Source organism: Gossypium hirsutum, chromosome A05, assembly GCF_007990345.1.
Source record: "Gossypium hirsutum isolate 1008001.06 chromosome A05, Gossypium_hirsutum_v2.1, whole genome shotgun sequence".
Taxonomy (NCBI): Eukaryota; Viridiplantae; Streptophyta; class Magnoliopsida; order Malvales; family Malvaceae; genus Gossypium; species Gossypium hirsutum.
This window is the reverse complement of record NC_053428.1, coordinates 13130731-13193841: the sequence shown is the minus strand read 5'-3', so window position 1 is coordinate 13193841 and position 63111 is coordinate 13130731. Positions and strand designations below refer to the sequence as shown.

The window sequence follows — 63111 nt, the reverse complement described above, 5'->3', positions numbered from 1 at the left end:
GTTGTGATTTTCTCAAACATATATGGCCCCAATTTATCGGCTAGGCCGAACCAAATTGCCCTCCCTAACAAATTTTTGGGAGCATATCATCATAGCCAGCTCATTACTATCATTATTTCCATCTAAAAAAAATTGAAGCTGTTGTCAACAAATTCAAATTATTGAAAAATACTAGACTCGTAATTTAAAACATCACACGGAAGTTTAGAATTTTCATTTTAAACATTTAAAGAAAAAGTAATTATTTGATATAATATGAATGATCATTTTTAATTTCACGAGTAAGTTTAAACAATTTTAATGTATTTTTAATTATGTTATATCCTTTTATCATGAAGACACGTGGTAAGTTCAAAAGATATAGCATGTTCACCCATGCCTATTATCCAGATTTATAGATGAAATATATTCTAATGTGAACGCACTTTCAAGACAATAAAAAGCTTATTTAGGCTTGACTACTTCATATTGTTGTAATCTCATAATATCATGCCATAGGACAATGAGACATTTTCTATAAAAATACCTTGAAAATTTATGAACAGGGGATGAGATTTTAACATCCTAAAGTTACTTTGAACACTTGTCTTCTCAACCAACCGGTTATATTGTCCTACTTTTAACTCTCGTTCTCTACAAGTGAACCAATTTCCATTACACCACATTGATCTTCTCCTTACTCCTTTTTGCCTTTCTCCATTGTTGTGCTTTGTGTCAACAAACTAATTAAAAAAATAATAAACAAAAAAAACAAAAAAAATTCTAGAAATGATTTAATTTCATTTTTGAAGTGTATCCTAAAATCATTGTTATTTATTCTTTTTCATAGAAATTTCTTTAAGTTTTAACATGGACGCTAAATATCAGTCATTATATTTATATATAACCAATTGCAATGGGTATAAGGATACATATATCATACTTATATCTTATCTGTTTGACAAGATATGAATGAATCCAAAAGCAAAGCAAATTGCAGTGAGAATAGGAATAAAATTGGTTTTGTTATCAAATCAGACTACTATTTGCATAAGCTGTCGTTGAAAATTCAAGTCTTCAATAATTAATTGGTTGATTGTTATATAATATTTAATTTGTCACATCTCTTAACGACGTGAATAAATGAATGTACAATGCATGTGCATGTGCATGTGCATGTCCGCCGTTCCATCGTAGTTATTTTATGCCGGCAACGACTGTACATACATATAGCAACAATCTGGATCACAACTGTTTCATAATTTTAGGGTTTTTTCTTTTCTTTTTAATTACTTTGTCATGCTCCATCTCATGCTTTTACGATTCTTAATATTTATTATAAAAAAATCTTTAAAAAACGATATTTAAAAAAACAATATAAATAGATAAAAGTTTGCAATTAATATATTGTCAGCGAACCATAAATATGTTAATATCTTATTAAAGATGGTGGCTAAGGCATGGGTTATGACAAGATTGACACATCAGAAAAACTCAATCCATCGAAACAACTTGATGTTTGAAGAGAGATGGGAATTGTGGCTACCTTTTATTGATACCAATTTATAGAAAAAGAAAAAAGGGGGAAAAAGGAGAAGAATTTCAAAGTTATCTGAAATACGGATGAGTTTGCCACATACTCAGATTTAGCTAACCATTGAGGTCTACATCATTCATTGGAATTTAATGGGTCCTTGTCAATCCTTTGAAACAGAGGCTTCTTTATGCGCTTTATGTGGGTCAAAAAGTGACTGTGTGGGTCTAAAAAGTTCATATTTATGATATTTAGTGGATTTCATCGAATAGGCCCATTTTTGTTCTTTATTGGGGGCTACTCCATTTGCTATTATTAGCCAACATTGCAGCGTTTAAATTTTATTTATTTTACTTCTCTCTATATATACACAGGTTTTTAGATTCCACAAATGTTGAGGATGGGAACCATTTCATAACTTATACATTAAATGATTTGAAAATACAAAATATATAATAAAATATTAGCTATATTTTCAATCTACTCATAAAATTTAAAAATTATACAAGTTATATATCAAATAATTACATCCACTTAGTGCACAATTTTAGAAGAAAAAAAAAGTTACAGTCATCATTGTCAAATTGCTTCTAATTTTTAATATGATTGTTGTCAAGGGATATCAACAAGGGAGGAGATAAGAAACAATATGTGGTGGCGCAAAGTAGGTCGGTTCACCTAAATAAGCAGAGAGTCGAAGAAGTACAAAAGGGGAAAAAAGGTTGCTATGAAGGCTAGAGAACATTACGCTAAGAGTAAGAGCACAAGGTTTGTTAAAAGGGAAGAATATTATTTTTCCTTCGTTCTTGAGGGTATTTAAAGAGTGAGTTTTCTTGTCTGGCAGTGATAATGTGGCATGGTGGTTATTTTATTATTCCTTTCAAGGGACTATGAAGTTGTTATGCATAAGTGGACTATAATAATCCTGGGAGAAAATGTCTACACTTAGAGGAGTGTTCACATTGAAAAAAAAGGTGGCTTGACTATTGAAGTAAGTAGCTTGATGAGAGGGGACGTTTCTTTATTAGCGGATGATCTCATGACGAATGGCTAGTTTAGGAGGTTGAGCAGTTGAGAATGAGCCAACAAACAAAAAGTGAAGAAACATCTTTAAGCATCCACTTTGTGTCTTTTGAAGGTGTCACGTGTCTAACTTGAGTGATGTGTGACAATGAAAATATAATAAATTATTTGATTTGTAACAAATAAGAAATGAAATGATTGATAAAATTTTATATTTGATTATTGTTGTACATATCCATAAGACACAGCAAAAATCCTCATCATCGTTCTTTTAGATATATGCTTAATCTCTTTTACGTATATTTTAAGTTATCATTCACTTTGCTTAGATTAATGTCAGTTCATACAAGCACATAAAAATTTTATATTAGGCATGATTACTATAGATTAGTGTTAAAAAAGAAAATGTAGGAAAGTGGTAGACAAAATATCAAACAATCAACTTATAATCTTTGGTCATCATGCCAGTTAGTTAACCTTTCAACTCTTCTTCTTCTTTCTTCTGCTATCAATTATATAATCATTTAATAGTTTTGCATGCTATTCATCAAAACCATTAATAACACTCAAAGCTTTCAATAAATTATCTCATAATATTACATCTTATCCAAATAAATATATTTAAAAAATAACATACTTTTTTCTCAATGTCATACAAATTGTTTTCTTTAATAAACCCTTGAATTAATTAAACTTGAATAAACTTTATTCTTTCTTTCACTAACAAATAAAACAATGTTTAAGGGAAATCATGTAATAGCTGTATAAAATTTCTCATTCTTTATGTTGATTAGGAAGTGAGCAAGTTAAAATGAGTTAACCGTAGGTTGTTAACATGGTGCATTAGGTCAATGTCATAGCCAAGCACTTTACCGCCCAAACCGAACTCCTCCATTAGGTCAATGTACCCATTAATTAATAGCCTATGGTGCTGAAGTTTAAAAGGTGGACAGAGTTGGGCAATGGGTGGTTCAGTGGTTGACGCCCCGAGGTGCCCCTTGGCAACAATGAGGGGTCTAACACTCTTCCCTTTTACGCCTTGGACAACCTCACCAAATGGGTCCACTCCCACTTCCGCTATACAATCAAATGGACCTTTTTCGATGATATTGAGAGAGGCGTGAGCTGATCATAAAATGAGATTTAAAAAACAAATATATATTTAAATTAATATTTAAAAATAATTATAATATTTAATTTAAAATTATTAATTAAAAATTAAAATAAAAAAGTTGCTATAATTATACAATTAAAAAAGTTGCGGTAAGTATAAAATATATAGAAAAAATTATGATAATTATAATTATAATATAAAATACAATTAATAGTTAAAAAACAATTGAGGTACAAAATTGGATGGAATTTTATTGATGTCAAATAGAGTAATTACTTGAATAGAATTCTAAGCATCTTTATTATCACTTAACTAACATTAGAGTTATATACCAATTAAAAATTAAGTTTAGCTTTATAAATAACATTATGTAGTTAGACATATTTGATCATATAGCATCAAAAAGAAAAAAGAGATGGTAAGCATTAATAAGTTAGAATATTATATATATATATAAAGCAATTATTTGAAGAGATAATATTGAATCGTATTTAAACCATAAAAGCATTAAACAAAAATTGAAGATTATTTTAATTATTATCGAGATAATATGATATTATATACATATTTTAATTAGGTTGTATGTTGTTTGTACTATGTGAAGCAAATACTCTTAAAATCTTTTTTTATTTGTTCGTTATTAATTCGGCACATATGAACATATTTTATGAATTTTTTTTGAATAGAAAGTTAACTTTTAATAATTATTTTTTTAATTATTATTAATATAATTGAAATCAGAAGAGATTAGAAATTAGTAATATTAAAATTAGGTTTAATAGAAATAGAATGGAATTAAATTGGAAGGACAAGTTGAGGGTGTTGTATACTCTCCTTCTATAACTTCAATTTGATTGGAAGATGATGAGGACGACAACTCAATCATCTTATCCATTGTAATGTTCAAATATTTGCTTTGCTTCGTACGGCCATCACAATTCACCATTTCTCTTTATTTTCTTTCCCTTTTTCTGGATATGCGAATTTAGCATTTTAGTAGGTATCTTTTAATGGTATCCTACGTTCAACGATTTGAAAGATAGGGAAAGCTTCATTGTCTCTTGTCTACACGGGACCCTAATCAAATTATTTGATCCCATCCATCCCATTTTCTTTTCTCACAAACATATAATTATTTCCACGTCATATATAAATCTTTATTTACATCAATAACCATGATTTAAGATGTATCTTTATGATTTAGTACTAACATTATATTAGCTTTCAGACATTGTACATTAATTTATTTTGACAAGAATAAATATTTTACAGTAAAGTTATACTTTGATACACTCTGAATTGACTTAAAATTTAATGTAGTAGTCAAGACTCCCTTGAAGATTGGATTGCCACAAATTGCATAGGAACCTTCACGACACCTATATCTATATATATAATATTGTAAAAGAAGGTCCTACATGTATTTGTGGGGAAATTTTCATGGTAGAGAAAAAGGGTTTTTGTTTGTGGAAAAAGCTATTAGATTTGCATTCCTCCAATTGACTTATCTTTCTGTATTTATGGCCTTTTATGTCTATGTATATACTGGCATGAATGCATGTTTACTTACCTGCTGCTAAGGCTTCCTTTTGAGGTTGCAAATTGGAGGAATAACGTAGAACAGCTTCTAACCAGAAACTTCCTTTTATTGCTTGCCCTTATCTCTTATTGCTCAATTATTGTCTCCCCAGCTTTAGATATTCATGCCAACATGCGATTTGACTTTCATCTTTGATGCACAATAAAAGTAGTGATCAGTGTCTGTTGTGGAAATTAATTACTAGACTTGTTGGATGGTAAAACGTTAGCTGGATGGTAATTAGAGATGAGAACACACCGGTCATTTTGTTTCGCTTTTATTTCTTAAAATGTTGATTGTTTCACTTTTACCAATAATATTAAATTTCATCGCTTTTCTTTTTAAATAATATAACCAAACAAAACCTAAATTGTATACAAATTGAAAGCACAGAAAAGGAAATCTAACTGTGATTTGAACACACTGTAAAACGGATAAAAACATCTCTAATTTTTATATATAAAAAAAAAACACAAACGGAAATCCATTCGAAAATGTTGGGACCAAATATCGACGGTTCGGCCCTCTGAGAAGTGAGTTATATATTAAAAGGCATTAGGATAATAGAACCGCTTAGTTTTGGGCTTCGTAGGATAATCAAATGGCCCATTTGTTGCTGGAATTATTTGAAGAATGCTTTATTGGTGGGTTAAAAAATTTTCATTTATTGGGCTCCTAGACCCACCTCAACCGTTATAAGCATGATTTATTTGGATCGCATTTGAAGTTGTTGATTTTTACATTACAAAAGGAAAACAATGATAAATAGAAAAAAAAAACCTCGAAAGTACAACGTCTTACAGCAGGCAGGAGGGTAAGAGGCGGTGACCATTATTCCAGGTGTCAGTTAATTACTGGCCTATTTATCACTCTACGGGTAAGTTTATGAGGGAAGGGCATTTTTTTTTCTAATATTCTTCTTCTTCTTCCTCCTCCCAAATAGTCCGTGGAATAAAAAACCCTAACACTTTAAAACCCGAAACAATTAATTCTTAACAGAGAGACAGAAGTCGATTACTAATTCGTTTATTTGTATTAATATTTACTAATTGTTTATAATCTCTCTGATAACAGCCCCGAAAATGAGTCGATACGATAGCCGTTCCGGCGATCCCACCTCTTACCGCGATCGTAGAAGGTAACTACTAAAATTTTTTGCATTACCCAATTAATTTGATTTTATTTCTCAAATTCTTTATATGTTTAAGTTGGTTTATCGTTCTGGGTTTTGTTGTATTTTTTTCCCTTTAATTTCAGTACTCTTCTTTGTTGAAACAATAGTGGATTGGAACTGATTTGCTCATGATTATTTTTTAGGTTTATCTGTTATATATATACGGGGTTTGCGTTTCTCTATTTTAGCTTGGCTCAAAACGGAAATTGATGAAGTTTTGTTGAATTTGTCTATGATATATTTCAAAGAATTTTATGGTGTCTTAGCTACCCATTGCACTAGAATGATTGAATTTAGTTCCAACATTGTGTCGTTTCATTAACTTTAACACAATGGACACTTGGCCTTTGGCAATATCTCCTATCAAGTTTGTAGTACCATGGAGTTTCGGTTCTCCTGTCTAATTTTAGTACTTGGATTTTTTTCGTTCGTTTAACTTATATTTTGGTACAGTGACTCAGGGTTTGGTGGGGCTTCAGCCTACGGCGGTTCAGTGCGGTCCTCATCAAGCAGAAGGGATTATGATGGTGCTGAACCGCCTAGGAAGTTGGATTTGGATGGGTTGACCCCTTTTGAGAAGAATTTTTATATTGAGTCACCATCGGTGGCGGCAATGTCTGATGCGGAGGTTGAGGATTATCGGCGGCGAAGGGAAATTACAGTTGAAGGTCGTGATGTTCCAAAGCCTGTGAATAGTTTTCGTGACATCGGGTTTCCAGGTAATTTTGTTGGTTATTTTAATAATTCAGCTTATTTTTTCATTTAAGTATCCATTTTCCTTTTCTTTTTGTTCTTTTTTGGGTCTTTTTTTGTTTGAAGAAACAGAAGCTTTAGGGCATGTTGTTTTATGACTTTTTGTTCTAAGGGTGTGATTTTTACTTCTTTTCAAGTATATTAGATGGCAGGGCTCTTTATCTAGTCATTGCTCTGGATTCCGATGTTCACTTGATGGATAGTTGATGATTTTTCACATTGTTGCAGTTAGAAGAATTTTGAATAATTTTCTCAAAAAACAATTGAGCCTTTGTTCCTGACATAAATGTATAATATATTTGATGATTTTTCTGCTGTTATATCACAATCTTTTGATCAGTAAAGACTGTGTTCATATATTACCGTAGTGAAAACAAAAAGAATTTCATTTTGATGTTAAGTAATTGTTACGTGTGAAGTGTTCGGGGGTATTTTGTAGCTATCTAAATTTTTCTTCAGTATTTAAAGTTTATTTTGTTTAGAAGTATTTTAGGTATCTAATATCTTCATTGATTTTTCTGCTTTGTTAATTGATGTTCTTTTTTCTATTCCAGACTATGTACTGCAAGAAATCACAAAAGCTGGATTTGTTGAACCAACAGCCATACAAGCTCAAGGCTGGCCGATGGCTTTGAAGGGCCGTGATCTCATTGGTATTGCTGAAACAGGGTCAGGGAAGACTCTTGCCTATTTATTGCCCGCAATTGTCCATGTCAACGCACAGCCAATTTTAGGTAAAAATTCAATTCCTAATCATGATTTATTACTCTGCATGTTTCTAATAATTGCAATGGAATAACTCTTGGTCTTTTTGTATATATTTTCAGCTCCTGGAGATGGTCCTATTGTACTAGTCTTAGCTCCGACACGTGAGCTTGCAGTTCAAATACAACAAGAGGCTGCTAAGTTTGGTGCATCATCAAGGATCAAGAATACATGCATATATGGAGGGGTTCCAAAGGGACCTCAAGTCCGTGATCTCCAGAAAGGTATGTGGTAATATTCCTTGGTTGTATTTTCTTGTTCCTGACTTGCTTGTAATCTCTTATACATGAATTTTCAGTTCAAGATGGTTTCCAGACTATTATTTGTAGTTCAAACGATCAGTTATTGTTTTGTAATTTGCTTATAATTGTTACTAATGAAAGGGTTAATATTGTTTGTTGGATTAGGTGTTGAGATTGTTATTGCTACACCAGGGAGGTTGATAGATATGTTGGAGTCAAATCACACAAATTTGCGAAGAGTTACATATTTAGTGTTGGATGAGGCAGATCGGATGTTGGACATGGGGTTTGAACCTCAGATAAGGAAAATCGTTTCTCAGGTATAATTTCTCACCTTTCTCTTTCATTTTGTTGTCTTTATCTTGCTATGCCCTTGACTATTACGGTTTCTTAACTCATTTAGTTCACCGTGGACATAATAGTTTACTTTTCTGGACTCTCTTATGTATTCTTCTTTATTAACCTTTCTATGCTACTCAAGTATTGCAAATCATAACAATGATATTAAGATTTTTGCTAGTTTTAATCCAAGAGATAAGTCAGACTTTTAACTTCTAGGATAATATGAGTGTTAATTTCAAAAATCTAAGCTAATGCTTTCAGTGTTTATGAAAGATTTAAATTTTTTGCCTTGGTCAATACAGTGCATCCTTGCATCCGCTAGAAGAAAAATATGAGTGTTAATTTCAGGAAATAGTGTTAGTTTCTGACTTCACCCTGGATTTAGCTAAGAATATGTGCTTGTGTAGCACCTATAATTTTTGTATGAGTGAAACAAATTGGTCTCACTCAATACATTAACCTCCCTTACTCTAAGTTTTACTCATGTGTTATGTATTTTTCTTTTTGGCAGATCCGCCCTGACCGTCAAACTTTGTATTGGAGCGCGACTTGGCCGAAGGAGGTTGAACAGTTGGCAAGGCAGTTTCTTTACAACCCATACAAAGTAAGATGCTTCATAATTTTTGTATTATTTACTAATTGGCTTCTCCTGTGAGATGTTCTCTCTGTCTGTCTGTCTCTTTTGAAATTTGGCTTCTATTTAATGCAGATTTGATTTCCACATATTATCTTATTCACTTCATCTATGTTAGTTTATAACTCGAGAATTTCGGGTCTTTCATAATTTAATTAATGGTTCTAGACGTGGTAATATGATACATGGTATAAGTACTTTTAGGGGTCTTCGCTATTCTCTGTTGTCTCTTATGCTCTGTTATTAACTTATTTATTGTTTCCTTGGTCTTTTTGCAGGTGGTAATTGGATCTGCAGATTTAAAGGCTAACCATGCAATTCGCCAACATGTTAACATTGTTTCAGAGAGTCAGAAATATAACAAGTAGAAAACAGTTTACTTTGTTCTTTTGGTTTTTAGTTGTTTTACCATTTAACATATAGTATTGGGATTTATGCTTTTGTACATCTGTCTTGATGTCCCAGATTGGTGAAGCTGCTCGAGGATATCATGGATGGCAGCAGAATTTTGATTTTCATGGATACCAAGAAGGGTTGTGACCAAATCACTAGGCAACTTCGCATGGATGGTTGGCCTGCTCTGTCAATTCATGGAGATAAAAGTCAAGCAGAAAGGGATTGGGTCCTTTCAGAGTTTAAAGCTGGCAAGAGCCCTATAATGACTGCAACAGATGTTGCAGCTCGTGGTTTAGGTATGCATATTCCTTTGTTCTCTATTCTGTGCCTTTGTTGTTCTTTCTGACTAGTACACTGCCTTTTTACTTGTAATGGAATAGGATTTGTGCCTAATGTGTCTTCTTTGTGAGATTTGTCGAGGTTATTGTTATCATCATTTTCTCTTCAGTTTTCACACACATCTTTTGGTTATATAACCAATTTACCAGAAACTGCTTTTCTGTTGGTGTCCTTATTCCTGTCTCTTCTGTGTCTTCTATTTGTAACTTCACATTGTTAGACATTTTACTGCTGTTACCTTTTAGAACATTTTCTCTAAAGATGTCTAACATGGCAGGCCTATTTGAATTTGCTTTTTCTTATGTTATTTATATTTTATTGAATAGCCATCCATGTTCATTACTGTTATTTTTTTGGTTAAACATTCATGTAGCTTATCGTTGATGCATGTACAGTATGCATATGCTCTATCCTGGTTTTGTTTGCATAGTATTTTTTCTTCACATATATATCTTTCACAATCCAGGGCTAGTCTCCTTAACTAATTAATGATCATGGTGATAACTCGCTGATTTCTTAGGTTCCTACCTATGTTGGTGTCCGACATTAAGATTTTAGCATGCCACTCTTGATTGCAATTTTTCTGGCTATTAAAAGTGGTTTTGGTTCCTTCTGCAATATAGAATGTGGCATGGTAGTTTGTAGAAATTGGCTTATCTTTAGGATGGAAAGAATTATTTATATGTTTAGAATGCCAAATGGGGTGGTCATTTTGATTTTCAACACCTTTTGGAAAGGGAGTTGTCAATTCTACTGGCCTCAGCATCTGGATTACTTATTAGGTTTGGTTGTTGGCAGATGTGAAAGATGTGAAGTATGTAATCAATTATGACTTCCCGGGATCTCTCGAGGATTATGTCCATCGCATTGGTCGAACAGGGAGGGCTGGGGCAAAAGGAACAGCCTATACTTTCTTCACAGCTGCAAATGCAAGATTTGCCAAAGAACTTATTGCCATACTTGAGGAAGCTGGCCAGAAGGTCAGCCCTGAATTGGCAGCAATGGGACGCGGTGCACCTCCTCCCCCATCAGGTTAGTTTACTGTAGTTCTTTGTACAATGCAGATACATTGACACAATATGGCAAACATCAAAACTCAGTGGGTTTCAATAAGCTCGAGTTTGTTTTGATAGCTTTTGCACATCTCAATACTTGATTCATGAAGGGGCCATTAGAAAATGATAGGGCATGCCCATCCCAAGTGCTACGTTGTCATTGCTCTGTTTCTGGCCTTCAAAAAGATTAATTGTTACATTTTGCTATAATTGTTGTATTACTTATATGATGAATCAGGTCATGGTGGTTTTCGAGACCGAGGTAAGGGATTCAGTGGCGGTCGCACATGGAGCTGATTAACAGAAAGATCCCTGTTCCCCAGAAGAGGAAAATTAGAAAGACTATGAGGGTACAGTGTAGTGTAGACATACTTTGTTTAACTGTCACTACCCGCAGGAAGGGCAAGTAGATGGGGAACTTGTAAATTGACAGTGTATGTACTCTCAGATTAAAAGTCGGATTCCCCCTTAAGCAATGAGAACTCAACTCGTGAATGAAAAACAAAACAAAAATGAGTTGCATTTTTCCACTTCATTCCAAAGCTGATCATGTTTTTTTTTTTTGGGGGGGGGGGGTTTAAATTCTTATATTCGATGCATATTTGAGAATACGAGTATAAAGAAAAAACACTGACCTTTTCGCGGATATTTATATTTGGTATTTATTTTGAGTTAGGCAAATTTGCCCGCAAATAATATTGGTGTAATATTTAATAAAGAGGGATTCATTTATATTGCTGTAAAACAATCTTAATGCAAAAATAATTAGTACAAAATTATACTAAGTGGATCTCTCCTATTATGTAATTATTCTTGTATAATATAAAATTCGATGTATTCCTAGGAAAAAAAGAAGAAGAAGAGAAAGCTAAGTAAAGTGAGGGAAGGGGATTCCTTTCCTTTGGTTGCTTAAGTTATTTTTATTAAGAGAGCCAAAGTAAGGGAATTGAGAAAGCCTCTCTTTTCATATGTTTGTCTCCATTTTTTAGTTCTCCAAATTGGGAGAAAAACTAAAGTAAAGGAAATGTAAATATTAACAATATTTAAAATACCATTTTTGTCCTTCAAGTATTTTACAATTAATTCTTTATTTTTTAAATTTATTTTTCAACACAATAATATTAACTCTTCATTGTTTTAAGTTATTAAATATTTAAACTTCGAAGGAAAATTGATGAATATCAAAATTATAGTAATTTTATATATGAATTTTGAATTTTTATAATTTTATATACGAAATTTTGATTTGATCTAATTCTTATAAATTATTAACTCAACAATTGAAATAACATCATTTTATATTTATATATTTCATACAAATAATTATATTTGTCTAATACAAAAATTAATTGATGTGTTTATTTTATTAAATGTGTATGATTGAATTAAAATTAAAGTTTCATTTATATATTTAAACCACAATCAAAGTTTCATATGTATAATTACACCAAAAAAATTCATGTGTCAAATAGACATTGAATCAAAGTTTATTTATAATTTTGAGATTTATCCCTTCAAAAATGATCAATCTTTGTTTTTTTACTATATTATTAGATTTTATATTTTAGCTTATTATTTTTTAAAATTGTTGCAATCTTATTTTTATTTTTAATTTTTAAATTATTAAGAGATTTCAATTTTAAATTTGATCCATATATATTTAATTATCAGATATCAATATTTTTATCATATTATTAAATTATATTTTAAAATTATTATCTCTTTATTTTCAAATTTGTAAGAACCTTATTTTACTTTTTTTGTTAGATTGTTAGGAGTAATTAATTTGCAATTTGCTAAGATAACCTTTTTTGTAATTTGATGAAATAAGTTTGTTTTAAACAAGAAAATGTTGATATTTTAATTATGATTTTATAAAAAAATATTGATATTTTTATATAATTTATAATTTAACTTTTTTATTATATATCATTTATGTAAAAATTAAAATCGAAATATATATATACAAAACAATTCATTATTTTTCCTTTTGACAGTTTAACTAAAATGTTAGTATTCATTTCATTTATAAATTTTGACAATCCAAATAAGGAGTAAATATATTCATTTCTTTTTCTTTTTCTTTTTTTAATCTTTTAATTATATTTATTAGAGTGTTAAAGCAATATGCATAGTGATCAAAGGGAAACACAGAGGACAATCAAGAAGGTTTTTTTCTTTTTCGGTAAGAACCATCAAAGAAATTTGTTGTTTAAAAGGTGTCTCATCTAACAGTAAACTATGGGTCAAAGCTCTAAATCCATGATTCTTTTTGTACTTCAGAAACCCTTTTTTCTTTTCCCTTTTGTTTCTAAACAAAGGAAAAAAATGTTACGATGAATCATCTTTTCTAACTTTTTGCCTCTGCTTTCTTTGCTTCTTAACTAATAGACTTCTATGGGTGTTTGATTTTTTTTTTCTTATTCTAAAAGAAAAAAAAAACCTGCAGCTCAACTGAAACAATTTCAAGAGCAACATAAAGGAAAAGATTTGGCTTCAAGCATCACATAAAATGGATCTGCCACTACCTCAGCCTCCAATGGAATCGTTGGCAAGGCGTTACAAGTTTCTCTCTTCGCTTCTCTTGGCTATCAGCTTTACTGTTTGAGGTCATTTCATTCTTTTTAATTTGTTTTTTAAAGCTTAGGAGTTTAATTGGTCTCTTCTTATTTGGCGTGAATGTTAATTTTTTATGCTAGTTTTGCATGATTCAGTTTTTGACGGGTCAATGCTGTTAGAAAGAAGTTTATGGCTTAAGTTATTGATTTGACTGTAATTTAGTTTGAGATTCAATGAAATACATATGCTTCGTTGAATATGGAATTCTTTTATTGGCTCGGTTGCCAATTATTGCGTTTGATTGTTATTCTTCACGCACAATGAGAATGATAAAATTTCAATGTGGGATGTGCACAATTTGCTAAGGATTGGCAATTTAAATAGAGATGATAAAATCCCAAGCATCCAGATCCATGCAGGCCTATGTTGCAAGCCTTCAGCTTGGCATTGGTGAATGGTCTAGACTTAGCAGACATACCCACAGGAAAAGTTGGCGTGGTAGTTTAACATTAAATAAGTGGTTTCATTGCAAGAAATGTTTTCATAGTGAAATATAAAAAACATGGTAGGTCTTCTGATTAACATTCTTCTTTGTTTCTTTCAAATAGCTTTAGGGGAATGCATGATCTTGTGTAACTCTTTTTAATAGTCAGCTATTTACATATCTCCCCTCCCTTAGCTAATAGCATTTGTTCTTTGATCATCTGTTGTCTCAAGTGTTTAGTAACAATATACCTGCATGACACCTTAAGTGCTTATGTTGGAAAACTGACCCTAGGCTGAGTTTGCTTAAGGTGGTCTAGAACTTGCACGTAAATTACTGGTTTTGGCATGTTTGAACTTACTAATGCGTCCTAGTTCTTAACTGTTCTCTTTAGGTATTTGATGCATATGTTGAATGAAGTCTTATTTGCACTTGACATTTATCTAATAACTGTAGGCACCAAGATATTTGGCAGATGGTCTGTCAGTTTCGTTGCCCGAGGATCAAAGTAATCTTGTTAGGCATGACATTTTATTGAACTATATCTCAATAATAGAGTAGCACATGATAAGGTGTGTCTGCTTTTTGAAAACTTCTATTAGGTGTAGACTTTGTATAGTGTGTTCAGGAGCTGTAATATATTTGCTTGTGTGCTCCTTCACTATACTCTTAGGTTATTAGCTTTCTACTGCAACTTTCCTAGATTTGAGCTTGCAAAGTTGCATTGGTTCATGTTGTGTTTCTCTGCATGTGAGGAAGGCAAGAGTTTATATTACAACCTTCAAGGAACCTTTAATTATGTTTGGGACTTGAATTGGATATCATACTTTTAAAAGTTGAAATTTCCTTTCCTTGTATACGTAGATTAAGCATAGCATGATATGTGCCTATTGCAGGAAGCGCAAGAGTAATAAGCTCGCCAAGTGCGGGTCTCATATGTGTTAAAATTTAATTTCCTTCCTTTTGTGCATAATTGGGAACTATAATCTTCAAGTGATAGCCTAACTCATAATTAGATCTGAAGGTTTTTACTTCGATATTTAATGACTTGGAAAGTTAATGTTTGTAAGTCATAGCTATCATCATAATCAGATCTGAAGGGTTTTACCTAGGGTACAAAATACTTTATTATTATATTTGAGTGTAAGCATGTTCTAAGCATGGAAACTAATAACATAAGTATATATATATTTTTCTTAAAGATATATTGTGGAATTTGTCCAATATATGATTGTCAATACCGTCTATTTACCTTCTGTGATGTGGATGATGCCATGTCAAAGACATAATCTGGATGACCTAAATGTTGTTGTGTAATGTAGTTGGAATCTCCCGAGTATTCTAGAGGATACTGTTAAAGCTCAATACTTTTAGTAGTTTTTGCTATTTCTTTTCTGCATCGTCAAGCGTTATAAAGCAAAAGCAAACCATAGGGAATAAAATCATACTTTCATCTAACTGAAAATTGACTTTCTTGTACTTTTATGAGCATTAGAGAAAACAAGAAGCAGATCTTGAGTATCATTACCATTTGATGCTGCCATTGATCCCTTTCACTATCTTGGTCTTGCACAACCTAGTAGATGATGAATCTTAATTATGAAGCTCTGATACCATATTAGATTACTAAATTGAGCGAATGAAAGATGTTTGGGTACTGAGAAAATGTGAAAAAATAGTAAGAGAAAGTAAAAAGATAAAACTGGAGCAAGGGATTTCTGAATTTTCATGCATGAAACTTAACTTCTCAATACTATAAGTTTTGTTTATACACATGTATCTGACTTAACTGACAGTAACAAAACGTAACCAACTTCAACTACCTTCAGCTCAACTTAGCTTATGTGCCGAGCTTACTCTGATATGGATGATACCATGTAAAAGACATGATCTGAATGATCTAAATATTGTTGTGTAATGTAGTTGGAATCTTCTGAGGATTCTAGAGGATACCGTTAAAGCTCAATAGTTTTAGTAGTTTTTTCTATTTCTTTTCTGCATCTTCAAGCTTGTTATAAAACAAAAGCAAACCCTAGGGAATAAAATCATTCTTGATTAAAAATCATTAAATACTTAAAATGTACCACCAATTTTAACATAATTATTTCTGATGTGATACAAGAAAATTCACTTTGAATTTTAAAATCTTCAAAACTGTTGCTTTGTATCGGAATGCTCTTTCAGGCTTTTCTTGGTGCCTTTGGTTTTTGCCATTGGTCTCTTGTTTTCAATTCATTTCTTTATCATTTGCTTTACAATTTCTATTGAGAAAAGCAAAAAAGCAAAAGCAAAAGCATGAACCTAACAGAGCCTTATTGTTTTTTTTTTCTTTTCTCTTTGGAAGTAAAATGTAAGTAACTAAATCAACAATCAAATGGAGCATAAGAATGTTAATAATCTATTTAAGATAAATTTGTAGGTTCATCTCTTTCATGGAAAACTATTTGGCATGACCCAAATTTTGGTCCATTGATCAGCTGTTGCTTCTTTGAAGAGATTTAAATATAGCCCAGCTTCAGTGGCTTTTAGTTAAAACTATAAGAAATTTTGTTTGCAGTTATTTCTCTGTAGTGTGTTGGGCATAACATGTCATAGATATCGATATACATTGCATTTTTATGCACCTTCTGTAAGATAATTTCTTGTCAGATCTCTGCTGTAAGATTATTCTTCTAAGTAATAATTAATCAATCTTATCTGCATACCACTTTATTGGATAAATATATTGATGCTACCTATCTTATGGCATTTTAAGTATGCGTTTCAAGTTGCTGCATGGTTTTAATGTGAAAGACAAGAGAATGATAAACAATTTTGTCATCCATTGTACCTAAGCTTTGGAGATGTGGTGGAGATGAAACCTTGAAGCTCTAGTAAAATGAAAATGATTTGGGTTGTATGCAACTTTGAGTTCCTCTCTTGTTAATATCATAACACAGCCATAATCCCTAATGCTCGAGATTTGCTGTATGCTTATTTGTTTATTCTGCTCCATTTGGAAAAATGAATAATCTTGATTGTACCATTTAGCACCAATGTATTTTGGCTATATTTTTGGTGCACGTAAATGAAAAGAAAAACCTACCACTTCACACGTCTCTGTTGCTTCCCACTGATGAAATTTTCTTGTCTTTACGCTGTAATGCAATTCCCATTTTTTCACTTGATGTTTTCCATTACTCATTTTTGTAAATATCAGCATATTCTCTGCAATCACTCTGATATTGGTGTTCTGTTGTGTTGAAAAACTTTTGACATATGAAACATTTTCCGCGAATAATATATTGATGGGAATCTCCGGATGAAAATTTTCTGGTCTGCTGCTAGTAAAGTCATCCCAAGAAGTCTGAGTTCGAAACTTAGTGCTGTCAATCATGGAACCCTTAGTGCATGTCCATGTGATAGACTAGTTTATCTTTTACTTGTTTAGGTGACCAATCATGCTCTTTATTCCTTCACCTAGAATAGATATTATGATAACTAAAAGAAAATTTCATTGGGAGTAGATATGATGGACTGGCACATTCTATAATTATGAACTATGCAGAGATATAAACTAGTAATGCATATTTTGTTTAGGTACATTTAGAGTCCAATTTGTATTCGATTGATGGAGGTAAATATTTTTAATAAAATTTCTGGAATTAGAGTTTCGTTTTGATGTTAGTAAAACTTTGCATTAAATGCCATGTTATGGTATTCTCTTAAATGCATAGCTATACATTCCAAAGCCGAGCATTATGGAGTGATTATCTCTATATTCATCCTTTCTTATAAAGATGATGGCACGTGAAATGATCCACAAATCTTTACCCCGCTCACCCACCAACACAATGACTGCTTGAAAGATGTTGATTGATTTGATATGCCATCAACATTTTAGTAATAAGGTGTAAATTATATCAGTCATAAATTAACTAAGGGGAGATTACTGGAGTAGTTGATTGCTTCAGTGTTCATACATCAATTGCAAGAAAGTTGCACTGAATAGCCTCCAATCAGTGAAAACACTTACGATTAATGAGGTAAAATGAGCAATTGCTGATTGGTAATAAAGGATGTCTTGATGCGTTTTTTGGGATCTTGTGAGTTTTGTGTTCTGATAATGCAAGTGTTAGTGATTGCTTTTTCTGAAAATTGAACTAGTTGTTTTTGATAAGCAACCAACGGCTTTTTCTTTTATGTATATATGTTGTGTAGTTGAGGAGCACATCGTGATTGCTTTTTGTTGTCGGGTTGTAATAATTAGCGATCATGTTTGGTTCTTTGATCATGGTTATTCTGGTTTTTCCTGTGTTGGTATTCTGACAGTAACCAATAATTAATGATAATTACCTTTGGATTCAAACAGAACCATTTGTTCTTAATAAGCAATAAAACATTTTATATATTCTCGATATGCTGTTTGGTTAGTTGAGGTCTTGAGGAGCAGCACATATTTGTTGCTTTTTGATGTCGGGCCGTAATAATTTGCATTAATGTTTTGTTTCTTTAATTTTGCTCTCTGGTTCTATCAACAGTTTCATGTATTATATTGTCTGAGAGAATCTTATATTTGTATTGTGGTCCACCCCACCAAGTTATTACACTTGCTCTTTCTTTCTTCCCTCCACTACCCATTCTCCTGGTCCCAACTCAACTTTTTACCGTAAGTTTCTTTTTTAAGTTGTCAAAGTGAATGTTGGAGTTGTAGGTTGTCCCTGACAAGGTAACTTTTTCAGAAACATGACTTCCTACATGTCTGATGGAAATTTTTGTGATTGATGCAGCTTACCTTCTCATGAGAACAAAGAAAACAGGATGCAAGTATAACAGAAGAAATTGCTGGTTCAACGTCTGTTTCAAGTTCAACTACAACTGGTACTGCTCCTCCGGTTATGGACAACCTTAGACTGATGATTCCTGAGAGCCTGCAGCATGGACCTTTTAAGCATATATTGGAAGAGAAAAGGAATGTGAAACTAAAAGCTCCAGTGGAGAAGCAACCTCGATGAAGAGAAAGCTATAATTAAAGCAATCGATTCTAGTAAAATCCATTCGTAAGATATGACTGATAGCCTTTACTTTGATTTTAACTCTTCAAAGGTTTTTGGTTTCCTTAACGTGTTGGTTTAGTGAAATCTGAAAGAAATTGTATCATGTTCTTAAGATCTACATTGTAGATACAGTTATTTCCCTGTAAAAGGGAAATGTTTATGACATTATTGCTCCACTGTGCCAACCTTACTTAAATCTGCAATGGATAATTGGAGATTACTTTTGGAGTTTTGAGACTGCAGTTAAACCATCATCAGATGGCTTCCACCTGCAGGCTTTGAACTGGGAAGGGCAGTTAAGACTCGAGAATGGTCTGTGTAATTGACAGTGACCTATATATATATCATTCAACTTAATGGCCTGTCTGAGTTGAAATAAACAAAGAATATAAATTGTTTTGTAATAATCTTCAACTGCACCATTGCCTATAGATTACTTGTAAAAGGAGTGATGACTGTAATATCTTTGTTTCTTATTTTAATAGGATTTTTAGTTTGTTTTTATAAGTTAGTTTTACTAAATTGTGGCTTTTCATAGCTATATCTGTTTTTTTAAAAATATGAGTAAATTTGGGTTTGAATTTCAGGCATCTAAAACTTATATATTTCTGCAGAGGTGACCCCATTGGAGTAAGAAGGAGGCTTAGTGATCAATTGCGAAATTTGCTCCAAAAAATATACAAGCTCAGTGCTTTCTCAACTTTAAACCCATGTTTGTTTCTATTCAATTTCCAATGTCAAGAAAACTCATGCAAGTATATATTGAACCAGAAAAACTCAGAATTTCATATTGAAGTCGTCATTTTGTGAGGACAGGCTAACATATTCTACTGCAAATATAGAATATTTTTTCAGTCTCCAGTTTGTTTTAAGAGAAAAAGGAAACGTGAAAATGAGGAAGCATATTCTCCGACTTTGAGGTGCAGAGGGAGATTGACATTGGGCCTAATGCTACAATGTTAGCATTTGCACAATTTCCGAAGAGGATGTGGATGCCCCAACCCTTCCCTTATTTGCTAATTTCTCAAAATTCCCCACATCCTTCAAACCCTGACCAAATATTCTACTTTCCAATACCAAACCAACTACAAACCGCATGCCTAAGTGGCTTCTTGTCCTTGTCCATGTTTTTGAGTTGAGCAAGTTATTGGACTTGTTCCAAATTGAAAATATCTTGTAATCACCAAAAAAAAAAGAAAATTAAGGGAGTTTGGAAGTTATTGTCGTTGACATATTTCAATAATTATAAATTAGTGAGGAATCGAATAATATTTAAAGTAAATAAATAAACCAATAAACAAATATTAATAGGGATTGTAATCTAAGGTTTTTTTATTCTTTACTCTTATTTTACCAATATATATATCAAATATAACAATATATTTGTTGTACCCTATATGGTGATGACATGTGACACCACGAGAAGCACTTAAGAGAAGCTCATGGGTGGCCCTTTGCTCGCTTTTTATTTTACATTACTTGGTCAGTTCTTCATTTGGAGATTGCTAGACGGTGCCCCACCTTGCAACATCCAACTAGTCATCGGGTGGCCAACTACTCGGTCTCCTCCACTCGCTTTTTAGTGTAAACACTCTTTCAAATGTAAATACTCTTTTAAGAATCACTAGGACCCACTTAAGCATAATAATCTCATACTATCTCAAAAAAAAAAAGATCTCATTACATACATCCCACACACTCCAAGATTACAACTCATTGGTAATGACTTTCCATATCACCACTACCAGACAAGAAAGCCTCCCCTATAAATACCCTCAGAATGATGGGAAAGGGGTCTTCTTATTCGTTAACAGCCCTAAACACTTATTCTCTACACTCAGTTTCTTTTACCTTTAAATTGATTATCCTCCTTCGACTTTATGCCTATTTAGGTAAATTGATCTCTTTTGCTCCACCACCTCTTCTTTCTTGTTTCTACTCTTATTGATACCTCTCAACAACAATATCAAATATATTTTTTGAGATTCTTCAAAGATATAGTATAATTAAACAAATACCACCACATTAAAAAAATGAGGGAGGAAGAAGAATGATTTGAAAAGCAATTTGAGGCAATGATTACATGAAAAATTAAAACAATAATTAAGTAAGCAAAGATACTTGATCATATATAATTAGTAGTTAGGTTGTTTAAACCAATGGGCAAAAGGCAAGCCATGGAAATGGAGGTGTTGATTAGGAGAATTATTAAATACTACATATTTGTTGTACACGGACATTGGGGAGGGGGCCATATTCAAATGAAATTATACATGCAGTCAAACGGAGATTGTTTGAAAGTTATAAAAGAGCTAGGATGGTTAAATACTAATTTTATTTTATTTTATTTTCTTTCTTTCTGCAAAGTGAAATGACAATTAGGCACTTCTCCAAGCCGTGCCCATATGTGCGATGATTGCTACTAAATTGAGGCCAATTTTAACCACCCATTTCCTTTTTGATTGAAAAAGGTTTGGGTTTTTTGTTTATTTATTCTCTGGATTGAGGACGCAACCACGACGTTGGTCTATCATGATCGGTTATTGGAGAAATGTGGTAGAATTTAGGTGAACGATAATGAGAAGAAAATATAGGTTGGCCGAACCATGCAAACACTTGTCTTTGGCAAAAATAAGCTTAAGAAAAATTTGAAGCATCGTATCTACAAGTTCTTGAATCCGTAATTTTAGTGAAGTAATGCTCTTGGTGAGATTGAAAGTGGTCACATGACGAGATACCACTCTTGGCAAGGCATTGTTAGCATATAATGGAAAGATAGGATAATTTTAAAACTACTTTTAGAATAGAAAGACGTAGCCACATGCATGTGGCCACTAACATCCCCCATATGAATTAAATAAGAAAAGGACGGGCATGAAAGTAACAAAAGATATTGGCCTAGGGTTTTTGTATATATTATATTTTATAAAAGGATTGGGTGATAATTATTTCATTGGAGAGAGCAGAGTGAGTCAAGGACAAAATAAAAGTTGAGAGAAAGAGAAGGAGAACCAATATATGATGTATGTATATATATATATGTGTGTGTTCATTATGATGCATATATAATATAAAGAAAAGAAATAAAGAAGGAGATGATGGAGAGAATGTGAGTGGAGTCATTGAATCTCACATGAATGCACGAGGCTAACAAGCTGCTGCTGCTCCAGATGTGGGGGGACGCCTCTCATCTATTAATCATGGACTACTTTATGTGGGTCACTTCATTCATTCCCCCCCTTCTTATAAATGTACTTTCTTTTACCATTGTAAAGATTATTTTTTTTAATGTACTTTCTTTTACCAGAGTATTATTTTTAATTAATTTATTAAAATTCTTTTTCGAAAAATTTATTTATTTACTTTTTTTTCACCTTTGGCAACGACAATTATTTTACCAAAACTCTCCCAAATGTTATACCTAACAGTTTTAATCAAATTATGGAAATACGACTCCATTGTAGTTCGACTTGTTTTGATATCTATACAAATACTTTCCTCTCCTGATTAACAATCATGCCACCTACGTTTTGAAAATAGTAATAGTGGCAATTTCAATATGCACAATTCCGTGCGGTACCCTTTGTACTTCTTTATCTATACAAATATATACTTTCCCATTACTTATGCCTTAGTTTATATAATGATACGATATTGTTTTTTTATAACCTAGCATTTAAAAGTTAAGTTTTACTTTTACCAAGAAAAGTTTCCCTTTCTAACTTTCATAAACTAATTACCTTACCCTGTTTTCCTAGGCAACATTATGTTTTAGCTATTGTATCTATTTAACTAAAGCATCAACCATTGGAACTTTATATCTAAAACCAGATATGGAAAAAATTTTAAATGCTCTCAAAAAGTATACCCACCATGACAATTAGTCCAAAAGCCAAAGCCCGAATATAAACCCGATCCGACCGACCCCTGTCCCTTCTCTGATACCTTTTATATATAATAATAATGCATGTTTGGCATTAGAATTATATCCATGCATGTTCATCACCATTTGTTTTTAAATTTTTAATATTAATAATCTCTTGGATTCATAGCTCCAATGCTCTTTTGGCTCTCACTCGCTTTCTTTTTCATTTTGCTTTTCGTTTACACGCGTGCACGAACACATGCATATATATCCTATTTTTCAACAAAACATAAAAGGAAAAAAAAAAGAATATTTCACTATGATTAAGGGTATATAAGCGACGGAAAAGAGAGAGGGGCAAGCGTGCGTGCGGGAAGGAAAGTAAGGAAGGAGAAAATCATCGATACATGATGGAGATGATGAGCTCATTAACGTGCATTATTGTGTTTGTGACAGCCATTTCGCTTTCCATCCTATTTCTCTATACCAAAAGCAAATCCAAGTTTAGCAGTTTAAGTTCCAAAAACTTATGCCACCTTCCTCTAGGGACCTTGGGATGGCCTTTTCTCGGCGAAACCATCGACTTCATTTCTTGTGCTTACTCTGACCGCCCCGAGAGCTTCATGGACAGTCGTCGCCGCTTGTAACCCATTTCTCTCTTCTTCTTTACTTTTTTCCTTATTAAAAACACTATATATAGTAGTATAGTTGCAGAAGAGATTAGGGTTCTTTTTCATTCAATATGTAGTATTAATATGGCTAGTGATCTGGGATTAATTTGTATTTTATATGTAGGTATGGCAAAGTGTTCAAGTCACACATATTTGGGACCCCAACTATTGTTTCAACAGATGCAGAAGTGAGTCGATTCGTTCTGCAAAGTGATGCAAAGGCTTTCGTACCGTTTTATCCGAAATCCTTAACTGAGTTGATGGGAAAATCCTCCATTCTTCTAATCAATGGGAGCTTGCAAAGGAAAATCCATGGTCTTGTAGGATCTTTCTTCAAGTCTCCGCATCTTAAAGATCAGATCACTCGGGACATGCAAAATTATGTGCAACAAGCAATGGATAAATGGAGAGATGATGCCTCCATTTTCATACAAGATGAAACCAAAACTGTTAGTGCTCTTCAAATATTCCTTTCTCTTTTCTTCCTCTCTTTGAGTGTGAATATTAAGCAAAATATTCCTTTTTTTTCTTTGAAGTTTGTTCTCAGCCAATTTGTTTGCCTTCCAAGTTGTTTAGGATAATTTTTTTTCTTGATAAGAGTTCCTGTAGCCAGACACAGGATAAAACAAAATATCACCGTATGCTCTTGTATCTATATCTGGCTTCTTCTTCATTTCTATGTTTGAGAGAGTTAATTAATTTCATAACCAAACACAAAGGCAGCAGACACAGACAAAACTAAAACACGTGCGCGCAAACTCTTCTATTTCACTTTTTTTTTTTTGACACGATATCTTATACTTGTTGGATGTCACTGAGAGTTCAATGAATCAACTAAGTTTCGGATTCTTTTTGTGAAAGGAATCATTGAAGTTTCAATTATTCTGTGGCTTCTACTTAAGTTTAAAATTAAATAAATGTTAATGTTGGAAAGTGAAAGCAACCCAGTTGAGATCATGGGGTTTAGAATAATTTTGCATGAATCATTTTGTCTGGTAAATTTGGTTTGTAATGATTGTGTTTTTACATATAGCCTATCCTTTTGAAAAGTTAAAATGGAAAACACCCTTTCCTTGTCTCCAGATTGCTTTTCAAGTGCTGGTGAAAGCATTGATTAGCTTGAACCCAGGTGAAGAAATGGAAATCCTCAAGAAACAGTTCCAAGAATTTATCTCAGGCCTTATGTCTTTACCTGTAAAACTACCCGGAACTCAACTTTATCGATCATTGCAGGCAAGTTTCATGTTCAATTACAATTTTGCTAGACCCCTTTTTTTTTTTTTTTTCTTATGACATGTGTCGAATATTTTTTATTATCCAATTTTCAGGCAAAGAAGAGAATGGTTAAGATTGTACACAAAATCATCCAAACTAAAAGGGATTCAAGCATGAGTTCAATGGTTCCAAAAGATGTGGTTGATGTTTTGCTCAAGGACGCTAGTGAACTATTAACCGACGATCTAATAGCAGATAACATGATTGATATGATGATCCCTGGTGAAGATTCAGTGCCTGTTTTAATGACTCTCGCCATAAAATACCTTTCCGATTGTCCCGCTGCGTTACATCAATTGACGGTATGAATTTTTTAATTTCACAAATCAAGTTAAATGACGTCAAGCTTTGATGATAGTTATCAAAGAAAATTCACAAGACGAAACTATATATTATGTAAATATCATAATACGTATCATATCACTTTTTTTCCTTGAGGAAAAAGAAAAAGAAAAAGAAATCCAATACGATTAACTTGACACATGGACATTAAGCTGCAGTCACAAGACTCTAGATTAGTATTTTCTTAGTGAGGTTCAAAAACTTTTTCTTTGTTTTTTCTTCACTAATTTCAACTTTTTCCACGGTGTTTTGCTTGGTCACTAGCTAATTGTTTGACCATTTAGGCAGGGTTTTGTTCCCACTACACATAGTTTTTCCATGAAAGCAACATGCCCTTTCTAATCGATTTTACTTATATAATTTCAATTAGTGGGTCTTGAACTAATGCAATCCACCCCAAAACCCACATATCTAGAAAATTAACTTATGTATATATAAAATTATGTTTACTTTAATTTAATTATAATTGTTTGGACATATATATCATTATTATGATTTAACTTTATTCAGATGAACTGTGAAAATTTTTTAGGAGGAGAACTTGAAGTTGAAAAGGTTGAAAGCTCAAAATGGAGAGCCATTGATTTGGAGTGATTACTTATCATTACCTTTTACACAAAATGTAAGTGATTCAAACCAATAAAATTGAGATTAATTATAAGCATATATTATTAGCTGTGATAATTAATTTAAGTTACATTAATTATATGTTTTAAACAGGTAATTACAGAGACACTAAGGATGGGAAACATAATAATAGGGGTGATGAGAAAGGCCATGAAAGACATTGAGATTAAAGGGTATCTAATACCAAAAGGATGGTGCTTTTTTGCATATTTTAGATCAGTCCATCTTGATGAAAATCATTATGATTGGCCTTATCAGTTTAATCCATGGAGATGGCAAGTAAGGATTAATGTACACCATCTAATAATTCTTTTTTCTTTTTCTCTTTTTAATGATTTGCTTGTTAGCTATTAACTAATAAGACTTATGGGGGACTCGCCATCATGTGCAGGAAAAAGACATACTTAGCAGCTATAACTTCACTCCATTTGGTGGTGGACAAAGGTTGTGCCCTGGACTTGACTTAGCCAGGCTTGAAACTTCCATTTTCCTACACCATTTTGTCACCAATTTCAGGTATAGTAATGATATAAGATACCATAATTTCCAGCCATATGATTGAAAACCCAGATTCCGTATTTCTCTGGTCAAAAAGACATTGAGCACATAAAAATTGATTATATTAATGAAAACACCAGCTCATAATACAAGAAAGATGCTATACTAGCTATAATAGACATACAGTTTAGCAACTTGATTACTTTAGAAGAGTATTTCCAGTAGCCAGGGTGGGATTTTCCATAGGAAAAATTAAATAATTTATATATAGGACCTTGGTGTCATCACCCCCTAATGCTTATTTAAAATGAATGAAACGTGCAGATGGGTGGCGGAAGAGGACACGATTGTCAACTTTCCAACAGTGAGAATGAAGAAGAGAATGCCGGTTTGGGTGAAAAGAAGGGAAGAGTGAGCGACCCATCCTCGTTAACTTCAATCTGCTTTTGGCTGATTAATAAAGCTACTTTATAAATCACTGCACAATCAAACAACAAAATATTCAAACCAAAACATAATAATAATAGGCTACAACTGCACACGTGTGGAGGAGCTTTGACAACTTCATATACTCATGTTTTTGTCTTCTTTTTTGTAGGCCAAAATTTCCAGATTTTTAGACTTCAGTAATTAGTACTAGTCCAATTCAATGTATATTTCTTTCTTTTTTATTGGGACCCAATAAATTATCCTTTCTTTTTTGCATTAATTCCATAATTACCCCTCTTGTTTTTCTTATTGCACCATTTTCGCAATTTATAAATTAATTTAATGGAATGAGAATTGTAGTTACGTTTAAAACTTATTTTAAAATTAGAGATAAATCTTAAAATTATACATGAAGTTTACTTTAATTTGTAATTTTATACATGAAATTTTGACTTGATTCAATTTTCACAAATAATTAATAAATTATTGATATAGCATCATTTTATGATGTTATATTGCATACATAAATAATAATATTCATCTAATATTAAAATAAATTAATATATTTATTTTTTAAAATACATATAATTGAATCAAAATTAAAATTTTATAACCGCGATCAAAATTTTCATACAATTTCAACTACATCTCAAATATAAAAAATTTCCAAAATAGTATAACTTCAAAATTGTTTATAGAAAAATGTGAAACCTACTATGAATGTGGGTGTGACATACTCGTAAAATTAAAATTTTAAAAATAAACAGAAAATGGTATGAGAAGCAAGCAACTTTCAAGTGATGTGACTGGACCTTATAAAAAATTGGAAGTCACGTATGCTGTTAACATCATGTAGCCAAAACGTCAATTTATCTTATCAAACATTTACAATCTAATAAAAAATTTTGAAGTAAATTATAGAATCATGCATGACATGAGGTTGATGTCTTAATGTTGATGATCAGAAACTATATCCCTCATTAATTCAATTATTAAACAAGATAAGATAGAAATGATTGGCATGCCATTCTGGGTTTAATTATTTGTTAGAGAAATTGGATAGGGTGATTTTTATAATAAAAGAAAATAGCCACGTGGGATTTAAATATATCATAGGTTGTGTTGACATCTATAAAAAAAATCATATTTGACTTATTACCAATGTATTGATTAATATGTTGTCAATGAACCTAGACTTTTGTGTATCAATAAAGATATTTTTTTGTATTTTTAAAACTTTTAATTACGTCACGTAATTTATTAACGATGTATATTATATATTATAAATACACAAATAATTTCGAAATGTGGAGTAATTCCTTATGTGACAAGTAATAATTTTTTTTGGTAACAATTATAATATTAAAATAACAGTTGGGATTCGCTATTTATCGCAATGTATTTTCAAAATATTTTTATAAACAATTTATTTATTTTCATTTAGTTTTAGAATAAATTATTTTAAAATGGTGACATTTTTATGTTTCTCTTGCGTTTTGACTATATAAGTCATATTGCAAACCATCGAGTTTTACCAAAAAATTTTCTAAAAATTAGAGAAAGCTGTTGAGAGCTCTTTCGACAAAGGAGGATAAGTTGAGGGAGGTTTGAAATGGTCCGCCTATGTAGGGTGGAGAGCCGGAGCACAAAATGTGTATGGTGGCTGGGTAGATTTGAGTGTGGAGAGAGGAAGAAAAACCTCCAACAATTAGCTTACGTAAAGAGGTCATTTAGTGGGACACACATTTTTACTGTATAATAGTTGTATTTATAAATGAAAACATAAACATACAAAAAGCTTTAAATACCATATGAAATTGGAAAAAGTTAAACAAATTTCACTGAAAAAAAATGAAAATATTTCATATTTAAGTAAAACTAACCTGGGTAATATTACAAGTCCCAAATAATATAGCAACAATTTTCTTTTTAAAAAAAATGAGAGTCTACAACGTTTTAATTGTGGACATAACCAAAAAGAATAGTGCAAGGAAGTTGGATTCAGAAAGAAGAGAATCCAATGCCTAGGTAGGCATCATTGTGTTTGCGAATTGAGACAATAATGTATTTTAAATATTAACATGTAATCAATTAAATCTTGGAGTTTAGGTTCTTACTGCCTAATGAAAAGGTGAGCATTTTCTCAGCATGATGGCGTCCATAGAGATCTCGTGTGCCAACCCCACCCAATCATCGGCGGTGGATTCATGAGGCAATTGCCTCAATGCGGCTCACTTCCAGCTTTGTTGGATGTCTTTACAACGCAGAAGCCTTTAGATTGATCTATGATCCGTATAAGAATCGACAAAGATTAATCTATTTTTCATATATTTAAAAGATTAATACTTGTCTCCATGTCCAATTTCTGCAAGCATTTTGATATTGGAAACTGAAACAAGCCCTTGCATTTGAGCAACATCGTAATACACAAAGTTTGGAACATACACGACCCAACAAGATTTACAGAAATTAAAATTCAATTTGAGACGTACCATTATTTAGAAAAAGACTGCTCTACACTGAAATTTATGACATAACAAAAGTATCTCTCTAGGAGATATCACTTTCAAGTTTTCACAAGACAGAACTTGGATGTTCCATTCACATTCAGACCTGAAGATAGAAAAGGATATGCACACTGATTATCATCAATGTTCTGTTATAGATGCTATGTCAAGACAAGCAACCAACTTGTCTTTTATACGAACAAAAATTGACTTGATCCTACTGCCAAAGAACCCAAAAATAAAACAAAAGCGGGGACAGAAATTTAATGGCTTTACTTATTGATGACCTGTTCTCTGCAACTTACAGAATTGTCATCATGACCCAAAAATGAAAAGCCAGGGAAAGTATTATGTTTAAAAAAAAAAACCAACTCTTTTTTTTTAAAGTTTGAAAATTTACAGGTGAAGATAAGGACATTTCACTGTGTGGTTGTTTGTTTCTTAATGCAAGACAAAAAGCTCAGACCATTTTTGTCAGCGAAAACAGCTTCTCGATTAACAAAAATCAGTTTTGAGAAAATCAGTGTCTTTTCCATGGACTGTCAAAGACATTGAATTTTTTTTAACCCTTGCTCACCAATAAAGATTGGGAAGAACTGTCCTGCCCATGCAATGCAGTATCAAACAAAAATCCCATACAAACAGACATGTGAAAGAAAGAGAGAGAAGGAAGAAAATAACCATCTATTTCTCAAGCGGTGCTTCATTGATTTAATTAGAAAGGCATAAAATATTTCACCATAGCTTTGGAGATCAGCATTTCCACAAAAGAATTACAAGAACCCAGTTACCTCTTGCTTCCAATACTACTACTATTATACAAAATTATATGTATAGATTGATAGATTGATATGCGTACCATGCGTGTAAAGAACCCCCTGTAGGCTTTTACAGATGATCTGCGCACGAAGTCCTGCTGGTTCCTGACCTTAGCCCTGTTGGGTATGGGTCCCACTATGTGGGAAACCCATATTTTATGCTATAATGTTTTGTCCCTTCTTTGGTTTTGTCAAAAAGCCACTTTGGGGGTTTTTTTAACGGTTGTTGGGCAAAAATTTTAGCAGGAGAGCAAAAAAAAAAAAAAATCTCAAATTAAAACAGAGAGAAAGAGAGAAGAAAATTTCAGTTTTTCAAGCTTGGTGCAGCAGTGATCAACTCCTCGATCGAAGGTCCATCCGTGGTTCGATTGAGCTGATTTTTGGACAGCAGCTAGGTGATAAGGTGTTCTTGACTTTGTACGGTCGGATTTTTCATCCGAGTCTTGTAGCGTCGGAAATACCCATTTTTCAGCAGCTACGTTTTTGGTGATGTTCTCTCATTTTTCTCTCTTTTGCTAAAGATTACATATTGTTAGCCTTGTCGGAGTTGAATGCTTGTTGTAGGCTTGATATTGTGATCTTGTAGTCAAACATTTGATGATAGTAGAGCTCTTTATCGGACTCTAAAGTCCCGTGGTTTTTTACCCTTGATTTAAAGGGGTTTTCCACGTAAAAATATCGGTGTCTCTATTTATTTTTGTTGTGGTTGCATTAGTTGATTTGTGGTTGATTAAGGTTGCTAGAGAACATATCTTGTGCTATTGTGCTTGCCATAATTTTTACAGGAGTTATAAGGAGAGAAAGAACACCGGTTGTGCTTTCGCTTTGTTTCGGTTGTTCGGTTTCTTCCCAACAAACTGGTACCAGAGCTTGGTTATTGTGTCAGATAATTATGGAAATTAATACGAGCAAGATGATTATGTTGAATGGTACAAATTATCAACTTTGGCGGAATAAAATGAAGGACTTGTTGTTTGTGAAGGCTTTGCATCTTCCGGTCTTTACTACTCAAAAACCCGATTCGAAAAGTGATGAAGAATGGGAATTTGAGCATCAACAAGTGTGTGGCTTTATTCGGCAATTTGTTGAAGAAAATGTTTACAATCACATTGATCAGGAGACACATGCTCGAACATTGTGGGAGAAGCTTGAAAGCTTGTATGCTTCGAGGTCGGGCAATAACAAGTTATTTTTGCTGAAGAAAATGATGGCGCTGAAATATAAAGAAGGAATGTCTATAGCTGACCATGTTAGTGAATTTCAGAGTATGATGAATCAGTTGCTTGGTATGGGTGTCAAATTTGATGACGAGATTTTAGGACTTTGGTTGCTTGCTACTCTACCAGACTCTTGGGAGACCTTTCGAGTCTCACTCATTAATTCTGCCCCACAGGGTATTATTACTTTGGATTTGGCTAAGAGTGGTGTGTTGAATGAAGAGGTTAGAAGAAGATCTCAGGGTTCTACATCACAGTCCGAGGTGTTGGTTATCGAGAACAGGGGGAGAAACAGAGACAAAGATGGAAAGGGTAGAGATAAAAGCCGAAGCAAGTCAAGATCGAGATACAAGAATCTTGAGTGTCATCATTGTGGTAAGAAAGGCCATATCAAGAAATATTGCTTCAAGTGGAAGAAAGAGAACAAAGGTGGTGGTGATAAACACGACCGGAATGACGATGAAAAATCCGAGCGTGTTGCTACTGTTACTCGTGAAGATTTGTTAGTTATTTGTGATCAGAATTTGGTCAACCTAGCATGCGACGAGACTAGTTGAGTGATTGATACTGGTGCATCACTTCATGTCACGTCGAGGAAGGAATTCTTTACATCTTATACTCCTGGTGATTTTGGGGTATTGAAGATGGGTAATGATGGTTTGGTTTCGGTTATTGGTATGGGAGATGTTAGCTTGGTAAGTAACAATGGAACAAAGTTAACTCTCAAGGATGTCAGACATGCACCGAATGTCCGTTTGAATTTGATTTCTGCAGGAAAGCTTGATGATGAGGGATTCTGTAACACCTTCAGTGAAGGGCAGTGGAAGCTGACTAAAGGCTCCTTGGTTGTGGCTCGAGGAAAGAAGAGCTCAAATTTGTACTTGATGCAAGCTTTGACTTCTCGAGAGACGGTGAATGTGACACTGAATGACAACTCAACTGAGTTGTGGCATAAACGACTCAGTCACATGAGTGAGAAGGGGCTTAACTGTTTAGCGAAGAAGAATCAACTTTCAGGTTTAAAGAATGCTACACTGAAGAATTGTGCTCATTGTCTAGCAGGAAAGCAGAAAAGAGTTTCATTTAGAAGCCATCCTCCTCATAGGAAATCAGAGTTGCTAGAGTTGGTCCATTCAGATGTTTGTGGTCCGATAAAAGTAAGATCACATGGTGGTGCACTTTACTTTGTGACTTTCATTGATGATTGTTCAAGAAAGCTATGGGTTTACACTTTAAAGTCTAAAAATCAAGTCTTTGAGGTGTTTAAACAGTTTCAAGCATCAGTTGAAAGGGAAACTGGGAAGAAGTTGAAGTGCATTCGTACTGATAATGGTGGCGAGTACACAGGGTCGTTTCATGAGTATTGTCTGCGACAGGGAATCAGACATCAGAGAACACCACCAAAGACTCCACAGTTAAATGGGTTAGCTGAAAGAATGAACCGAACATTGATTGAGAGAGTCAGATGTTTGTTGTCAGATGCAAAGTTACCAAGATCGTTTTGGGCTGAAGCTTTGAATATAGTGACACATGTGATAAATCTGTCTCCTAGTGTTCCTTTGAAAGGTGATGTGCCAGATAGAGTTTGGTTTGGTAAAGACGTGTCATATGATCACCTACGTGTGTTCGGTTGTAAAGCATTTGTTCATGTTCCAAAGGATGAAAGATCCAAGTTGGATGCCAAGGCTCGACAATGCATTTTTATTGGTTATGGTCTAGATGGTGAGTTTGGTTATAGACTCTATGATCCAGTTCAGAAGAAACTCGTGAGAAGCAGAGATGTTGTCTTCATTGAGGATCAGACCATTGATGACATTGATAAGACGGAGAAAGTGGATTCACAAGGTAGTGGTGACTTGATCGATGTGAATCCGGTTCCCCTAGACTCTTCACCAGATCCTATCCAGGATGATGTGCATGGTGATGTTAGTGGTGACCATCAGACTATAGGTGACTTTGATACTCCCATGGATGATGTTGTGAATGATCAACAACAAGCACCTATAGCTCCACCAGCAGTTCCACTTCGAAGGTCTTCTAGAGATCGACGATCTTCTGTCAGGTATTCTCCTGATGAATATGTTCTTTTGACTGACGGGGGAGAACCTGAATGTTATGAAGAGGCTATGGAGAGTGAATGCAAAGATCAGTGGGTTGAAGCGATGAAAGGCGAACTTCAATCATTGCATGAGAACCATACTTTTGAATTGGTGAAACTGCCTAAGGGCAAAAGAGCTTTGAAGAATCGGTGGGTTTACAGGTTGAAGCAAGAAGAGAAGTCTTCATCTCCACGATACAAAGCTAGATTGGTCGTCAAGGGTTATACTCAGAAAAAGGGGGTTGATTTTGAAGAAATATTTTCTCCGGTTGTGAAAATGTCCTCTATCAGAACTATACTGAGTTTGGCAGCTTGTTATGACCTAGAGGTTGAACAAATGGATGTGAAAACTGCTTTTCTTCATGGTGACTTGGAAGAAGAGCTTTACATGGAGCAGCCAGAGGGTTTTGTTGCACAAGGGAAAGATGACTATGTGTGCAGATTGAAGAAGAGCTTGTATGGTTTGAAGCAAGCTCCAAGGCAATGGTACAAGAAGTTTGAGTCTGTTATGGGGGAGCAAGGCTACAAGAAGACTACTTCTGATCATTGTGTGTTTGTTAAGAGATTCTCTGGTGATGATTTTATTATTCTTTTGCTCTATGTTGATGATATGCTTATTGTTGGTCAGAATGCTTCTAGAATTGAGAAGTTGAAACAAGAGTTGAGTAAATCCTTTGCAATGAATAATTTGGGGCCAGCAAAGCAAATTCTTGGCATAAGACTGACACGTGATAGAAAGGCCAAGAAATTATGGTTATCACAAGAGAGGTACATTGAGAAAGTACTTCAAAGGTTTAGTATGGACAAAGCTAAAGCGGTGAATACTCCCTTTGCTATGCACTTTAGATTGAGTGTTAAGCATAGTCCTTCCACAGAAAAGGAGAAGGAAGAGATGCAGAAAATTCCTTACTCTTCAGCCGTGGGTAGTTTGATGTACGCAATGGTTTGCACGAGACCAGACTTGGCTTATGCCGTTGGTACAGTTAGTCGGTTTCTTCCTAATCCAGGCAGAGAGCATTGGAATGCAGTGAAGTGGATTATGAGATATCTTCGTGGCACTTCCAACATAAAACTTTGTTTCGGCAATGAGAAACCTGTTCTTGTTGGGTATACAGATTCAGACATGGCCGGAGACATTGACTCGAGGAGATCTACTTCAGGTTACTTAATCACTTATGCAGGGGGAGCTGTGGCATGGCAATCAAGACTGCAAAAGTGTGTTGCATTGTCCACCACCGAATCAGAGTTCATTGCAGCAACCGAAGCGTGTAAGGAGATGCTTTGGATGAAGAAGTTTGTGCATGAGCTTGGTTTTACTCAGGAGAAGTATGTCCTGTACTGTGATAGCCAGAGTGCTATTCATCTTGGTAAGAACTCAACTTTTCATGCTAGATCTAAGCATATTGATGTGAGGTACCATTGGATACGAGATGTTCTTGAAGCTAAGCTGTTAGAGCTTGAGAAGATACACACTAATGATAATGGTGCTGATATGTTGACGAGGGCCTTACCAAGAGGAAAGTTTGAAGCATGTTGTTTGACCTCCGGTATGGAGGCATTCCCCACATAGTTGGAGGGGGAGATTTGTTGGGTATGGGTCCCACTATGTGGGAAACCCATATTTTATGTTATAATGTTTTGTCCCTTCTTTGGTTTTGTCAAAAAGCCACTTTGGGGGTTTTTTTAACGGTTGTTGGGCAAAAATTTTAGCAGGAGAGCAAAAAAAAAAAATATCTCAAATTAAAACAGAGAGAAAGAGAGAAGAAAATTTCAGTTTTTCAAGCTTGGTGCAACAGTGATCAACTCTTCGATCGAAGGTCCATCCGTGGTTCGATTGAGCTGATTTTTGGACAGCAGCTAGGTGATAAGGTGTTCTTGACTTTGTACGGTCGGATTTTTCATCCGAGTCTTGTAGCGTCGGAAATACCCATTTTTCAGCAGCTACGTTTTTGGTGATGTTCTCTCATTTTTCTCTCTTTTGCTAAAGATTACATATTGTTAGCCTTGTCGGAGTTGAATGCTTGTTGTAGGCTTGATATTGTGATCTTGTAGTCAAACATTTGATGATAGTAGAGCTCTTTATCGGACTCTAAAGTCCCGTGGTTTTTTACCCTTGATTTAAAGGGGTTTTCCACGTAAAAATATCGGTGTCTCTATTTATTTTTGTTGTGGTTGCATTAGTTGATTTGTGGTTGATTAAGGTTGCTAGAGAACATATCTTGTGCTATTGTGCTTGCCATAATTTTTACAGGAGTTATAAGGAGAGAAAGAACACCGGTTGTGCTTTCGCTTTGTTTCGGTTGTTCGGTTTCTTCCCAACAAGCCCGTCAAGGTAGAGCTTCCCATTGAACTCTTCTAATGCCTCGTTTACCAGGGATCCACTGTAACATTGTTGGTCTGCACAAACCCGGCCACTGCGGTTCCCAATGTCGTATCTTGGCGATGTTTAATTCGAGTCCATAAGCATGTCACCTTCCAATATGCGTAGCACCTGTTCCAAAAGAACATTTCACAAATCAACAAAATATTCTGTAACCTATTTAGTAGTGACTTTAAAGTATAAATCTGAGAGAGGTCATTATCAAGCAAACCATTTAACCATTTTATCATGTCTTTACATTCCCAATATTTAATCAGAAAAAAGACCTCCAGAAATTTTATAAAATTAGAGCCAAAACTGTTTATTTGTATAAACATTTTCAATAAAGCTTTGATAGTAAAACAATGTGGTGATGATTTAAAAACGTCACCTTCCTACTGATTTTAAGGCTACCAAGATCTATCTATATATAATCAGTACACTGCAAGTGACAAATGTATGGTAAAAGAGATTAGACCCTTGTGTACAAGATTTCTCATTACCTGTGACATGCGAGGCCTAGAATGAGGATCCTGCCTAATGCATAATGATGCAGCATGGAGCATGCAATAGACTTCATGCTCAGAATAGCAATCCTCCAATCTTGGGTCCACCAATTCATCTATAGCATATTCTTCCAAAAGTGGACGAGCCTATTCCAAGTGATGAAATAAGCAATAAGTGACAATAAACCAACAAATCTACAACCTAGATGAGATTAAAAAGAAAACAGAAAGAATTGTTTGGCCCTTCATACATACAGCAGATTTTAGTGCTATCTATTTTATAAATTATTCTTAAAGTTGCACAGGAGAATATATATATAATCATTAGAGCTAGTGATTTGCAGAAAGATATAGCAAATGATTTTGAAAAGGAAAATACCCATTCAGTTAGACATTGCTGGCCCTTAGGCCTATTAAGGTCCACCGCTTTCCGCCCTGTAACTAGTTCAACTAACACCACTCCAAAGGAATAAATATCAGCTTTTTCGGTGACTTGGCCGCTTTGAGCATATTCTGGTGCCAAATACCTATACCACACCATAAACCATTACTAATTTCTTCATTTGAATACATTAGGTAACTTGTAAAGAAACAAAGTTGTCATTCAGGAATACCCAAATGTTCCAATCACTCTTGTTTCCACTCCAGCATCACCATCAGGCTGCCATCTTGCAAGGCCAAAATCACCAACCTAGAAAAATAAAACCGAATCAATACCTGCACACACAACTATATAAGGAAACTATGGCTTCTATTAGTATCCATCTAAGTGTTAGTACAAAACTCCGGTAAGGAAAAATCTCGAACACACGATCGGAACTCGAAAAGAAAAAGAAAAAATAGGACAGGCTCCAAGGCGCGTATCAAGCCACTATCTTTAAGGTTATATTCGCCCCCACTTATCTTCAGTGTGCAAACGAGTTCCAAGCAAATTAACCTCGATGATACAATGAAACCAATGACTATTTGCGTTTTGCACTGACGAGAATAGTCCACTATGCACTGAGTAATGTATAACAAAAACTCAATTTCTACAAAGGATTTCTGCAGCAATACTTTATAGAATAATCTAATAATATTAGAAAATGAAGGAAGAGAAGAAATAATATTAGAATTTGTTGATATGATTTCCAAATGAAATCCCATTCCTATTTATAGGAATTTTCATGTCTCTTCATAGAGACATCTTTCAATAGGTGTCTTTATGAATAAATAAATAATAATAATTATTCATTTAATTTTGTAACTATTCAAATAATATTTTTTTAATAGTTATAATTCTTTTTTAAAAAATCAAATGATATAACTTTTGACCAATGACCAAAAGTTTTATCTTTTGATTAATTATACCCATTCATTTATAGTTATTGGGATACTATATATATTTGAAAATATTCCAACAATCTCCCCCCATTTTCAAAATATTTAGATTTTGATATTCTTGGAAATCAATTTGCATAAATAAAGGTGTCTTACGATTGAACCTTCACTTAGTGAAAACATGTTAAAGTTAATCGAAATTGTATGGTAGACTAAGCTTTAAACCAACTATTCCATTTGATTAACTGAACACATCTCACACAATGATTTCAACATCAGTCAATGCATAGTATCTAGGGACACTATTATAGCCATGTGTCTATGTCCTCTTTTCATGAGTGCTGTCAGAGCCAAGCCCTTAAGCTCCTAGAAGCGGCCACACTTCCACTCACATAGGTAGATCTCATCAAAAGTGTTCCCGTAATTATAACACTCTAACATATTTATGTTATGGGTCCATTAAGAGTACATTACTCATCATTCCCTTATCATTACGGGTACCTAGCACTTTAATCTTAGGATGGATTTATTTATAGTGCTAACAGTCACATACTAATGATGTACTTTGTCTCATTGAACTCAAGACTTGACGTTATACCAAGCGTTGAGTCGAGTTTCCATCATGGGTGACTCTAATTAATAGGCTTGAGTCCCATCCCTTTTGAGGTCCTTTTTACTGCATCTCTAGCAAGACTTTTTGTCAAAGGATCTGCCAAATTTTCACTTGACCTCACATAATTAATAGTGATCACTCCATCAGAGATTAATTGTCGGACATAACATGTCTTAATCCAATGTGTCTAGACTTTCCATTATATACTTGGCTATATGCCTTTGCTAGAGTAGCCTCACTATCACAACGGATAGAAATAGGTGAAATTGGCTTAAGCCATAAAGGTACATCATAAAGTAAATTTCTTAACCATTCTGCTTCTTTAGATGCAGCGGCTAATGCAATAAATTCTGCTGCCATGGTGGAATCAGTAATACATGTTTGTTTCTTGGAACCCCAAGAAATGACTCCTCCACCAAGAATGAAGATCCACCCAGTAGTAGATGCATGATCTTCCAAACTTGTAATCCAACTAGCATCCGAATACCCTTCGAAAACTGGAGGATATCCATTATAACACAATCCATAGTTAATAATTTTCTTTAAATACCTAAGTACTCTATTTAAAGCTTGCCAATGCAAACTACTTGGATTACTTGTGTATCTACTCAATTTTCCAATAGCATATGCAATATCTGGTCTTGTACAAGTCATTATGTACATAAGACAACCAATTAGACTTGCATATTTCAATTGATCAATTTTCCTACCAGCATTAGATACTAATTTTAATTGAGGATCCATGGGTGTTGATGCTGGTATACAGTTGAAAAGATCAAACTTTTTAAGCACATTTTCAATGTAATGTGATTGTGATAAAGCTATAGTGCTTTCATCTCGGGTTATTTTAATCCCAAGAATAACATCTGCTACATCCATATCCTTCATAGCAAAGTTGTTTGATAAGAATTTCTTTGTGTTTTCTATTTGTTCCAAATCCGTGCCAAAAATGAGCATGTCATCTACATATAAGCAAATTATAACACCCTTTCCATTATCAAATTTACTATATATACACTTATCGGATTCATTTATTTTATAGCCATTAGCTAAAACAACCTTGTCAAACTTTTGGTGCCATTGTTTTGGTGCTTGTTTAAGCCCATATAAAGATTTAACAAGCTTACATACCTTATGCTCTTGTCCTGGAACAACAAATCCTTTCGGTTGCTCCATGTACACTTCCTCTTCCAATTCACCATTTAAAAATGCAGTTTTAACATCCATTTGGTGAACAACCAAATTATATATAGAGGTAAGTGATATTAATAGTCTAATTGTAGCAATTCTTGCTACTGGAGCATAGGTATCAAAGTAATCAATACATTGTCTTTGTGTAAAACCTTTTGCTACCAACCTTGCTTTAAATTTATCAATGGTTCCATCGACCTTCATTTTCTTTTTGAAAATCCATTTACAACCTATTGGTTTGGAACCTGGTGGAAGATTAACTAAGATCCAAGTTTGATTTCCCATTATTGAATCCATTTCATCATTTATTGCTTCTTTCCAAAAAGCAGAGTCTTGAGATTTCACTGCTTCTTTAAATGTAATAGGATCAGATTCGGTATTATAACAATAAGGTATCTTATTGCATATACTTTCACCTTTTCCTTCTACAAGAAACATAATGAAATCTGGTCCAAAATCTTTGACCTTTTTAATCCTCTTACTTCTTCTTAATTCTTGACAAGATTCATCATTATTATCAATTTGTTTCAATGGAATCTCATTCTCATTTGAAGAATGAATCAATTGTTGTGGTTGTAATTGTCTTGATATAGAATTAAATCTATTTTCATCAAAAATAACATCTCTTGATTCAATAACCGTATTAATTGAAATTGAATCATTTGGTTCAATTACTATGAACCTATATGCCTTGCTATTATGTGCATAACCTATAAATATGCATTCAATTCCTCTTTCACCTAACTTTTTACGTTTAGGTGTTGGAACTTTTACAATAGCTCTACAACCCCAAACCTTTAAATAATTAAGGTTTGGTTTCCTTTTCTTCCATTGTTCATAGGGGGTTATTTTAGTTTCTTTATTAGAAACTCTATTCAATATATGACAAGCTGTTAGAACAGCTTCTCCCCAAAAACCCTGTCCAAGACCTGAATATGATAACATTGAATTTAGCATTTCAATCAAGACTCTATTTTTCCTTTCAGCTACACCATTTTGTTGTGGTGTGTAAGGGGCTGAAACTTGATGGACAATTCCAGTGAGTTCAAAATAATTTGGATTATAGTATTCTCCACCTCTATCCGATCTTAAGCACTTGATAAATGATTCACACTGAAGTTCAACTTCAGATTTATAAACTTTAAATTTATCAAGCGCTTCATCTTTTGAATGCAATAAATATACATAACAATATCTAGAACAATCATCAATAAAAGTAACAAAATATTTCTTTCCACCTAATGTAGGAGTATTATGCAAGTCACATAAATCATTATGTATCAAATCAAGCAATTTTGTTTTCCTTTTAACCTTAGGGAAAGGATTTCTTGTAATTTTAGTCAACATACAGGTATTGCATTTTTCAATATTATTATTAAAAACAGGAATTAAATCTAATTTATACATGTCATTCAATTTTCTATAATTCAAATGACCTAATCCATAATGCCACAAACAAAATGATTCAACCATATAAGCAGAAATAGTATTTTTATTCTTATTAATAATATTAAGTTTGAACATGCTTTCATACATATACCCTTTTCCCACAAAAATTCCTCCCTTAGACAAAATAAACTTATCTGCCTCAAAAACAAGTTTGAAACCAAACTTATTCAACAGACTTCCAGACACTAAATTTTTCCTAACTTCTGGTACATAATATACATCATTTAAGGTTAAAACCTTTCCAGAAGTGAATTGTAGTTCAACAGACCCTTTGCCTTTAATTGGTGCGGTGGAAGAATTTCCCATGTACAAGACATTGTCATTTTCACATTGTGTGAACTTTGTGAACATGCTTTTGTCTTTGCACACATGTTTGGTTGCTCCGGTATCAATCCACCATGTATTATCATCTTGTGCCATATTAATTTCAGATATCATTGCAACGAACTTTTCGTTATTATCAGCCTTAGAAGATGATTTCTTCTTTAAAAATCGACATTCATTCTTGAAATGTCCTGGCTTTCCACAATGATAGCATGAGCCCTTTTGTTTCTTTTTGAACTTAGGTGCTCTATCAGTCTGATTGAACTTTCTCTTGAATGGTTTAGTAGTCTGTACTTCCTCCGTAACATGTACTTTGGCATTTTCAAAATTTAGGTTCTGATCTTGTTTTCGATACTCTTCTTTAATACGAAGATGATTTGCCAAAGCCTCAAGAGATATTTCCTCTTTCTTATGTTTTAGACTTCTTTTAAAGTCTTTCCAAGATGGAGGAAGTTTGTCTATTATGGAGGATACCACAATCATTTCATCCATTTTCATATCATATTGCTTAAATTGATTCAGCATCTTTTCAATATCACGAAATTGTTCCATAACAGAACAACCATCAACCATTTGATAATTATTGAAACGACTGACAAAAAATTTCTTACTTGTAACATCTTCGATCATGTATCTTGCCTCCAATTTGTCCCATAATTCTTTAGCGGTGACGTCGTTTTGGTAGGTGTCGAACAAACCATCAGATAAACCATTCAATATGTGGCCCATGCACACGTAATCAGCATTGTCCCATTTTTGTCTTTCTCGGGTTGCAGCAACAGATTCATTTTCATTCTCTTCAGGTCTTGGAGTATCCAAAACATAAGCAATCTTCAAAGTTGATAACAAAAAGTGCATCTTTTTCTGCCATCGTCGAAAATTGCCACCATCAAAACGATCAAGTTTAACAAAGTTGGAAGCCAACTCCCTTAGTGTTCCACTTTCATGTGTTGTGGTAGTCATCATGAAATATAACCTTAAAATTGTTAGTACAAAACTCCGGTAAGAAAAAATCTCGAACACACGATCGGAACTCGAAAAGAAAAAGAAGAAATAGGACAGGCTCCAAGGCGTGTATCAAGCCACTATCTTTAAGGTTATATTCGCCCCCACTTATCTTCAGTGTGCAAACGAGTTCTAAGCAAATTAACCTCGAGGATACAATGAAGCCAATGACTATTTGCGTTTTGCACTGACGAGAATAGTCCACTATGCACTGAGTAATGTATAACAAAAACTCAATTTCTACAAAGGATTTCTGCAGCAATACTTTATAGAATAATCTAATAATATTAGAAAATGAAGGAAGAGAAGAAATAATATCAGAATTTGTTGATATGATTTCCAAATGAAATCCCATTCCTATTTATAGGAATTTTCATGTCTCTTCATAGAGACATCTTTCAATAGGTGTCTTTATGAATAAATAAATAATAATAATTATTCATTTAATTTTGTAACTATTCAAATAATATTTTTTGAATAGTTATAATTCTTTTTTAAAAAATCAAATGATATAACTTTTGACCAATGACCAAAAGTTTTATATTTTGATTAATTACACTCATTCATTTATAGTTATTGGGATACTATAAATATTTGAAAATATTCCAACAATAAGATTTTGAAGGTAATAGTATTGGAACTAATAATATCGGTTTTTTGATTCCAACAAAGCATTAAATGCCAACACTTTGTTTTCATAGTTGTTGTGGTGCATTAAAAATGATTTACTAGCACCTAAAAGAAGAAAGGATTCTACCTAATGCCTATGCAAGAAACGATAAAAAAAGATCAGCATGTAAATTCAAAATTCACAAGCGACAAAAGAGTTAAAAGTTTGTATACCAAAGGTTCAAAATCATGGGTGATGAGAATGTTGTTCGGTCGCATGTCACGGTGCACAATGCAGCCAACTCTGCATTCTTCATGAAGGTATCTCAGACCTCTAGCAGCTCCCACAGCAATCTTTTGCCGTGCAGACCATTCTAAAGGTTCCTGATGATGCCCTGAAACACATCAAATGATGGTACAATCAAAACCATGGTTCCTAGATAGAAATAAGCTTATTCAAGAATAATAAATATTTTTTTTTCTAAAAACTCAGACTCTCATCAATTGAAACATATAGTAACAACTGTGACTGAGTTATCTATGCTTTTGAGTTCTGCATTTCTTGTCCCTTGCAATCTGTGTTAGGGAGCAAGCCAGGGTAGATGGGAACACCTTTTCAAAGTCCAATCACCACATCCGAACAGTTGGGAAAATGCAATGTCAATAAACAGAGATGACAAACTTTAAGTCTCATAGCCATTGTAGCAAAGTCTTTGAAGGGCTCATAGATGATAATATCAGCCACTGGTGCACAAGATCAGAATTAAAATATTTTAATCTACTTAAACAGAAAGAAATACCATATAGATGAGCATCTAGAGATCCATTGCATATGTACTCATAAACCAACAGCCGCCTTCTATCCTCGATGCAAAAGCCAATCAGCATAACAACATTCCTGTGCTGAGCACAGCTGAGGACTTCCACTTCTGAGCAAAATTCATGATCTCCTTGACAACTAGCCAATTTGTGTTGCTTGACTGCAATCACCTGTCCATCTGGGAGTACCCCTCTATGAACAGATCCAAACCCACCCTCAGCCAAGAAATTAGCTTGTGAAAATCCACCAGTTGCAAGCTCCAACTCAGCATAGGTAAACCACCTTGGTGGTTTTCCAAATATAGGTGCCTTATGCTGACATATTGAACACAATGGAGGAGGGCCAAGAGGGGAATTTCTGGATAACGCAACTGCTTCTCTTAAATTTCCACTAAATCCAATATCACTCCTAAAGCTTGACATTCCTATTCCAGCTTCTCTATCAAGCTTTGAAAATTTCTCCAGTAAGGCTTTTGATGTAAAACCTTGAACCCTGACATTAGCTCGAGTTGAAGGTTCTTCTAGGCGTTGTGAGGATTGATGTTGAGAAGTAAGATATTCTGTTATCCATGGTTGATACCTTAAACTCACTGAAGATAACGATAAATTTTCACTCTCAGCTTCTGAACTAGATTCATCAAGGTCCTGGTTTTCCTTGATGACTATTGATTCCCCTTTCTTCAAGTCAGCATTCCTATCTGAGGTGCAAAAAGGCGAAGTGCCTGGATCCGAGCTAGACACTGAAGAAGTTCCTGCTTCAGTAGCAAAAAATGGCGTTCCAAGCTCTGGACTGCTGGTTGGAGTGACAACAGCCTCTATACCCCTACTAGAATCAGATGATCCATTTTTGTTATCGGGATGCTTCACAGATGTTTCTTGCATATCAGGATTTAATTGACAAGAAGCTTCAGCTTCCTTCTCAGGTGACCTAACCAAGTTAAGACGTAGCACTTTTGCCCGAGAACCCTTCATAATCACTATGTTGCATTGCAACTCCTCCATGCATCGTTTTTCCTCGTGTTTGAGCTGCCTGAAAAAAGATATCCAAGACAAAGACAAAAGATGGAGATAATGAGAGGGTGAATATATACCTTCTAGATAGAATACAAAAGGAAAAGAAAGGTACAAAAGGAAAAGAAAGGAAGAAAAGGCAGAGCAAACAGGATATTACTTGTCCAGTACAACCCAACTAGCTTGGGCTCTCTTGGCCTCTACAGCTACTGCTCCACACAGTGATCCAGAAACAATTTTTATCTTGACATTAATCTGTGCAAAGAAGTTCAGAAACAAAGCTTTAGCAGGCAACAGCATTTACATAAAACAATCATATAATCATGCACCCAGAGCCAGGTATTTACCTTGTTAGGGTCATAAACATCATGGAGCTGGAGGATCATTTGCGAGCAGGAATCACTGATACCAGATTTCTGCTCTGAACTTGATCCTGATTGAGATTTGCGGCTACTGCTCGAGCAGTCACCAGAAAATCTTGGAAAACCCCATTTTCTACCTGGAGGATTTTGGCATTTAACCAGCAGGAAGGTATTGTAGAAGAAAATTAAGTTAGAGGGATTTTCGGACATTTCTAACTATTAACTCTTCCAAGCCTTGAGCATTTTGCCATGCAACAAAGGTAACACACTAGAGAAAACTAAAAAAATATGAAAATTAAAAGAATTATCCAACATGTCACAAACTGGAGACCAAAATCTGGAAGACAATCTACACTCATAGCACAACTTTACAGGCAGATGATAAAGAGTCTGCATCCAGTAATTCATATTTCCGAGAAAGTCACCCAAAAACCAAAATATACAAAGATGAACAACAACATTATGCAGGAAATTCCATCATTATTAACTTGAATGAACTTGTCTAAAGCAACCTGCTGTAATAAATTATGAGACCAGAACAAGTAATCCATTCCTGATAATAACAACGCCAACCAAACCCTTTTAACACTAAAGTTCATAAATAATTCATGCAATCAAATTTCTAAAATCCCAAAAGAAAAGAAAAGAAAAGGCATCAGTATTACCATCAGCAGTAGTTCAATACTAAAAATGTCATAGGTAGAAGCAAAAACAACAAAGCAAAAAATGGTACCTGAACCATGTGAAGGAACAACAAGCAACGTAATGCAGTCTCCAGGTTGAACAACATGAGTCAATGCCCACACCAGAGCAGTCTTAGGAATTTCTTTGGATGCCTTAACAGCAACTACAACTTTCTCTGTCATACCCAAGCTGGTTTTCTCCTGCTTTCCCTTCTGTTCTTCGGTCATTTGCTACAAAGAATTCGACAGAACTTCCTCATTTCAACAGATTCGACTCTTAAAAACCTTAATACCAACTACCATTGCAGAAACCAAAAAAAAAAAGAGAAGAAAACATGGATTAAAAGTCGCAAACAAAACAAAAAATTTGCATTATTGATCTACCCCCACCATGTTGGATTCTAGGACATGTGCCACCGACATGGCTAACTATTCCACTCCAGATAATCTGCTCTGCTGAGAAACAGAGAGATACCGGCATCTATGATGACACCCTGATTCACGTGAACTCAAGAATCGCTTAAATGACCTCTTAGTTTCATCTTGTGAAAATTTAGCATCAATCTACTGGTGTTTGCAAATTTGATGAAGTCTAGCTACCCTTTTGTCTCAAAAACAATAAACTAAGTCCCTTTCCTTAAATCAGGCACGGATTGAGAATCAAACTACTGTTTGACATGTACTGCAAAACGACAGCTACCCCCAAAAACAGACCTGCTTTGCCTTTTCAGTTTTCAGTTCCCCACCTTTCTTCTTGGTCAGTTCTTTACAGCAACAGAACAAAAATTTCTGCTCAGTGATTCTCCTGTGCAAGCTTCCATACAAAAGAATCAAATCACACTGAATGACAACGAAGCATGTGTTGTGAACCAGGAGTTTTCTGGTTGATGGATTTGACTGTTGAAACATTCACAGCTAGCAAAAAAAAAAAGGGAGGGGGGCTCAGATTTGAAGGTGTAATAAATAAAAGAAAGAAGCACCTTTTTCAAGTCTCGATTTCAAGCAAGAAACAGACTTCAAATCCTGCAAAATTTTACAAAAGAAAATGGAAATCAGTATTTCAAAACTTCAACACGCATTAGAAAATAAATAAAAAGAAGAAAGAGAAATGCCAGTGTCGTGCTTGTTTGGACTGCAAATGCAAGAAAACAACAACGACAAACAACCAGAGTTACCTAATAACAAACACAGTTTTATTTTATTTTTTTCTACTTTTCTTTTGCATAAACAAAACCCATAACTACAAACCATTAAAAAAAATTCCCTCCAAAGTACAACTGAAGCTCATTCTTTAAACCAAAAAGGATAATGCAGCATATCAACCAATCCCCCCCCCAAAAAAAAACCACCTCGCTTTTAATAATCAAGGTTCGCCAATCTTCTGAACTAAACAGCAAAGCATAGAAAACAACAGAAACATAAACATTTAAGAAAAAAAAAAGGATTCAGAAAAACCAAGCATTACCAGCTAACTTTCTAAAATCAAACCTCCATAAAATTGCTTTTAAAACAAAACCCAGATGTCCTTTTACACAAAGGAAGCGGCTTTCATTGGGGAAGAAAAAAAAGGCTAACTTTGAATGTATATGAAAAAAAAGAACATTTCGTTGAAAGTGAAACAACAAGAGAAACAAAAGGCTTTGTACCCAGGTCAGATACGAAATAGTCACTCATTCGTTTCCATTTTGATTACTTCAATTTATTTTAACTCACACTTTCTGCTTATTCAGTCCGTCCTCTTCTTCTTTCAAATAAACTTCGCAACACTAAAAACAAGCAAGCTCAAACAATTAGTACGGATAAACATTTATTTATATTGGTATAATACCACGATTTGAAAGAACAACCTTTGGCATCTGAGCACCGTGTATTTAATGTATCTATGCGAATTTCGAAGACAACGACAATAAATTTTTGCTTGTAACAGGCTCTTCTCTTGTCCTCAATCGTTAAGTGCTTCTCTTAACCTTGACAAAGTTCCAGACCCACTAAGCAAACCAAATTTCTATAATTAAGTTTTTAGAAAAAGAAAAATGATATGTCCGTAGACTTACGGACGATTATGAGTGGTTGGATTTTTTCATTTTATAATTAAATTTATGGTTTAAATTTTGGGTAAATTAAAGAATAGATCACCTAACTTTTATAAGTTTTTATTTTAGGCACTAAAAATAAAAAATCTACAAATTGAGAATTGTCGTTAACAATCATTTTCATTTTAATCACCTAACTAACTTTATTAAATTTTCATTCCAATCGTCTTTTTAATTTAATGATGCACTCATTTTAGTTATCAACTTTAACAAAGTTTTATTTTGATCACGTATTTATCTTTTAAAAATTAATTTTATTTTAAAAAATTTTGGATTTTATAAAAAAATTGAGTTATTCAATTGTGGGATCAAACCTAAGTTATTTCCTATGATTTTTTTTTAAAACCAAGTTTTTTTTCTGGAAAACTAAAAATTAATTCTAAAAAAATGAAATGAAACTAAAAGGATAAAATAGTTTTCTTATAAAAACTCAAATAATTTTTTAATTCAACACTTATTTTAAATAAAGAAATTTTATAAATAAAAAACTTAAATACCCTTAATTATATTTTTGAAATTTTAATACATTTTATATCACATATAATTATATAAATAATTAAATAAAATATAAAATAGTTGATTGAGTCTTAGCTCGATTCACATGGGTATTATTATCAATGCAACGAACACGTGACCTTGAGTATGCTGAAGCGCATTATTCTCTTACCTATGAGTTGGGGATGGGCTATAGTTAATTTTAAATTCTGTATAAAAAAACTGACATAATCAAAACCTAAAATAAAATTATTAAAAAATGAAATACAAAACTAACTCACAACTATTTATCATTGGTATTAGAGGTGAGCATGGGCAGCGCCGGGCTCAGCTAAAAATTTAGGCCCGTTTGCTAAGCCCAAGCCAGGCATTGCCCAAAAAATAGGTTTAAAATTTTGCCCAAACCTGACCCGGATAAAAATGTTAAAACTCTGGCCTGACCCGGCCAGCCCATATTAATTTTTATATTGTTTTTTATAATTTTAAAAAATATATAATACATCAAAAATACTAAAAACATCAAAATAAATATTTCTTTAACAAATTAAAAATAAATATTAAAAAAAATATGTATACTTAAATAAATAGATGCAACTTAACCAGCAAATGTCTTTAAAATAATAATAAAATTAACAATAAAATAAGTTTTATATAGTATCAAAAAATAGCAACAAAATAGTAATAACATAATAGTAAAATGGTAACAAAATAGAGAGCAAACAACAAAAAAATAAATTTTTTTGTCATTTACTGAATTTGGGCTGGGCTGGGCTCGGGTAAAAAATGTTTTACTCAAGGCCTGACCTATTTTTTAAACGGGTCTATATTTTTATCGAAGTCTTCTCACATTTTGTGCCGCGCCCATGATAAGGTGGAAGAAAAATCAAGTTTTTTTTTTAAATAGAAAAAAGTTATTGAAATTGTCGAGTAATGTCCAGACCAAGAAAAAAAACTGCTCACACCGAGATAACTGCCAAATAATTTTCTAAAAAGAATGTCTGTGTTGTGAAAAAGTAGATGAATTTTCATAGTGAATTGAAAGTGACACTTAATCTCAATCACTCTTTTTTATAAATAGTATAGATAGATGATGTAGCCTTTTAGACGAATTGAAACTGTATGCACTTAATTGAAAATTTCTTTTAAGTACTATATTGTGAAATAAGGTATAATTTAGGGGTTAGATTCGTATATTAACCCTTAATGAAACCCATAATGAAACGCAGATAAGAGGAAAAAATGATAGCAGTAAAAGTTTTATGAAAACCTTGGTCTTGGAGATTGTATTTTGTTATTTCTATTGAATAAATGAATAATTTTATTATTGTACATTAAAATAAAAGTATAAATTTATCTTTTTATTAAAAGTTTCGTTAAAAGCATTATTGATACTCTTATATTAGAATTGTGCTATATTTTATCCCTCTATTAAAAAATAGTAAATTAATTCATATACATTAGAACAAAAATCAATTGATCATTTTGTTAAATATTCTATCCATTTCTAGTAGTAAATTATTAAAAATTATAAAATAATTTTAAATTATTAAAAAATATTAAAAACAACCTTCAAAATTATTTATGGATGTCCAACTCAAATAATCCTAGAGAATCTCATTTGTTCAAGTTTCTTATAAAAATTAATAATTATAAAAAATTATAAAAAAAAAGTATTATATTTTTTAAAAAAATATGAAATATTTAATGAAAGAGTTAAGTTATATCTTTTTCTAATATACAAAAATTAATTTACTTTAATTAAATTATAAAAAATTAAATACAACCTATTTATTAAGACAGAATTTTCATGATACTGTTAATTGGATAAATATAAGTTAAAAAGAAAGAATAGCGACGAAAACTTTAATATCGAAAATACCCTCGGACTTGTGGAATTTGAAGGGTTGGGGATTAGGATTTTTGAGAGGAGGAAACTGGATTCGAGTAATAACCAACGTCGTCTAGGTATTTGAGAAATTTGGTTATTGAACATGGGAGAAGACGTTACCCATATTTTTTACATGTTATAACGAAAAGATCTAACAAGTTAGAAATTAGTAGTTTAGGAACAGAAGTAGGCTAGGTGGAGCACAATCACAAATGAGTTTACTTTCCCGAGCTGCCGCGGACACTGGCTACCCATCAAGAGGTCCGTTCCAACATTCACTTATGCCTCATCGTCCCACATTAACTCTACTCAACACTATATTATATCATCAAGTAACAGATATATTTATAAAAAATTTACATAAAAATCATATTATTTTTAGATTTAAATTTAATTATGTGTAAACAATAGCTTGGTACAAAAGTATTATATTGTAAATATAAGAATTTCAGTTCAATTTTAAGTAATTCTCTTCTCTCCCGCATTATAGAAAAAATTTAATCATGTGTATGATTTTTTCTTAATTTTATGTAAAAACATATAAAACAAATTTATACAATAATTAAATATTTTAATAATTTCTTAATTAAGTTGCGAAGTGATCAACGAATAATACTAATTTAATCAATATTTAGTATAATTAAATATTTTAATAATTTCTTAATTAAGTTGCGAAGTGATCAACGAATAATACTAATTTAATCAATATTTAGTATATAGTATGCATACTTAGAATAAAATAGATAATTTTTTTATTAGGAAATTGCGAATCAACAGTAATTATTACAGTGCTCTCTTTTCCGTCTTGTGTACTTGTCATTTGTAGTGTAAGAGAAGTTCAGATTGTTGAAGGTAAAATTACTTGTAGTAATCGAATTATTGAATGTATATTGTTGGGTTATGAGTATATTTCATTATTTTGTTTGACTTGTTTGTCTTTAATGCAAGCTTTTAGTTAACAAGATATAAATTATTTAAAAATACGATTTATTAATTTATTTTTATAGAACTCACTTCCTTTCTATTATTATTTACTATATAAAAGTTGAAAGTTACAATATAACCTTTGCATATTCATGTAATAAATTAATTTCATATATCATTTTTCTCGTTAAAAAGAAAAGTTAATTTGTCAAAAGTTTCACATTATTATAAAAAGAAGTAAGATTATTTAAAAAATTTATGCTATCGAAATTATTTTTATTATAGATTTTAATCGTATATATTTTTTTTAAGCAATGTCTAGAATTACCCATAGCCCCTCACTCATAAATAGAAAGATAGATTGGCGAGACTTTTTGGTGATATAATTTCATCAATTAAAAGTTATTTAACTAACATGAAAGTTGATATTAAGTTTAGTAATTTAATAAAGATTTGTGACTGTATAAAAATTATGCTAAGTTTAGTGACTTAAAAGGGAAATTACTCATTTTTTCCGCTTAAAAGTTAATACTCACGCTGGGAAGACCGTCCGTCAATCACAAACATCTGTCACCATCAGTCCACTTCCAAATGACAGTGACATTTTCCGTTTTCTCCGCGGCACACGTTATCAACCTCAAACCCCCACCTCTTCTCTGCCCCACTTTGTTTTAAATTAACAACCGTTGGTCTTAATTTTGAGCTAATAAATGCTAAACCGCGACCAGGAAACATTTATGCCAAGTGTCATTAGTCCGGCCTCCTAAATTAAATCGTCGGCTAAATTACTTTCTAATTGTATTAATTTATTAAAATATATATGTATTTAAAAATGTGTAACATTTGAACTTCAAATTAGTGATTAAATTGAAAGAAATGAAAAATACGTACGACTTAAAAACAAAATTAAATTAAATAGAGTTACAAAATAAATGAATCATGAAATAAAAGGTACACCAAAAACACCATCCAATAAACAATGAAGTTGAATCTGTAAACAAAAATAGCTTTGTTGTTCTTCAAAACAATTGAGTGCAACTTTCATCCCACTTCATCTAATTGTTGTAACTTGGTGTTTTCTTATCTCAATTGCCTATTCTTTTCCATTAACAATTTGTTTGATGAATTAGTTCATCCTCCTTGTTTCGCTTCCATCACCATTCCCTTCAACCCATACAGAAAAACAGAACCACTATTCTACAATTCTCAAAAAACAAATAACAACACAAAATTACCATTGTTTTTCAATATGCTTAACATCAATAATATTATCTATTTTTTTTCCAACCCTATACAGAAAACTTTCAAACACTTTATTGGATACCTACAATCTTTGACTTTTCAAAGATGAATAGTGGCAGAAAGTTGGCACACCGAAAGTAGAAAGTAAGATTAGTTGGCATGGGATAATTGCAATTTTGGTCCCTAATTGTATAGGGACATTGCAAGTTGATCCTTAAACCTCAACTATAAATAGGCCTAACCATTTCTTACTTTCTTCATCCTACACTTGCTATTCTCTACTTAAGGCAATTGTTCTCTCTCCCTATTTGTAAATTTCACTTGTAATTTTTGGAGTGAAATATATTTGGTAGTGCCCGAGGACGTAGGCAAAATTTGCTGAACCTCGTTAAAATTCTAGTGTTCTTTATTTTTGTTCTGCATATTTTGCAAGTGTCATTGTAGTGATTTATTATGCTATTAAATTATGATAGAGGGATATTCTGGCTAGGAAAGATCTGGTATGTAAGCGATCCTCGTGATCCACCTCTCTTTCCTGGGAATTGAACTTAGTGTGATTTTTCAGTACAATAATTTTACTCTTTCACACGCTTCCGCGCAACACACTTATTCACATAAATCTCATATTCATTTCACAAAGCATAAGTACCCAAACTGAATTTAATCAACAAATAATTAGACAAAATATCATCTCCTTAAATTTGGAGCATCCAAAATATTTTCTTCCTTCGTTCCAGGTAGTGTTGGAGCTGCATATTGGAGCCCTAAGCCCAAAATGGCAATATACCGCATATTTATCCTTACCTGGTTTTGCGTTTGAGATGGATGGAGAAGGCATTTTCTCCCTTTTCTGTTCTTATGGATTTCTCAATCTCTTCAAGCTATGGGTTCTGAAACCCTGTACCTTGACTTTGGAAATAATTTTGAACTTTGAAGAGCATATAGAGCATCGGGTTTCATATGGATGAGGAAGATGGTGAAGATGATCGGGTTCCAGAAAAAATGGAGTTAGGGTTTCGTTTACTATTTTAAATAAAGTTGAATTTCCCCCGTAATTTTTATATAATAATGACACCATTGTTTACTTAAAAAAAACTTTTCGACGACGCTTTCACGCTCGTTATAAAAAAAGTATCAAAATGATTGATGGGAAAAAAAAAATTTGGATATTAGATTGAGATAAAAAATACCTATCAACTTGAGAAGAGTTACAAAGTTTAGGGGCCAAATGCATATTTAAACTTTTTTTAAAGATAAAAATAAAAATATGCATAAGTTAACTTTAGTAATATTAAAGTCTCAAGACTCAAAATGCAGAATTAATAACTTTGCGTTTGAGGAAGAAAAGGTTAGAAAGTATAAAGGACAAATGATCGATGTTATTATCTATTAACGAGTTTAGCCAAATATTCCTTCTAATTACGATGTTTTACTTCATATTGTCTTCTTCTAAGTATATATACATTTAAACAAATACACTGTGCATTGTCTTTATTGAGGACAAGCTTTGGAAAATTCGTGACCCATGTGCGTAACACTTATGTTTGTAAAAAAATTCAGGGTTTACCAGACATATACATATTTGGATTTATAAAGATATAGTGTGCAGGGTTCTCTTATTACCAGTTTTATCAAAAATGGATAAGAAATTAAAGCCCAATGAATATCTAATAAAATGCTGCTCAAATCTATATGCTTTTAAACCCATCAGAGCTAACTATTTTGGATAAAATGAAATATTTCAATAAATAAAAATATACACCTTCACTTACGGGAAGTGATTGTATGAAACTGTGTAATTTCACGTTATCTTTATCCATTTTCAATAGGAGAATGACAAATGAAATTTTTAATAATGGTAATCGACTAGGTTACCAATTCCCGAATTGATTAGTTCATACGATTCAATCAAATAAATTATTAAAATTATAAAAAAAATTTAAAAATAGAGAAAGTTGGTACAACTAGTTTCTTTAGCTTGGTTCACAGGTCAGTCAATTCAACCCTAATCTTCAGACTAACACCGTGGTCGACCTAGTTCAAAAAACATTGGTTTGATTGATAAATAATTTCTTCGATCTCATGAGGCCGAGCAAGGAAGTGTTGAAGTTTGAAAACAAAATTAATTGCCATCGTCTTGACCTCGAGAGGGTGAATTTTGAGCATTATTGGCATTGTCAAATATTATAAAAGAAGAAAAAAGAAAAAAATATGTAAAAGAAAATAAAAGTATTTATTTAAAAGTTTGTATGACGTGGTAGCCTATTATTGGCTAGAATGTTTTTAATAGATATAACAATTTGGTGTAAAATGGTAACAGAAGAATAGTTTATGTATACCTCCTATGACAAAAAATTAAGTACCAATATAAGAAAAAAAAGGCATAGTTTAAACACTAATAATCAAAAAAATAAACTTAATGATTTAATTAAAGAAAGTATCAACTTAAAAAAATTATTTATCATGATCTAAAGTTACAACTTCTGTTTAAATTCCATATAGTTTTTATTACTCGTTGGTTATGCTTTTTTTTTTCTTTTTATAATTTAGACAGAAAAAATTCTAAAACATCAAAACTAGATAGAAACCAAGTTTTTCTTGAGGTAGTTCAGGCCGATGAGTACTTAATTATTGATCCATTAATCTCTCTTGACAAGAGAAGGAATTTCTTATACCAAGAAATAAATAATAAATTTATTAAATGTAAAATTCAATATTATTATATGAATTAATAAAATGAAATTAGAGGATCTAATTTCTAAACCAAGAATGTTGCCAATGGCATGGTATGGTTATTTTAAGTGATGGACAAAAAAATTAGGAATAAGTTTTTGTCTTAAAACTTGGGTCCACTTTGAGTTATGATTGGAATCAATATTTTGGTACAAATAATACACAGTTTCAACAAAACCTACGAATCTAATTTGGTTTGCAGTGATATCTTCTTTTGGCTAACTTTTATTTACAAATATTTCAACCACTCTTAAATTAAGGCCATGACACGTCTTGGGGTCAAAAAAGAAGACTACCCTTTTTTAGATTAAAAATATGAATAGAATGTTATTTCAATAAATAAAGAAAAATACACTTCCACTCAATTATTTGACGTTTCCTACCATCAAAACTAGAGATTAATTATTGCAATAGTAATATTGTAGGAAGCTAAAAGACATCAAATTCATTTGTGATTTTGACTTTCAACTAATGAAGAACGGGAAGGGCCTGGGGGAAGGCTTCATGGCCGGTGGTGACTGGCAACGCCATCGTATTTAGTTTGCAATCAACTGAATAGAGCTGACCAATATTGGCATTAGTGTTGTTTCCGTCAATGGAAATAATCCGGCTAATAAGGCGGAGCAATACACTTTTAAACTCCTCCCCATCGCTCCATTCGTATATTTGTGCCTTAATTAGACTCCTGTTTTTGCAAATCAAGTCCCAAACTGGGAAATCTTTCCTTGGCATCACATAGTCTCCATCACCAAGCTTCAAAGTTGGGCAGAAGTCACCGAGCCCATCACCAAGGTAGATTATTGTTTTCTTTTGGTCCTCCATGCATAGAGATGCTTGGATCTTTTCAATCACAATACCCTATATTTAAGAAAGGAAGGGTCAATTACATGGAAACAACTTAAGATGATAACATAAAATAAGTTACGTTAATTATCATAATTTAATTTGGACTTTTAATTTCAATTCGTTCACGTAAAATTTCTCAAAAATTATGCGATTTGTCATCATCCTCTAAAGATTATCATGCAGGAAACCAAGTACAGATTTAAACTTTTAAAGGAAGCTTTTTTGTTTCCAATCGCATGTTTGATGGTGCCATTGTTACTAGCTATCCCCTTGTCCCTCAATGATTAGGTGCTTATAATTGGTACATAATAAAATAAATTGTAGATATGGGGCCATTGTTATTTATTAAGTTTTAAGTTGAAAAAATTACAATACATATATACCTTGCACATATTGGGAGGGCAGCTGGGATGATCACATCCGTGAGATGATTTGGTGAAATCATGGTGAGGAAAGATCCTTAGCCTGCCTTGTTCATCGACAAACCCAGGGTTTGTATTGATCTCCGAAAAGCATTCCTGGAGGCCATGATGCTCCAAAATTGTGTCGATGAAGAAGGTGTTTGCGTCGCTTACAATCTTCAAATCACATCTGAAAGACAATATCAATACCAAAACATTTAGTTTCTTATCGTTTCCCAGTGAGAAAACCTGACATGCAGAGGAAAGTTCCATATAAACAAAGATAAAAGAAAATATGCATACATACCCTAAGGCATGAGCGGATTTAATGGCTTCGATGATTTGGAGATGTATTGGAGTTCTTTTTAGAACGGCTGCAATATCCTCAATCGTTGTTCCTTGCGAATGAAGTTCTTTCATCATTCGATCCTGTAATAATTTTGACAATGATATAAACGACTGAATTTGATTGGAAAGAAATGAAAAAGAAATTAAGAACATGCAACATAAAAAATAAGAAATTAATTAAAGACTAACCATAAGAGAATTCCAGGGCATGGTGGGAAGAAGCTGATTGAACAACTCGGTGGCGCCCAACTCATCAACCACCCAATTGTCACTGTCACAATCGATAATCGTTTTATCGAAATCGAAGATCACAACTATGTCTGATGCTGCCATTTGTGATCAATGTATGAAGCAAAAAGAAAAATAAAAAAAGTTTCACACACGCAGAAAAGATAACAAATCAAGAGAAGGGCTTTACTATATCAAATTTGTGTGATAATGAGAAGGTATTTATATAGATGGATGAGGTGCTGTTATTGCAATGGTCACATGGATGATTTTGGAAATCAAGGGTTGGGATTCATAGTCAAGGGTGGTCTCTTTAGTCAAATTTTATGTCTGGTATTTGTTGTTTGGAAAGTTCCTAAAGGAATGGGTTTTGTTTTTCAGACTCCTTTTTTTGGTGGGATATTGACTCTTTGATTTGCTGTCTATTGAAAGATGAAAAATTCAAAATTTGATGTTTTTTTGACTATTTTGTTGTTAGTCAACCTCTCTGTCGTGGAAAAAAATGCTGGAATATTGGTAATATGCCAAGTCAAAGTCCTTTAAAAAAGAGAAAAGATATAGGTATGCTTAATTTATTTGAATTTCTCAATATACTTTTATTTTATGAGGAAGTCAATAGGAAGGTCAGAAGGTCTCGTTATATGTCAATCAAGGGAGCCGAAGGGAAGCTACCATTTTCTGCTACTTTGAATAGCTAAATAGACTTTCAAAAATAAAATAAAATAACACTGAAGAGAAGAATAAAACATACGCGGTATTAGGAAGCTAAGAGGTGTAATTATATGACCTTCAAAACTAAAATAAATCCAAACCCTAAAGGAGCAGTAATTAAGATTTTGTGTTCACGTATTAATGATGAAGGTAGGTTTGACATAATTTTATTTTTAATTTGTAAATATAAAGAGTTAAATTTATTGAAATATTTAGAAGTGGAATTATATTGATAGAATATGTAATTATTGAGAATTAAATATGTTATTATACGAGTTAAAAAAAAATTTCGTAAGACAGATGACCAAAACAGAAATAAATACAAACATTAATATCTAAATTAAATTTTTTTTATATTGAAATATCAAAATAAAAGCACAAACATAATTAAATTACCATTAATATAGTTTCCCTAAAATAAGTCCCTTAAAGTATTTATAATAAGTAGCAGTCACGTGGGATTAAAGGCAGTCCAATCCATATAAACAAATAAGAAATGTTGTGGGTGTGTCATCTGATATTTTTCTGCCCTGGGACTTTAGTGGGTAATTATAAATTAAACTGTCCACCCAAAGACCAGAGTGTTTTCATGGTTGACACTACTATTTTATATTTGTTCAACGTAATTATGTGTAAGTCACGACTTGTGTTTGAAATCCAAGTTTCCATTATTCCTTGCTTATGCTTCTGTCTTCTTTTTTCTCTGTTATTTTCAGAAAATTTTATAAAGTATCATCGCTACAAACCCAGCTCTTCACGAGGTAATATAGGCTGATGAGTACCTAATTGCTAATCCATTAATCTCGTCGGACAAGACAAGGAATTTCTTATATCAAGACTTATTATTGTTATTTTCAAAATGGATTGTATGGATTAATAAAATTATAGTATAGTGGGTGAAAAATTTATACATGAATTTTAAAATAATATAATAAATATAATTTTAATTGAACTATAAATTTATTGCAACTTTGTCAAAATAATAAAGAATTTTACAATTAAATTATACTCGGAATAAATTTTTATCTTAGAACTTGGATCTTCTTTGATTTATGATTGGCACCAATATATTGGTACAAATAGAACACGTACGCTTACATTTCTTTCAACAAACTTTTTTCGAGTAATAAAATGAATAGGATTTTATTTCAATAAAAAATATATAGTTCCACTACAATTACTTGACGTTTTCCTACTATTGAAACTAGAGAGTACTAGTTAGTGCAAGTCTGCAATAGTTATCCTAAAAAGCTAAAAGACATCAACTTCATTGGCCATTTTGACGATCAGCTTCTAATGAAGAACATGAATGGCTTGAGGGAAGGTTTCAGGGCCGGTGGCGGCAGGCAACGACATCGTTTCTAGTTTGCAATCAACTGAATAGAGCTGATCAATATTGGCACTAGTGTTGTTTCCCTCTACCGAAATAATTCGGCTAATAAGGTGGAGTAATACAGTTTTAAACCCCTCCCCATTGCTCCATTCACATATTTGTGCCTTAATTAGACTCCGGTTTTTGCAAATCAAGTCCCAAACTGGAAAATCTTTCCGTGGCATCACGTAGTCTCCATCACCAAGCTTCAAACTTGGGCAAAAATCACCAAGCCCATCGCCAAGGTAGATTATTGTTTTCTTTGGGTCGTCCATAGATAGAGATGCTTGGATCCTCTCAATCACAATACCCTATATTCAAAAAAGGATTGGTCAATTACACGGGAAAGAACTTAAGATGATAACATAAAATAAGTTGCAGCTAATTATCATGCTTTGGAGTTTGGATTTCATTTCGTGCACGTAAAATTTTCCAGAAATTATGTTATTTATCATGATCCTAAAGATCGTTCCTCTAACTTCGGGTCAAAAACTAATTAAATAATTTTGTTTTGCATTGCAGGAGACAAAGGCAACTTTACAACTATAAAAAGTTTTTTTTTTTTCTTATGTCATTTTATTTATTTATTTATTTTTGAACAATTCTTATGTCATATTTGATAGATGCATAAATGGGATCATTGTTATTTATAAATTTTTTAGTTGAAAAAAATTACTATGTGCGTACCTTGCACATATTTGGAGGGCAGCTGGGATGCTGACATCCATGAGAAGATTTGGTGAAATCATGATGAGGGAAGATCCTGAGCCTGCCTTGTTGATCGACAAATCCAGGGTTCGTATTGATCTCCAAAAAGCATTCCTTTAGGCCGTGATGTTCCAAGATTGTCTCGATGAAGAAGGTGTTTGCATCGCTCACAATCTTCAAATCACATCTGAAACACAATATCCACACCAAAACTTTTAGTATTTAAAATTTTTTCCTAGCGAGAAAACCTGACATGCAGAAGAAAGTTCAATATAATAAATGAGAGAAGAAATAGAGCTTCGACGATTCGAGGATGTATTGGTGATCTTTTCAGAACAGCCGCAATATCCTCAATTTTTGTACCTTTAGAATGAAGTTCTTTCATCATTTGATCCTGTAATAATTTAACAGTGATATGAACAAGTCTAGTTGTTTGATTGGAATTAAGAAAGCAAACAGAGCAAGAATATACATAAACCAAGAACATGCAACGTGAAATACAAGAAATCAAAGACTAACCATAAGAGAGTTCCAGGGCATGGTAGGAAGAAGTTGATTGAATAACTCGGTGGCACCCGACTCATCCACCACCCAGTTATCACTGTCACAATCGATAATCGTTTTGTCGAAATCAAAGATCACAACTATGCCTGATGCTGCCATTTGTGATTGATGTACGAAGCAAGGAGAAAAAAGAAGTTTTGCACTCGCAAAAAAGATAAGAACAGAAAAAGGCTTATCTATTTGATCGAGGGTTTTACACAAAATAGTATTTGATAAAATAGAACAAATAATAGGGTATTTGTATAAGATAAAGTAGGTGTCATTGCCTTAACTGCCTCATGGATGGTTTTGGAGATGAAGGGTTGTGATTAATTAGTTGTCAAGGGTGGTCTGTTTAGTCTAATATTCTATGCCTGGCATTTGCTGTTTGGAAAATTGGGTTCCTTTCTTTTTCTTCTTTATTCTTTTTTTGGTGGAATATTGTCCCTTTGAGGTGCTAACTATTGAAAGATCAAAATATTGTGGCAAGAATGTTGGGAATATGCCAAGTCAAATGCCTTTCGAAAAGAAAAAGGTCTTCTTAAAACGTATCCACATAACAATAGAATTTATATATGCTGTATTTAATTGAATTTCTTAACTTTCTTTAATTTAAATTATTTTATTTTATGAAATGTCAATAAGAAGGTCTTTGTTACATGTCGAATAATTTCTAGAGCAGTTGTGATGAATTATCCACAGACTTGAATGTTAAAAGATTCGTTTCCATTTTTTAAAACAATTTTATTATACTTAATTCAATTATAAAAAAATTAAAATAACCTAAACTTCAATAAAATAATTCAAAATTTATAATTTTATATCTTTTTACTTATTACAATAATTAATAACAAATGTAAATTGAGTTAAAACTTGATGGAATATGATATTGTGAGGGAGCCGAAAGGAAATTTCTTGATAATGCTACTTTGAAATAGCTAAAGAGAGGAATAATAATAGGAAGCCAAGAGGTGGAATTATGTGACTTTCAAAGGTGTAGAAAGTAAGAACACATACATTTTGTATAATAAGTAGCAGTCACGCGGGATTAGAGGCAGTCCAGACCACTATCTAAATAAATAATCAAAGTTATGGTGTAGGTGTGTCCTAGACTCGTAGCCCTCCTTTTTTTGGTAGAATAAACAGCTGAAGTTTAGAAAAACTCAGCCGACACCTTTAAAAGCAACCGGCTACGCATCTGAAGACATTGCACAATCCTCCTCCAAAATGTTATTGATCGCTATTAGTGGTGCAGAATAGATAACCAATTGGTTAAGAACAGTCGCAATCGTTCCATCCTGTGATTCGTCATCTTGCTCTCAACTCACGTATCTAATTTGGTATATGAATTTTGCAGTGATTTTTTATTATATAAATAATTTGACATATATTTTAATACACAAATTACATAATATATAAAATAAATAAATATAATAATTTATTAAGAACTTGAAAATGAGTTTGATTAATTCAAATTTTAAATTTTTAAATCTTAATCCGATCTTAAATGGATTTATTTATTTTTACTCGAGTTAATTTCTGGAGTTTAATATTTTTGTCATGCATGATGGCGTACGACTATACCCTCACAACGCATTTAATTCCATCCATATTGATTCTTTTCTAGTTGTTGTAGCATTTCCTCCTGTACTAGACAAATTAATACAATAAGCCCTGACATTTGTATTGCCTCCACTCTTTCAAGCCATTCGGTATTTTTGGCCAATAGAGGTTTTTCATTGCAACTATTCCCAAGTTTCTATCACTTGAGACTCCTTTACTATGTCCATCATATACACCATATCATTAACCTTTATGTTCATATTGCAGGCTACACTAGTTGTGTTGGGATCTAAGATTTGGGAATCGCTTATGTTACCCCCGTCCAACTTATTACTGTTCCAGTGTATCTTTATCCGATAGGTAGATCTGCTTTTGAAGCAACCAAACTCTATTTATTCTGTATATTAGAATCCCTAATGGTACAATATGTAACGAAATTGAAGTTATAAAATAAAGGGACAATAATAACCTTTTTAGATCAATAAAATGAATTACATGTTATTTCAACCCAAAAAAAAAAAATACACTCCCACTCAATTATTTAATGTTTGTCTACGGTCAAAACTAGATATTAATTACTGCAATAGTAATCTTAGAAAGCTAAAAGACATCAAATTCATCAGTCATTTTGACTTTCAACTAATTTGGCTTCTAATGAAGAACGGGAAGGGCCAGGGGGAAGGCTTCATGGCCTGTGGCGACAGGCAACGGCATCGTTTCTAGTTTACAATCAACTGAATAGAGCTGACCCATTTTGGCACTAGTGTTGTTTCTGTCAATGGAAATAATCCGGCTAATAAGGTGGAATAATACATTTTCGAACTCCTCCCCGTCGCTCCATTCGCATATTTCTGCATTAACTAGCTTCCTGTTATTGCAAATCAAGTCCCAAACTGGAAAACCCTTCCTTGGCATCACATAGTCTCCATCACCAAGCTTCAAAGTTGGGCAGAAATCACCAAGCCCATCCCCAAGGTAGATTATTGTTTTCTTTTGATCCTCCATGGACAGAGATGCTTGGATCCTTTCAATCACGATACCCTATATTTACGAAGGGAATTGTCAATTACATGGGAAACAACTTAAGATGATAATATATAAAAAGTTGCAGCTATCTAATCATACTTGAAGTTTGGATTTTATTTCGTGCACGTAAAATTTTTAAATAATTCAATTTAATTTTGTCATGCAGCAAACAGAGGCATCTTTACTACTTTAATTTTTTTCCTGTATCATGTTTAATACATGCATATATGGTGTCATTGTTATTTATGAATTTTTAAGTTGAAAAAATTATTATGTATATACCTTGCACATATTGGGAGGGCAGCTGGAATGTTGACATCCATGAGAAGATTTGGTGAAATCATGGTGAGGGAAGATCCTCAGCCTGCCTTGTTCATCGACAAA

The 63111-nt window shown here is 33.0% G+C and overlaps 5 protein-coding genes and 1 long non-coding RNA gene across 12 annotated transcripts in view; 3 read left to right on the top strand and 3 right to left on the bottom strand.

The window, feature by feature from the left end:
• Positions 1–5957: 5957 nt before the first annotated feature.
• LOC107943288 (DEAD-box ATP-dependent RNA helicase 20) lies at positions 5958–11459 on the top strand. The gene is made up of 11 exons (XM_041113495.1): positions 5958–6106; positions 6304–6367; positions 6857–7122; positions 7711–7890; positions 7984–8145; positions 8329–8483; positions 9017–9109; positions 9418–9503; positions 9605–9831; positions 10673–10906; positions 11168–11459. Exons 2-11 carry the CDS (start codon positions 6312–6314, stop codon positions 11224–11226), a joined length of 1518 nt encoding a protein of 505 aa, XP_040969429.1. The 5' UTR covers positions 5958–6106; positions 6304–6311; the 3' UTR covers positions 11227–11459.
• Positions 11460–13018: 1559 nt separating this feature from the next.
• LOC107943284 (uncharacterized) lies at positions 13019–19515 on the top strand. 2 transcript variants are annotated; one of them, XR_001695991.2, is made up of 3 exons: positions 13019–13114; positions 13362–13538; positions 18742–19515. It is a non-coding gene; the product is annotated as an uncharacterized lncRNA (long non-coding RNA). The 2 variants fall into 2 exon arrangements; XR_001695990.2 differs by lacking the exon at positions 13019–13114 and having other exon boundaries at positions 13121–13538.
• A 3669-nt stretch (positions 19516–23184) lies between these two features.
• LOC107943285 (3-epi-6-deoxocathasterone 23-monooxygenase CYP90D1) lies at positions 23185–26987 on the top strand. 2 transcript variants are annotated; one of them, XM_041113493.1, is made up of 8 exons: positions 23185–23516; positions 23669–23993; positions 24628–24777; positions 24873–25121; positions 25694–25783; positions 25882–26079; positions 26180–26304; positions 26611–26987. In XM_041113493.1, exons 1-8 carry the CDS (start codon positions 23281–23283, stop codon positions 26699–26701), a joined length of 1464 nt encoding a protein of 487 aa, XP_040969427.1. In that variant the 5' UTR covers positions 23185–23280; the 3' UTR covers positions 26702–26987. The 2 variants fall into 2 exon arrangements, with proteins under 2 accessions (XP_040969427.1, XP_040969428.1); XM_041113494.1 differs by having other exon boundaries at positions 23191–23516; positions 25882–26067.
• A 2908-nt stretch (positions 26988–29895) lies between these two features.
• LOC107944804 (inactive protein kinase SELMODRAFT_444075) lies at positions 29896–47603 on the bottom strand. Of its 4 annotated transcripts, none has more exons than XR_005927097.1 (13): positions 47454–47599; positions 47253–47372; positions 46321–46629; positions 45657–45837; positions 44909–45060; positions 44722–44816; positions 43532–44580; positions 42966–43126; positions 36835–36911; positions 36600–36747; positions 36218–36367; positions 35681–35846; positions 29896–30157 (listed from the first exon to the last, which is right to left on the bottom strand). XR_005927097.1 is itself a non-coding variant. In XM_041113491.1 (13 exons), the coding sequence occupies exons 4-13, from the start codon at positions 46027–46029 to the stop codon at positions 35802–35804; spliced, it is 2091 nt and encodes a 696-aa protein (XP_040969425.1). In that variant the 5' UTR covers positions 46030–46446; positions 46587–46629; positions 47253–47372; positions 47454–47598; the 3' UTR covers positions 35562–35801. The 4 variants fall into 4 exon arrangements, 3 of the variants coding, with proteins under 3 accessions (XP_040969425.1, XP_040969424.1, XP_040969426.1); XM_041113491.1 differs by lacking the exon at positions 29896–30157 and having other exon boundaries at positions 35562–35846; positions 45997–46446; positions 46587–46629; positions 47454–47598; XM_041113490.1 differs by lacking the exon at positions 29896–30157 and having other exon boundaries at positions 35562–35846.
• Positions 47604–55260: 7657 nt separating this feature from the next.
• LOC121229365 (inorganic pyrophosphatase 2) lies at positions 55261–57017 on the bottom strand. Its single transcript, XM_041113489.1, has 4 exons — positions 56766–57017; positions 56536–56657; positions 56211–56418; positions 55261–55839 (listed from the first exon to the last, which is right to left on the bottom strand). Exons 1-4 carry the CDS (start codon positions 56907–56909, stop codon positions 55450–55452), a joined length of 864 nt encoding a protein of 287 aa, XP_040969423.1. The 5' UTR covers positions 56910–57017; the 3' UTR covers positions 55261–55449.
• A 1612-nt stretch (positions 57018–58629) lies between these two features.
• LOC121229364 (inorganic pyrophosphatase 2) overlaps positions 58630–63111 on the bottom strand; it is a 5179-nt gene continuing 697 nt past the window's right edge. The window contains exons 3-4 of one of the 2 annotated variants that reach the window (XM_041113488.1): positions 59575–59782; positions 58630–59198 (exon numbers count right to left, since the gene is read on the bottom strand). In XM_041113488.1, the coding sequence (XP_040969422.1) occupies positions 58809–59198; positions 59575–59782 (598 nt within the window). In that variant the 3' untranslated portion in view covers positions 58630–58808. Of the gene's footprint in view, positions 59199–59574; positions 59783–62152; positions 62743–63009 lie in introns of those variants that run through there. The other variant, XM_041113487.1, reaches the window with a different exon arrangement.

What these genes read in the sequence shown, in the direction of transcription:
- LOC107943288 (XM_041113495.1), top strand. Translation starts at nt 6,312, where the DNA reads ATGAGTCGATACGATAGCCGTTCCGGCGATCCCACCTCTTACCGCGAT. An exon ending in AGTCCGTGATCTCCAGAAAG is followed by an intron (nt 8,146 to 8,328) that starts GTATGTGGTAAT and finishes TTGTTGGATTAG; the next exon opens with GTGTTGAGATTGTTATTGCT. An exon ending in GAGAGTCAGAAATATAACAA is followed by an intron (nt 9,504 to 9,604) that starts GTAGAAAACAGT and finishes TTGATGTCCCAG; the next exon opens with ATTGGTGAAGCTGCTCGAGG.
- LOC107943285 (XM_041113493.1), top strand. Translation starts at nt 23,281, where the DNA reads ATGATGGAGATGATGAGCTCATTAACGTGCATTATTGTGTTTGTGACA. An exon ending in TACAAGATGAAACCAAAACT is followed by an intron (nt 23,994 to 24,627) that starts GTTAGTGCTCTT and finishes CCTTGTCTCCAG; the next exon opens with ATTGCTTTTCAAGTGCTGGT. An exon ending in CATTACCTTTTACACAAAAT is followed by an intron (nt 25,784 to 25,881) that starts GTAAGTGATTCA and finishes TGTTTTAAACAG; the next exon opens with GTAATTACAGAGACACTAAG.
- LOC107944804 (XM_041113490.1), bottom strand. Translation starts at nt 46,515, where the DNA reads ATGTTTCAACAGTCAAATCCATCAACCAGAAAACTCCTGGTTCACAAC. An exon ending in AAACTGAAAAGGCAAAGCAG is followed by an intron (nt 45,838 to 46,320) that starts GTCTGTTTTTGG and finishes AATTCTTTGTAG; the next exon opens with CAAATGACCGAAGAACAGAA. An exon ending in ATGTTTATGACCCTAACAAG is followed by an intron (nt 44,817 to 44,908) that starts GTAAATACCTGG and finishes TTCTTTGCACAG; the next exon opens with ATTAATGTCAAGATAAAAAT.
- LOC121229365 (XM_041113489.1), bottom strand. Translation starts at nt 56,909, where the DNA reads ATGGCAGCATCAGACATAGTTGTGATCTTCGATTTCGATAAAACGATT. An exon ending in TGCCCTGGAATTCTCTTATG is followed by an intron (nt 56,658 to 56,765) that starts GTTAGTCTTTAA and finishes AAATTATTACAG; the next exon opens with GATCGAATGATGAAAGAACT. An exon ending in AAATCCGCTCATGCCTTAGG is followed by an intron (nt 56,419 to 56,535) that starts GTATGTATGCAT and finishes ATTGTCTTTCAG; the next exon opens with ATGTGATTTGAAGATTGTAA.